Source organism: Brachypodium distachyon, chromosome 2 (genome assembly GCF_000005505.3).
Source record: "Brachypodium distachyon strain Bd21 chromosome 2, Brachypodium_distachyon_v3.0, whole genome shotgun sequence".
Classification (NCBI taxonomy): Eukaryota; Viridiplantae; Streptophyta; class Magnoliopsida; order Poales; family Poaceae; genus Brachypodium; species Brachypodium distachyon.
In genome coordinates, this window is record NC_016132.3 from 24,601,534 (window position 1) to 24,671,812 (window position 70,279).

The 70,279-nt window shown below is 44.7% G+C and overlaps 4 protein-coding genes and 4 long non-coding RNA genes across 18 annotated transcripts; 1 reads left to right on the forward strand and 7 right to left on the reverse strand.

The window, feature by feature from the left end:
* Positions 1-2,149: 2,149 nt before the first annotated feature.
* Positions 2,150-2,764, reverse strand: LOC104582669. The gene is made up of 2 exons (XR_730547.3): positions 2,622-2,764; positions 2,150-2,531 (listed from the first exon to the last, which is right to left on the reverse strand). It is a non-coding gene; the product is annotated as an uncharacterized LOC104582669 (long non-coding RNA).
* A 2,263-nt stretch (positions 2,765-5,027) lies between these two features.
* On the reverse strand, positions 5,028-9,031 carry LOC100826440. Of its 3 annotated transcripts, none has more exons than XR_002962835.1 (6): positions 8,438-9,031; positions 7,736-7,947; positions 7,567-7,628; positions 7,354-7,486; positions 6,636-7,245; positions 5,028-5,457 (listed from the first exon to the last, which is right to left on the reverse strand). It is a non-coding gene; the product is annotated as an uncharacterized LOC100826440 (long non-coding RNA). The 3 variants fall into 3 exon arrangements; XR_730548.3 differs by having other exon boundaries at positions 6,627-7,245; XR_002962836.1 differs by having other exon boundaries at positions 6,627-7,245; positions 7,324-7,486.
* Positions 9,032-11,647: 2,616 nt separating this feature from the next.
* Positions 11,648-16,127, reverse strand: LOC100826756. Its single transcript, XM_010233118.3, has 9 exons — positions 15,872-16,127; positions 15,679-15,738; positions 14,818-14,962; positions 14,211-14,689; positions 13,378-13,551; positions 13,179-13,295; positions 12,577-12,756; positions 12,441-12,487; positions 11,648-12,361 (listed from the first exon to the last, which is right to left on the reverse strand). The coding sequence occupies exons 1-9, from the start codon at positions 15,902-15,904 to the stop codon at positions 11,896-11,898; spliced, it is 1,701 nt and encodes a 566-aa protein (XP_010231420.1). The 5' UTR covers positions 15,905-16,127; the 3' UTR covers positions 11,648-11,895.
* An 8,025-nt stretch (positions 16,128-24,152) lies between these two features.
* On the reverse strand, positions 24,153-26,550 carry LOC100827064 (peptide-N4-(N-acetyl-beta-glucosaminyl)asparagine amidase A). Its single transcript, XM_003568462.4, has one exon. It carries the CDS (start codon positions 26,283-26,285, stop codon positions 24,399-24,401), a length of 1,887 nt encoding a protein of 628 aa, XP_003568510.1. The 5' UTR covers positions 26,286-26,550; the 3' UTR covers positions 24,153-24,398.
* Positions 26,551-34,021: 7,471 nt separating this feature from the next.
* Positions 34,022-42,434, reverse strand: LOC100827374 (DUF21 domain-containing protein At4g14240). Its single transcript, XM_003568463.4, has 13 exons — positions 42,122-42,434; positions 41,147-41,223; positions 40,358-40,441; positions 40,167-40,280; positions 39,602-39,688; positions 39,446-39,517; positions 38,042-38,109; positions 37,102-37,189; positions 36,951-37,024; positions 35,887-36,244; positions 35,431-35,477; positions 35,249-35,330; positions 34,022-34,435 (listed from the first exon to the last, which is right to left on the reverse strand). The coding sequence occupies exons 1-13, from the start codon at positions 42,432-42,434 to the stop codon at positions 34,322-34,324; spliced, it is 1,578 nt and encodes a 525-aa protein (XP_003568511.1). The 3' UTR covers positions 34,022-34,321.
* A 16,633-nt stretch (positions 42,435-59,067) lies between these two features.
* On the forward strand, positions 59,068-62,320 carry LOC100828388. 8 transcript variants are annotated; one of them, XR_001406288.2, is made up of 4 exons: positions 59,075-60,450; positions 61,119-61,179; positions 61,242-61,356; positions 61,519-62,304. It is a non-coding gene; the product is annotated as an uncharacterized LOC100828388 (long non-coding RNA). The 8 variants fall into 8 exon arrangements; XR_730556.3 differs by having other exon boundaries at positions 59,075-60,333; XR_001406289.2 differs by having other exon boundaries at positions 59,077-59,971.
* On the reverse strand, positions 61,811-64,811 carry LOC112270612. Of its 2 annotated transcripts, none has more exons than XR_002962914.1 (2): positions 64,088-64,811; positions 61,811-62,115 (listed from the first exon to the last, which is right to left on the reverse strand). It is a non-coding gene; the product is annotated as an uncharacterized LOC112270612 (long non-coding RNA). The 2 variants fall into 2 exon arrangements; XR_002962913.1 differs by having other exon boundaries at positions 61,811-62,176.
* A 1,346-nt stretch (positions 64,812-66,157) lies between these two features.
* LOC112270727 lies at positions 66,158-68,598 on the reverse strand. The gene is made up of 5 exons (XM_024458792.1): positions 68,482-68,598; positions 67,927-68,085; positions 67,736-67,828; positions 67,553-67,660; positions 66,158-66,541 (listed from the first exon to the last, which is right to left on the reverse strand). The coding sequence occupies exons 1-5, from the start codon at positions 68,596-68,598 to the stop codon at positions 66,158-66,160; spliced, it is 861 nt and encodes a 286-aa protein (XP_024314560.1).
* Between the last annotated feature and the right edge of the window lie 1,681 nt (positions 68,599-70,279).

The window sequence follows — 70,279 nt, forward strand, 5'->3', positions numbered from 1 at the left end:
TAATCAGAATGCGCAAGTGATGCTTATTTGGCCCAATTTGAGGCCCAGTCTCATCCGCCGCAAGTGTGTGTGTGTATACATATATACTAAACAGGAACCTACCCTAAGAGTTCCTATTTACCTTAAACAGGAACTATTCCCAACTACCACCTCCTATCACCGACGCGGGCGAGCGAGTGGCGGCGGAGGCCAACGCAAGGGAGCCCGCAGCGGCCGCCCGCGGCACCTCCTCCCGACGCCCCCCCGGCTACCACCTTCTTCCCCCAACACGGGCGAGCGAGCGGACCTTCTTCTCCGGCGCGGGCGAGCGAGCGGCGGCGGAGGCAATCGGTAGTTCTACGATATATTTTGAACCGCTTGTTGGCATGATGCAAATTATACGGCGTTGAAAAGTTATGAACCAGGCGCAACTTTTTTGTTTATAACTTTTTTGCTAATTCTTAACAGTTTAAGAGCAGTTTCAAATTACCGTCCGCCGGATTACGACCAAACAAAAAACAGCGGACGGTATTTCTACTATATATTTTGAAGCACTTGTCGGAATGATGCAAATGATACGGCGTTGGAAAGCTATGAACTAGGCGCAACTTTTTCGTGTATAAAGGTTTTGCTAATTCATTACTGTTTAAGAGCAGATTTCGAATCATCGTCCGCTGTTCGAAACCGTTGGGAAGTTCACAGGGTATAAACGAGGAAGATATAAGCGGCGGAGGTTTAGAGACCACCGGGAAGTTCACAGTCTATAAAACGGAAGTTCACTCGTGTATCGATGGAAGTTCAGAACGTTCACGCCCGTAAACCTCCTTGTTCTCTAACGCGAGCAAAAATTACAGTCGGCGGAGTTTCAGAGACTGTCAGGAAGTTCACTGTTTATAAAGCGGAAGTTCACTCATGTGGTCGATGGAAGTTCAGAACGTTCACGCCCGTAGACCACAGTTATAGGCGTGGTTGTTGGAAATATGCCCTAGAAGCAATCATGTATGATGTAATTCTCAATGTATTCATAAAGATTATTAAGTTGTCCTTATTTGAACATCTGATATGTATCATTGAATATGTGATTTGATTGTGGAACTATGTATTCATATTGTTCATACTAAATTGTCCTTAGTCATTGAGATTGTGCTGGACACATAACCTAGACTAATGTGAAAGTTGGTTGATGACTCGGTTCCACTTGTCATGGGCATGATGATGTCATTCCAGCTTACACGGACTTGGCTAAAGAGTTTAGCGAGTCGGACTGACCCATATTGAGATGCAACGAGTAGGTCGTCATTTGCATGTCTCAATCAATGTAATCCTTAGACCTGAGATTATCGCACAATCCGAATCGTGGATCACTAACTTAGATTCTGTCAAACGTTGTTCCGTAACAGGGCAGTTATAAAGACAGAGTTCGGGTTGACTGAGAATCAGGCAGACTTCGCAAAAACCTTTGATATATATGGAGAATTGGGGATCTCATATAGGAGAGATAAGTTTAGCTCACATTTCCGAAAGCGAAGAGCAGTTATTTAGATGACAACTATAGATGTAGCCAACACCATCGCACATAGGTAGTGGCAGAGCCAGCCTAATACCTGCGTGTGCATTGCATAGCCATAGTTTTTGGCAAAATGCTAGTACATGTATATATGTACTAGGATAATATCCGCTAGTTTTTCAATTTCAACCAACATTTGTGGATTCCTCGATGTCTTTCCTTCCTCCTCCCAGGTCAACGCGGCTTTCTCATGGGATACAAAAACTTCAGGCTTAGGCCTTCTCCAATGTAGCCGTCCAAACTTTGTTTATTTTTTTTCTCATGCACCGGTTCATCACGCGGAGAACCAAAAGTCAGGGGAAGCAAACTCAAAGATTATTTGCGCCGGTTGATGTATATGAATCGATCCAAGTTGTGCAATGGTGGGGGACCTCGTATGTCATTGGGATGAGAAAGGAAGAGGAAGTATATAGTTGAATAAATTAATTGATACTTTTCAACAACGTGGGTCCCATTAGGTAATGTGGTGCATGCCATTGTAGCCAAATACCAAAACAAGCACCGGTGCTTCAACATACTCAAGCTGAGAACATTTCGTTCCATCCAAAATAAATATGGGTGTCAACACCTAAAAATCTTAATGCATGCACACAGAATAAATTGTACAGTCATACTAGTAATGATATGCTATGATATAACATGCAACTCACGGCCCAAAACAACAGCAACCGAATTACATCAGTACATGCCTGTATTCAAATATTGAATTGAAAGCTCTGGAGACAAATGGACAGATGGGAGTACTACCACACATTCCATCACAATATACTAGTAAAATGCTTGATTGCAAACTGATTTGCAATGGGATCAGAAAAAATATTATCCATCTAAACCTAAGGATTAAAATAATCTCAATGGCTCTTGCTCTGAAGGGAGAAAGAGAGGAATGCTCTGAAGCACTACATGCAGCAGGGAACTGGGAGAGAGGGAGGGGCATTCCAACGGCAACGGGCAATGGGGATGCAGAGGTTTGCAGTGGCTGATCCTTCGGTACCTCAAATCAACGTGATACAACAATGAGAACCAGAGAAGAGATTCACGGCAGAGGAGATCAGAGAAGATCAAGAAGGGTTACCTTAGACCGACCGGAATAGTGCGGGCTCGAAATCTGGACGGACCGCCGGAGAGGCCGGGACATCCGCGCCAGGCAACAGCAGATGGCACGGACATGGGGGAAAGGGCAGAGGTTCGAGGCGTCGGGGTCGATCTAGGATGGCGGAGGTGGCTAGCTGGATGAGGGAAAGAGGCGGAGGTGGAGATGGTGGGCTTGGCGTCGGACAGCAGAGGCCACGCAAGGGGTCGGCAGCGGGGCGGCTAGCCAGACAAGGAAGGGAGGCGGCGCACGTCGGGGGGTCCGCTAGCCTGAGGAGAAAGGGAGGCGACGCAAGGGGTCGGCGGCGGCAGCTCGCTCGCAGCGTGCTTCTGCGCGTGGAAGAAGGCTTGGGGAGATATTTTTTTTAGGGATTTTGACTGGAGCCTTGTAAGATTTTGACCAGCCCGGCCATTGTTCCTGACGATGGGCCCGTCCCACGTCGGAAAAGTCCAACTTTTCGCGCGAGAAAGCCCAAAAAACTTTGCCCGGGCCGCGCGTAGACAGCACGCGACGTGACGGCCAAAAAACGTTCCCGACGGCTGGTGCTGCCCACCGTCACGAAAGAATACAACATTCTTTCCTGAAGGTTATATTTCAGGGACCATATGCCTGACGTAAATAATCGTGAAGGTAAGTCATCCACGTCAGGAAAACAAGTTCTTTTCCTGACGGCCCTCACATCACCGTCATGAATGTACGTTGCCGTCAGGAATTTGTCAATTTGGGATAGTGTCCAGGCACCGCATGGCTTTTCATGCCGCTACCTTGGTCTGCAGCTCCATGTCCGAAGATTGAAGCGCATTTATGTTCAGCCCCTCATTGACAACTCGCGGCGCGCCTGCGAGATGGAAGGGAGGCATGCTGGCTTCGGCTGGTAGACTTACCTTGGCTAAGGGTGTCCTTTCGGCTATCCCTGGTCTTCCACGTCACGGTGTTCCCCATCGCCAAGTGGGCCATCAAGAAGATGAATAAAATCACTCGTTCCTTTTTGTGGAAGGGCAAAGAGAAGGCAAATGGCGGCCACTGCCTGGTCAATTGGTCCAAAGTGGCCTTGGCATCCCTGACTTGGAAAGATTCAGCCGTGCTCTGCGCTTGCGTTGGCTTTGGTTCAAGTGGATATGCCCAAATAAGCCGTGGGTTGGTACACCCGCTCCGGTGAACAAGTGTGACCACACTCTCTTCTCCACCTCCACCTTGGTGCATATTGGTGATGGCCGTAAGGCTAATTTTTTGCATGACTTCTCGCTTGATGGCGTCGCTCTCAAGGACATCTATCCTAGCATTTTTTTTCCATCACTAGGAGGAAGAACTGCACTGTCCATGATGGCATCACCGACGGGGTTTGGATTCATGCCCTGAGGGGCAAGATCTCCAATGCGGTGCAGCTTGACGAATTCGTATCTCTTTGGCTGAGACTTCAAGCTATGGTCCTGTACCCTGGCACCCATGATTCCATCTCTTGGCGTTGGACCTTTCATGGCAATTACACCTCTAGTTCGGCATACAAGGCCCAATTTCTTGGCTCCATGCATGCCCAACACACTAGTACTGTTTGAAAAGTCGAGGCTGAAAACAAGTGCAAATTCTTTGCCTAGCTCATTGCTCAGAATAAGATCCTCACTACTTATAACCTCGCTATTAGGGGTTGGCCACACACCCCCGGATGCTCCCTTTGTGCCGAGCCTCACGAAACTGGAACACATATTTTTCTTCGCTTGCTCGCCAAGTGTGGGATAGTGTCCTCGACTGTTGTGATCTAAACATCCTTCGGTAGGTCAAGCCCTCTGACTAATGACACCCTTGCCTGGTGGATTCCCGCCTCCATGGCGATTGCCAAGAACAGAAGACGGGAATTTAATGGTGCGGCCATTTACATCATGTGGAACATTTGGAAGGAGCACAATCAACGTATTTTCCAGGCGGTGGCCGCCCCAACTTCGTCATCGCCTCAATGGCCCGTGACGCTATTGACTCTTATTGGCTTGCCATCTCTCCCGTATCACGTAGTGAGGTCGTTTTGGGTGTTCTCTCCGTCCTGTCGGCCATTTGTTCGGTCCGACGGGGCGGATTTTGCTTTTGGCTTCTGCCTTGCTTTGACCTTCGGTCTCTTGTAAATATATTCCCTCCGCCAATAAAGGATGTCTCAATTTTCACTAAATTTGAATGCATTTATACACTAAGTTATGTCTAGATACATCTAAATTTTGACAAACTTGAGACATCCTTTGTTGGACGGAGGGAGTACTTGTTTCTCTCTTCTAATATTGTATGGCAGAGATCCTGCCTTTCTCGGGAAAAAAAAGATCGCACGTACGTACTGTACTATCAATACCAGATCGATCTGCAAATTCTATGATTCTTAGCTAGTCACATCATGACTAGATAATCTAGTATAAACCAGCTTCGTTTATCGGCATATCAATCTCTGTTTAGCGGCCTCAATCATCCTTACAAAGCAGATATATATTCTGCATAAATTGGAAAAGGAAAACATGGTCCTACTCTTGCCTGCATCTTCGGCCGGCCTCCTGAGCTAGCTCCAAATCACCACAAATATTTTTTCAAAGAAATAAATCACACTAATTAAACATGATCTTTCATCTGTGCAAATCAATGGTGATGCTTTTCTTCTCGTCTCGTCGTTGTTCTGTTTTCCCCTTGCCTGGTTTGAGATCTTCGTTTTACCATCAAAATACCGATGATATTGGCAGCGTGCCCAAGCTATATATGATATCCAGTACTTTCACGCACGATACCGTGTGCAGTGTTATCGATCAAAGCCCAGTAGCCTACTTCTTATTACTATCCCGTTTCTGACCTGCAATCAGGAAATTCAAGTCTGTAGTTCGATGATTAAAATGAAGAGATCTCTAAACTGAATCAGTAGGTAACCAATATGGAAATATTCCCTAAAGAGCAACCGATCTAGCTTGTTGGTCCGTGGCGGTGTTAGGTGATCAGATACTGAGATTCAGATTATTAGATCCCTAATCGGTCTAAGCTCATGAATTCGATCTTAGCACCCAAATCTCTGCACCGTTCCTCTCACCGAAAAGAAATGGATTATACTAGTGCCGCTGCTTCTGCTGGCACATTGCTCGCTTCAGCTACATGACTCGCTTCTTTTGCATCAATGTATACATACTACATGCTTCTCTTGAGCCAAGGCATCAACATATGAACTACGGAGTACATTGCTCGCTTCAGTTAGCGCATGTACGTGGCCAAACCGTAAATGCTTTGTATACCCGATGCGACAAAGCAGAACACCCTCCATTGTTTTCAAGCACTGAAGAGATCGAGCACGACCTATATGCTCTAGCTAGTACGCGCGTATTGTATATTTGTATGTATGTCTGCATAGAGTTTTTTCACGGTACCCCAGTACTTCAAAAACAGCTATGGGAGTACCAATTAGATCTGACCTTCTATATCAAAGGACAAATTAGACATTTGTCAAAGAAAAAAAAATTCCATCAATTGTCCGTTAAAAAAACTCCATCAATTTAGGCCTGCAGTTACGGCCAGTTACCAATTACCGTAGGCAGGTTTCCTGATTAATCAACAATTCCCTTAATCAAAGCTCATCTCTCTCCTCCCTGTGACGGCTCCGGCGGCTCCCGCCAACCAAGGTCAGGTTGTGGCTCAACGGTGCAACCGTGCAAGCAATTAATGCCGACCGCTCGTCTGCTTCAAAGTTAGAAGAAGCTAATGCTGCCAGCTCCTATGAGAAAACTGTACCAGCGCATGGTGGCGATGATGCCGGAAACGTTGGAGACATGTCTTGTCACGTTCCGTCGTTCCGCAACAAAATATAATAAGTCACACAATTACGATTTTGGCCTCCAAACCAAGGTACTCCGGTGATTTCGACCCGGTACTCCGCAGAATTAAAGAAGGAATACCAGACCATATTGACCACTAGATTAAGATAAATAAACGGTTCATATTAAATCCGAGGTACCGTAAAGGAACTCGTCTGCATACCATACGTACGCTTTTGCTGTTTGCAGCAGCCGCAGACGAGCAGGGCGATGCAGGCCACGATGATGTAGCGCTTCCTCTTCTGCTGCTGCGCCGCGCTCTGCATCTTCTCTAGCGTCTTCCCCATCGCCGAAACACGCAGCTTCCGGCTTCCGATTCCGAGTTCCGGCCGGGAGCAAAGGTGGTCAGTTTAGTTAGTGTTGCAGGGACGACGCAGCTTCTGCAACCAAAACTTATAGGCACGCGGAGGATCGGTATAAACCAGCTTCCGAACCATCGCGTTGTGGCATCGGCTGCCCAGCTGGACCAAAAGGGACGGACGACGGTCGATCTTGGGCTGCAGGACATGCATGAAGCGGAAGCTAATCAACGCTCGAAATTTGCACATCAATGGTCAAAACTCGTCAGCAAATACAGTGAAGATGCCCATCGTGGCGACGTGGCCTGCCTCAGAGCCGCTGGGACGTTTGCCGCCGCAGGACAGAGACCAGTTGAAGCTGGATCGCCACAAGTGAATCGTGATGAATTATTGTTTTTTCTTTTAGGAAAGGAAAGTCCGGAAAAGTTTTTGGCCCCGGGTTTCAGATTATGCTTTACTAGCTGAAATGTCCGTGCGTTGCAACTGAAAAACAAAATAAAATGGTATACTCAAAGACATGCTTGAAATTTGCTAAAAATATTAAAAGGTTATGTGACATACAATGGTGCTTAGGAATAAAAAGAGTGGCACCTCCGTTTCCAAGGGATCCATATCTGTAAGCTCGGCAACTGTCTTAACTGGAAGGTCAGCCCTTGATCGAACGGGTGTAAATTTCTCGACTCCAATGCTTATCCACTGAACCTTTTTCAGTTGGTCACCAAATCTTAATTAATAGCAAAAAGTTGTCATGTCTATGTGGAACATGGGATGATAGACAAATCACACGCAGAGAAGAACACCAACCTTTCAAAGCAGTTCTTGATCATCATAAGTAAGTTTGGAGACACCAACGACCCGAATCACAACTACACAGGAGCAGCACAGTAATCATCTTAGTAAAGATGACAGGACCATGTAATTGTTGCAAATAGAAAAAAAGGGCGATGGACCTGAAACATTCCTGAGCACCAACCTGTGAAGGGAGATCACTGAATGGAACCAGAGTGTACACATGTGTAGGAAATGAGCTAGCTAGGAATTTCTTCCACTTCACAGACGACGGTCCAAGGAGTGAATTTTATTCATGTATTTTGCAGGAAAGGGCTTGTATGAGGTCTTGCTAGAGCCACCGCTTTTTGAACTTCTTTGCCTTGTTGCCTGGGATTTCAGCAACATGGAGTTTCCCTAAAGAGAAACATGGTTCGGATTTGCTCATAAAGTCGCAACACAACACTGATGGCAAGCAGTAATTACAAAAGAGTACAGTAGCTCCAATTATCTGCATATAGCCACCCATCACAGCAACATTTATGATCTTATAGACGTTCTATACTTTCTGTATCAAATCAAGTTTTCAATCACAGAGCAATCTTTCTCTTATCTATTTGGTCTTACGGTCTAGTCACATTGGCATAGAAAGGGCAGCCATGGCTACGATAGACTGTAATTTTCATGGTATGTATAAATAAAAACACAACCCTATCACTGGCACAAGCAAGTGTTTTCTGTACCAAGATGAATCAGTTTCTTCAATGAGAGAGGCCACGAAACCAAATTACCAATGAAATTTGCAAGTATTCCCCAATTGGTGACCGTATAATTCTTCTACAGCGATATTCATGCTCGCCATTGAGCAAAACCAAATGCCCAAACCAATCCAGAATTCTGAACTCACCTAGCTAAGGAGACTGAGGCGGCGAGAGGTGCACTCCGTGCGCCTGATGGCCGAGAACCTGGCTGTTCGTCTTCCCGAATCCGTTCTCCACAGCCGCCGGCGCCGCGCTCATCGGCAAGGAGCTGTTCCTGCAGCTGGAACACTCTGGACCGCGGCCCCTGCGTGACCCTATGCACAGCCGTCGTCGCCACAAGCCCACGACGCCACGCCGCGACCAGCCATAGGGGCTGTCCCGCTGAGGAACAGCTTCTTGACCACTTGGTAGAACTTGCCGTCTCCTCCAGCTTCACCGGCTCACCGCCTTGCCCCATGCCCCACGGGCCTCCTTCCTGATCCTGCCGGAATCCACCATCTCGCTGCTCTCGTCAGACCTCTCCCCTACCCCTGAAGACGCTCCGTCGATGGTGGCCCCAGGGAGCAGCGGCGGTGGCGGCGTCCCTCTATCTCCGGGAGAGGCTGGTGGTGGGTGGGCGACCGGTGGCGGTTGGAGGAAAGAGGGCCGCGCTCCCAACCGGCGGTGGGTGGGCGGCGTGCGGATCGCATATACCGGCGGCGGTTGGAGGAAAAGAGGGCGCGCGTGCGATGCAGGTTGTTTTGTTCAGAGTCTTTTTTCGTTCGCTTGAGAGTTTTGTTTTTCGTTCGGAATGATCTGATTCGTTGGTGTAGATTAGATCCGACGGCTCAGGGTGAGAGGTCAGTGAACCATGGGTAAAGTGTGTGTTTATAGTAGTAGAGCATTTTCCTTGATTCAGCAAGCGACTGAGCTCTCCCCCTCGACCCAGCTAGCTAGATTCCGCTGCCGTCACCGACCATGCATCTCAAGCTGCGTCTCGGGAGTTGCTCGCTCGAGCAATTCGGGAGTGAAGTCCAAGCCGCCGTCGATCACCCTTTCGGCTCGCCGGCGAGTAATTTGAGAGACCATTAGTAGTGCCCGTCCTTGCTGCCGGCGTATGACATGGCGGGATTCAGCGGCAGCGGTGTCGTGATCACAGGACCGGCCCAGCTTTTCGTAAGGCTACAGGGCCATATACAGCCCAACAAACCGGAACCGTGGGAGTATGCAGAGAAGACACCGTACCATTTTTTTCTTTTCAAAAAGGAGAACATTCCACCCGACCTATGCATCAATCAATGCACACAGCCATAATATTATTAAGTCGCAAATAATGATCAGATCAGTAATGATAACTTAAGATGACAACAAGTTCGAAGAAAACAAACTCCTAGACTATCGGTCTCGTGTCACCTCAAATTTGGAAGCAACTACAGACAACGTCAGCACACAAACGCCACTTCATCTCCAAAAGGATCGTCTCTGTGAGATTGAGGACCTTTGCATGTCCTCATCGCTACTAGACAATGGCATGGACGACACCATCAGCTCCTCAAGCAAAGTTCGTGCCACCACCGCCATAGCCTCCATCGCCTCATCCGGCAAAGCCACCGATTCGGCCCCAACCACGATCACAACGAGGGCCATGAAAGAACCGGCCACGATGACATGTAAGACCGCGCCAAAACCAGTGTCCCCATCTCCTTGGCCACCCACACCATATCATCTGATTGCAGCGCCCAGACCTCCATGCTCGGTAGCTGCATCCACACCACCACCTTCATTGGCATTTATGTCTCAAAAGTTGTTGGTCCGCGATGAGTGGCCACTCACCGGAGCGGGCCGTCGCACCACCATGTCCTCCTACGGATCTTTCCTACCGCCACTCCTACCCCTACTGTAAGCACCTCCTATGTCGCGGGGGTAAGGCCGGCCATGATACGGCGCACGACGGCTGCCACGAACATGCGGATCAGAACCTCTTGGCCGAGGCCGCCGGCGTCACTGCAGCCTTGAGGCCCTCCACTGCCAGAGATATGTTCCGATGGCCGCCATGCCACCTTAGGTATGTGTTCAAGAAAAAAAGAGAGTGCGGAGTTCAGATCTTGAGTTCAGAATCTCTTTGGCACCAAAGAAATCGAACATCGTGGGCAGTGGGGGCCTGGTGACTGTGTAGGAGGATTACTTGGGACTTGTTTGGCACTAGTGTTTTTAGAGTTTTTTCCCCCGAAATTCAAAAACACTAAATTGGTAGGTAAATATTGCAAAGAATTATCCTAGATTTTTTCACAAAACATCTCATTTTGTACTAATTAAAAACATTTCGCATACTAGTGTTTTCCGTGGAAGGGATTTTGAAGAGTATTGGATGAACACCCGATCTCCTAAAACTAGATGATGTCCCGCACGTTGTTGTGAAATTTTTTTAGTTAACATACGTGAGCTTTGACGAATTTTTTAGTTAATATACATGAGTGAAAGAGAGCAAGAAAAGAATATCCAATGAAAATGTTTAATGGAATTGTACGACAGATTACAGATTTTTCAATTATGAGATAACTTGATGAAAAGTAGTATGCATGCATGTGCAAAAAATATGAGTTTCCAACTAAATAGTAGGTGTGAACAAATTAATGGTGTGATAATGTGTGACATGCTTGTATGTTGAGAGAAATCAAGTAGTTGGTTTCTCCTACTTAGATGATATCCAATTCATTAGTTAGTTACTAGTAGTAAAAAAATACATTAGTGACAAACAATGCTGCTTAGCGGTCAGTGGAACAAATTCCTCCGATGGCCGGTGGAAACAATGCAGCCGTACTGCCCTAGAGTGATTTGGGTGGAAGGTTTGCGATGATCGGCAGGTGTAAGACAAGGTGTTCTGCAATATCAGCTGGATGTGCTCGGGCCTTGGGAATGTTTTGCAAAAAACGCCATTAAGTGGAGGTGAAGGACGGAAGGGGCTCCACATCTACGCTGCAGCTTAAGAATCACTCGGCTGGTTTTGATTTGATTGCACGATTGCAAACAGGTACGCTGATACCTGATTGCATAGCGAAACCCTTGCTATTTACAACTTCCTCCTCCTCTTAAAACTTGGCGTATTTGCTTTTTGCACATGTACCAAAGAACCCCTAATCTCTCAATTCTAGACACTTTTGCTTCCGGCTGAGACCCTCCTCTTCTTAAATATGTGCGCGCACACACCTTTTCACAGGCAGTTAAGAAAAGTAAAAGAGAAAAGATAATACTCACTCCGTCACATAATTCGATATTACATGTATCCAAACGCTTTTAGGAATAGATACATTCATTTTTGGACAAATTTTTGAGACAAGAATTATGAAACGGAGGGAATAACAGCAAAGGTGCGGACAAATGTCAAATCAAAAAGTATTGTTCCACATATTTATATCTCCAGAAGAATAGTGCTGTACTCAAACAAAAACAAAATTTCCAACCTTATCGACTAATAGCTAACCCTACATCGTCATCAACTCATCATACTCCAAAAAAATACATGAATCAGGAACAAGTTCCCGTCGTAAGGACAACTGCTAAATTCCTCTTCTGAAACAAATCAACCATGGATTAGAACAACTGAACAAGTACTACGTTACGAAGCCTAGCAAAGGCATTTTTCGTCTTCTTCAACTACATCCCAGCTGTCGTCTAGATCATCAATCTCCTCGTCACCATTGAAATTTGAATTTGACTCTGTGGCAGAAGACCAGCTGCTCTCGGAAGCTGCTGACTTGACAGAGCTCGACAAGATTGGCAGTGATCCACCAACAAAAATCAGTTTGGAAGGTGCTGAATCGACTGAGCCGGCCAAGCTCAATGAAGATCGTTCCAGTGGTTCATCTACATATGCTAGTTTGGAAGGTGCTGGTTTGACTGGGCTGGGCAAGTTCGACGAAGCAAGTTGAGCTGGTTCTTCGACAGGACATTGGTAAGTGTAAAAGGTTGCTGAGTCGACTGAGCTGGACATGCTAGATGAAGCTAGCTTCTGGGGTTCTTCAACAGGAAGTCCCATATCGACTCTGTACTGGAGCTGTGCAATGTTGTTGAAGATTCCCAGCATTTCCCCACTGAAATAAAAGGTGTGCAGATCTGTAAGTTAAATATCGAATATTACAACATCATTTCAACCATTAGTGGTATACTTACTGCAGTGCATCCACAACATGGCCTCTGTCCATCAGTAGCTCCCTCAGCTGTATCAAATCAAATAAATAAATGCATATTAAAACTCTTCTTTCTTAGATATATGACAGAGCCTGTCACCCCCGTAGCTCTTTGTTACCTTTGCATTCTCCTGTGCTTGTTGCTTCAGCTTCTTGGACTCTTCCTTTGCAGCATCAAGTAGGACTTCCTGTTCTTTTAGCATCTGTTGAGTCATTGTCTCCCTTCCAATTATTTCTGCCTCAGCAGCTGCTCGATCTGCTTCTGCTAAATCAAATCTTCTTTGAAGAGTTTGGTGCATCTTCATAATGTACAAGAAAAGGATATATGGAATTAAATTAAAATGTTGAAAAGAAGAATCAATTCAACATAAAAATAGTATTATATCTACAACTCTTATAGGATTACAAAGCATAAAGAATCACCAGTAAAGTCTGCAAAACATCATATTTTCATTTACAGGTGGCTTGACCATTAGCAATGCCCAAACCACATACAGTGCAAAAATGAGTAACCACCTAACGCACATCTTGCATCTACTTAATAGGCTGAATAGCCTAGGCTAAATATCCTAAAGCAAAGTGCAAATTGTGCACTACTTGTTACACCGTGTATTGAGTAATTAACCTGCTGTTGATGTTGACTAGAGTACACTACACCGTAAGTCATACTGATATTTCATTAGAACAATAGAACACAAGAGTAGTAAAGATTCAGATTTACCTCGTCAATGATAAACACGAAGCGGTTTCGTTCTTCAGATATGGTGGACAACCGAAACTGGAGCCCCTTCGCTTCTGATGCTAGAATAGATTTTTCAGCAAGAACCTCTGCTGCAACCTACACATATTCCGTTAAAGGGTTTTGTTGCTCAAGTTAAGTAGCAGAAGATAAAAGTACGAAGTGAATTATTGAGTAAAACCTCATTGTTCTCTTCCGCTGCAAGCGTTGACAATGCTTTTAGCTTTGCCACCTTTACAAGAATATCACTGCCAGCTTGGCTTGCTTCGGATACAATGTGTTTTGTTTCTGCTTCACTAAGCTCAACCTCCTCTAGCATTTCACTTATTGCCGCAACATTTGACAGCAATGTATTCTGCAACAAACAGTTATATTTTAAGAGAAATTGGCAATGTGTAATTGTTAAAGGCTACAACTGTATCAGGAAATTGTAATGAGCCGAACCTAAGCATCACCACATATATTATTTGGTGGCAAGCAATAAGAAAAAACATTTCATTTATTTGCTTTCTCTCAGCCCCTCGTTCTATGGTAAGCTATGCCAACCAAATCCCCTTTGGCCATTTTCAGCACATTAACCATTCCTTTCAGAATCAAGGTTGGCAACAATAATCTTCTTTGTAACATAAATACATATTTTTACAGGAACAAAGTTATGAATTGGACAGGAAGTGTTATCTTTTATTCTTCTAGTTGAGCAAATTTGTCAAAATAATTGTTATGAAAGACTGCATGGTGTGCAGATTCAATATGCATACATACCGTAGATAACATAATCAAAATGTGGCATTCTGATTAATAAAAATTTGCAAGGAATTGTGGGATAGAATATCAAGTCTTGCAAAGAGGAAGGGATGCATATTTTCCTCAATCTTGCATAGAGAACAGTGATGTACTGTCCATTATCACATTTATTTTCAGTTGGTACTACTTTGACAAATATAGAAGTTTCGCATCTAAAAACAAATACAGAAGTTGCGTTTCCTGACTTCAAATGAGAGGAAAGAGTCTTACCTTCTTGTAATTTTCAGTGGATATTGCATCATCGAGGGACTCGGGGCTAAAGGAATAGCTTGATCCCATGTTCATATCAGGTAAACCATCATGGTTAAGCTTCAATTTATTTTCAGGAATTGGCAATCCCTGTTTTATCTCAGAAAATGAGCATTCTATTTCTTCATTACCTTGACCTCCAATAAGGTGGTCAGAAAAATTCATTTCTTTCTGCTGGTTTTGAGGATGAGTTACTTCATGATCAACAACTGAGTTCTCTGCACTAGCAACCAAAGAGTCAGTGTTACTTTCTTCAGGTAGACCGGCCTGACCAGATGTCGATGCTGTAGCAGGTAATTGCATCAGTTGTTCTGTGCTTTCTCTATTTTCATCTGAATATTCATTGGTTGTGTCAATCTGTACAGATTCTGAAAGGCTGTCATTACCCACTGGAGTATTTACTATATTTGTGTCTGTATCACCAGATACCTGATATTGCCCTGCGAAAAGAATTTTGTCAACACAAGTGTTTGAAATTAAAACAACAAAGGTATTGGATAAGAGGTTGCATGATAGTATTTAGTACTCCGCAGCTAATTTATCGAGTGCAAGGCATCTCACACTTTACCATGAATGTATAAATCTTCATTTGTGTTTGTATTATTGTCATCTGGGATAATATTTTGGAGGACATTATGGATAACATAATCTGCAGCAGCATCAATGTCGCCCTTGAATGAAATGGCGACTTCTATCAGTGTTGAAAAGTTAACCTGCATAGCGCAAAAGTTGAGGTGTAGTAGCAGAAGTTATTAAGCATCTGTTTTGAATTTCTAGCAATAAAAAATCTGCAGTTTAATATACTTAGATTAGAAGAGAAATTGAGCCAACTAAAACAACAAGAAACACACAGAAAAAGAATAGGGAGATTAAATTCACTTGAATTATTAAAGTAAAAAAAGCAATTACATTCAAGAAAGCAAAGAGCAGGATCACGAAAATACAAAGTCTGATCGATTACAGCTTAACTAATCTCCAATCCTGATATCATAGCAGATCATAAACAAGACAGACACGTGTTTCACGGTAGTTTTCCCTTAATGTGTACTGGTCCACAGGTCGTAGTCAAGATATTGAGAAGCCATCGCCAAATAATCTTCAAATCATGTTTCGTGAATAAATTAAAAACATGATGTGCGTTGACAAAGTTGTAACTTGGGTGTTCATGAAGGTAAGAACGTTAATCTTTCCTTTGAGTATAAAATATTACTGTATTGTTCTTACCAATGGCTTTGGTTCTTAGACAAATTTGCGGGATATAACTAAGCTCAGCAGACCACGATTTCTTGGACAGATCAGTAAAACATTCAAACGTAACTGTCAAACTAATCGGCAGTACATATATTCCCGACAAAGAAATAAACAACTAAACGCTCGTCAGCAATTCAACACTTGAACCAATCCCAATGGGAGTCACTCAACCACGAACCTCCGGGAACACCTCCACGAGGCCATCCAGGACCGGATCCCCCGTCATGCTCGCGTCCCCCTGCAACCACACGCAGACGCGTGGACGAACTACTCGTGAGGATCAACTGAACGACCCAAGATCGATCGGAGCAAGTAATTAAACAAGCGAGATGAGATTCCGAGGGAGGGAGTGAGCGCGGCAGCTAGCAAACCTTGAACAAGTTCACGGGGACGACGGGGTGCATGCCCTTGCCGTTGCCGGCCGACGAAGACGGAGAGCCGCCCGTGGTGCCTGGATTGGGCGCTTGCGTCGGGGTTTCGGGTGTGGGAGCTGAGAGGGCTTTTGGGAAGGGGGTTGGCCGAGGGGCGGCGATGGACGAGGATTTATGGGGGTAGAGGAGGAGTCGGGTTGTAATTGGAGGAGGAATTGCTGCGATTGGTGTGCCACTCCCGACTCCCGAGGTCGCACGCGACGCGGGCTGTGGCGACGACGGACGAGGAGGAGGCGGAGGGATGGTGGGCCGTTGGATCTGGAGTTTTGGACTTGCGTACGGCGCGGATGCGTTTGCTGCCGGGCGCGGACGGTACGGACAGCAGCTCTGACCCGAGCTGTTTTCCGTTTGGAGAACCGGTGCTAGTCTGACCGGAGCTGTTTTTCTGTTGGAAACCCGAACGGCTCCACCAAGTTGACGCTGCCAGAGTTATCAAATTCACCTTCTTCTTCTAATACTCCTGTTTCGCCAGCCAGCAAGGTTACTCCGGTGAAATAATTTATATGTAGTGTTGCATATGTTATTAGTCTAAATTACCATCTCCACGTCGAGAAATAACTTATATGTAGTGTCATTCATTGTATCATTTATTATGTTATAGATTCATTTTGTCTTAATTTGTGATATGTTACTCTTTTTCTTCATTTATTATCTACTTATTCATTAATTATCATGTCATGTCACCAAAATGTCTAGTTGACATATATGTTACCACCCAAGTTACTTACACTATGACTAGTCTACTTGTGTCCGGGCTCACAACTTCATACATAAAAATTAATTGTTGTTGTTCTACAAAACAACAGGAGTAAGGAATAGCAATGCTCGATGGCACGAGTGCGAGAATCATATGTAGCGTGTGTACGTCGGTCTTATAGCGAAGATCGCCGTACACTTGGACAAGTTGACACGTTGATATTTTTTGAATAGTTTCAGTCGACCCCTGTGGGCACGACTTAGTCCTATGTTAGGAGAGGTTTCGAGGGGGTCATTAGCCGGGTGTTTGGACCGAACTCGTCTTCCCAAATCACCTATGGCGAGAGATCTCTGGAGGCCGTCTCAGACTTGGGCCGAACTTGTCTTCCCAAATAGCGAGGTTGGGATACCCTCGAGACTCTAACCCGATACCTCTACTTCGAGTCGAGGTCGTACTAGACGGCCCGGAACCTCGAAACTAGGCTTCCTAAGTCGCGTCCCCGAGGTCGAGTCGAGACTAGGCTCGACCCAAGCACTCGAGAGCGGGCTCCTTAGGTTGCTCTAGCCGTCTCCCCTTTGATCTTATTCCAATGGAGAGTGAATGATACATGCCCCCATTGGGGGTATTTATAACCTATGAGTCCATGACAAAAAACCATGTCTACCCTTGAGGGAGAGGAAAAGTGAGGACAAAGTGGTAAACTCATCCCTACACTTTTCTTGGCCCCTACTCAAGCTCCTCTTCTACTTTGACCATGGCATGAGAGGCTTGACTCGTTGACTCCTTTGACCGGAGTCTAGTTGGCATGGCTATGCCTTGTTGGCAAATTGACCGGTCTTTGGGATTGGTTGACTTGGTCGTCGCCACGTATGATTATGGCCCGGCCCATGTAAGGATTTTATTATATTACAACAGTAGCCGGCATTGGGAATGCCTTCGGGTCAACCTCAACGTCCATGGCGTGCTGAGATCCTTTTTCCGACACTTGGATCGTAGTTCTCCTTGGGACGAGCCACCGCTTAGGTAGGTTTTACAAGAAAACCGGGCCTAGGTGGGCTGCCTTTTGAGATACTTGTAGTTTCAGAAATTTTCCCAGTAGACTTGAGACCTTCGAGGCGTCACGTTGGGAGAGCCACCGGCTAGGTATCTTCCCTCGGGGAGGAAGATAGACCTAGGTAGGCTTGTTACACAAAACTTGTTGTTTTGTGAGTTTTGGCGCATCCCAAGGGTTGCTGGGAATTTTTCTGCTGAAAATTAGGGCCTTGGAATCTTCGGCATGGAGAACCACCGGCCAGCCAAATTTCTCGATGAGAAACTAAGCCCAGGTGGGTTCCCTTTGCATGGTTTTGCCGATCGTGAAGTGTATTTCCAAAGAAATGGACATTTATGAGGTCTTCCTTATGGAAATCTGCGGCCTCGGAGGCTTTTCTTGCAGAAAATGGAGTTTCGGAGGCCTTCTGTGTATTTTGGGGAAGTTCGGGGGCCTAGGCGCTAGATCTCGACGCCGCGAGGGCTTGGTACGAGATTCCCGTGCCCCGAGGGGCCTTTTCGCAAAAAACCCTAGGCAAGGGCCGCCTGCCGCGCGCGTGGGCTCTCGCAAAGCGAGGCTGGTTCGGAGCGTGTGTGACTTGAAGAGCACCATGCGGGGGAAGTCCGCAATATGGGTGGTACCAAGGAGCTCCATGGGCAATCGTGGCGAGCGCTAATGGAGGTAGTCCCGGGTTGGAAGGGTCGTAAGCCGAGACTCCTTGGTTTTCTGGCGCGGATCCTCCTGATGCCACATTGTTTCCTCTTGTAGGCTCCGAACGCAAGGTCATTACCGGTTGTACGGAAGGTGGCGTGAAGCCCATCGAACGAGGCATGCCGAGTTCCGCGTCCCTTGCGGGGGCGGTAACCGTAGGTAGCCTGCCGATCCTTGCCACCACGTCGGTGAGGACCGAGGGACCGCCTACGATGGTTTCGAGTGCTTCGGCTCCTTCGGAGACGGCCGGGAGCGGAGGTGCGGTCACGACTTCCGTCGTAGTGCCCATGCCTGCAGCAATGTCTGGATTGGTGAGGATTTCTCCTTCCTCGGGAGGCCCCCGAGGCGTTTGATTTCTTCGTTTGTAACCGTGTAGACTTCACGGCAAGTTGGGCACTCGATGAAGTAGGCTTCGTTGCAGCGAGGGTTCCCCACGGTCGGCGCCACTGTTGTTGTTCTAGAAAACAACAGGAGTAAGGGGTGCCAATGCTCAATGGCACGAGTGCGAGAATCGGATGTAGGGTGTGTACGCCGGCCTTATAGCGAAAGTCGTCGTACACTTGGACAAGTTGACACGTCGATATTTTTTGAATAGGTTCAGTCGACCCTGCGGTCACAACTTAGTCCTATGTTAGGAGAGGCTTCGAGGGGGTCGTTAGCTGGGTGTTTGGGCCGAACTTGTCTTCCCAAATCACCTATGGTATCACCTATGGTGAGATATCTCTAGGGGCCGCCTCGGACTTGGGCCGAACCTGTCTTCCCAAGTAGCGAGGTTGGGATACCCTCGAGACTCTAACCCGATACCTCTACTTCGAGTCGATGTCGTACTAGACGGCCCGGAACCTCGAAACTAGGCTTTCTAAGTCGCGTCCCCGAGGTCGAGTCGAGACTAGGCTCGACCCAAGCACTCGAGAGCGGGCTCCTTAGGTTGCTCTAGCCGTCTCCCCTTTGATCTTATTCCAATGGAGAGTGAATGATACATGCCCCCATGGAGGGTATTTATAGCCTAGGGGTCCATGACAAAAGACCATGTCTACCCTTGAGGGAGAGAGAAAGTGGGGGCAAAGTGGTAAACTCATCCCTACATCTTTCTTGGCCACTATTCAAGTTCCTCTTTCCTTTGACCATGACATGAGAGGATTCATTTGTTGACTTCTTTGACCGGCTCCTAGTTGGCATGACTATGCCTTGTTGGCAAATTGACCGGTCTTTGAGATTTGTTGACTTGGTCGTCGCCACGTATGATTATGACCCGGCCATGTAAGAATTTTATTATATTACAACATTAATGGTTAGAGAAAATTGTTTAATTATTATACGTCTACTCCTTATGTACTTCTAATTTTTATCTTAAGTAAAAAATATTAAAAGTTGACCGACTTTATAAAACTTAATACTCCATCCGATGCATAATAAGTGTCACTGAGTTAATACAAAGTTGCATGAAATCACCGATTTAATACAAAGTTGTATCAAATCACCGACACTTATTATGGATTAGTGGGGTAACATTTATGGCACTAGATTTGTCCCATTAGATCTGTTTTGACATGAAGTTTCAAAATATATCCATTTGACGGCATACGTATTGGTATTTTTTCAACAAAACTGGTCAAATCTAAAAATGTTTGACTAAGACGTAACAACACTGGAGGTTCGCGTGCGAGTAGTTTAGTACAACAAATTATAAAATGGGGCCAGGTGGTACATTAACTTGAATTACGAACGCACGTTTGGTCATAGCCAATGAAGGGGCGACATGGGGCTTGCCGGTTGACTTGTTCATTTTACGCAAACCCCCCGCACTGTTTCGCTTATTCAAAAAACCCTCCGAATTCAAACAGTTCATCAACTCTAAAAAATCAAAGTCGGTACGTCTATCAGCAATGTCTTCTACCATTCGCTATCACGCAAGCACATAGGTACGGGAACGAATCCAGATGAGCGGATAACGCGGCGCTGCTAATCAAGATGACAATAAGCTAGTTGTTCATCTTAGCATGGATCGGAGCAGCAACGCCATCAGTTCATCACTCCGGGCCATCCAATCAACGAACCCATTGGTCACATACGAATCAACATATCTGAAGCACACAACTGCAACTAAATAGGTATAACCTGGAACCAGATCAGCCCCTGGACGATCGAGGCGACGAAGACCATGGATCTAGTTAATTAAACGAGCGGCGTCGCAGCCTCCAGGTCGCCGGCCGCCGAGGCTGAGGAATCAAGCCCAACCGAATCCACATAAAAACATAAACTGGAGCTTTGATCTTTCAGATTTGATGAACTGTTTGTGCCGTTGGTTTTTTAATAAGCGAAACGTCGCGGGGGCTATACGTAAAACGAACAAGTCAACCGACAAGCCACATGTCGTCCCTCCATTGGCTATGACCAAACATACACCCGCAAGTCAAGTTACTATATCACTTGGCCCCATTTTGCAACTTGTTGTACCAAACTGCTCGCGCAATACAAGTTCTTGTACTTCCAATGTCGTTATTACCTCTTTGACTTATGACAAAACCTAGAAATATACTTATTTGTGAACGGTGGAGTACAATAGAATTTTTTTTATTTCTGTGATTGATTTGCAATTGATTGATGGCTTGAAAGCTTTTCATTTGAAATGATGTGAAACTAATGGATTGATTTATAATTAGTTAGGTTTCATAATTAATGGGTACCATTGTGGGTAGTTAAAACTTGTCAGAAAACATAACAAACATTCATGCAACATGGAACACTGGATTTAGCTGATTGGACGGTGGGATCTTTTGGATTCAACACAGGTACTTTTAACAGTAGTATAAATATAAATCGATGTTAGTTTATAGATAATATAAGAGTACTATGTTTGCTTAGGACCGAAATTTAACTAAATTTCCTAGATATGGTGGTTTATATGATATAAAATCACAATCATCAATAACACCTTGTTTGGATGCAGATATTGAGGCTTGGAATTAGTCTTTTATGTTTTCTAACAAGTTTTAACTACCCACAATGAAACATTCATGCAACATGGAACATAATGTTTTCATTTGGAGAGGCTGTTCATCAATTTATAGTGGTAATGAAAACATAATAAACATTCATGTGTACACATTAAGTTAAAACTTGTCAGGGATCAACAACATCTGTCAGCTAAGGACTTGGAGGAGACAAGATGTGGGGGCTAGGCTTTTGGGGGAGAAAGGAGAAAGGATCGAGGCAAAAAAGAAGAGAAAGGCGGTCGACTTGGTCACGTGTCTGTGGCACGAGATAACAAACCGATTTAAAAAAGGATGTGGATATATCCCAACCGTCTGATTTTTAAGAAAAAGGCTTAAGTCTCAGTTGATAGTATCAGAGCTGTTGATTATTATTTGGACGACATCCCTACTCACTCATCTCCATCGTTGTCCTGAATATTAAAGCATAGTCTAGATTCAATGACTGAGCAATCAATTTATTTCTAACTAAAAATCAAACAACTTAGATATAACAAATCCGTTTAAAAGAACCCTTTAGATGTCCACTTCGGATGGACCGTATATCAAGTTCAGGGTCTTGACCGAGCACCTGAATTTTTAAGACGTTGTCTAATCCGTTCCCACCCGCTAAGTTGTTGTATCGCGTGTGTCGTTTAGGGCCTCTTTGGATCATAGAAATTGTAAAAGACATGAATAGGAAAAATGCAGGAATAGGATGCCATGACATATTGAAACCTACGAGAATTCAAAACATAGAAATTAGTAGTACAAGATGTTTGGTTGCAGCATAAGAAAAATACAGGAATCTTATTTAGGCATTAGTATAAGCCATATTTGTCATAGACAAATAGGAAAATTTCTCCAAAAGGTCAAACCTCTTGCTAAAATTCACATAAGAATAGGGTGTAGGAAACCAATACATAGGATTGTGGGGGGTGAATTCTTTTGATCCAAAGAGTCTCTATAGGAAAAATTCTTATGGTAAGAATCCTATCAAAATCTTATGAAAACTAGCAAAAAGCCCCGTGCATTGCTACGGAAGAAAAGAAATTGAAAAATATGCTAGCTTAAGTTTTCAAAAGTGGCGTCTTTTGCACGTAGCTACTAATGGAGAGCAATTCTAGCAGTTACTGAAATTTCTGATCGAAAAAACGTTAATTTAGTCTACCGAAAATGCCTTTTCCGATATAATTTCATATTTTATAATTTTTAGCCCATATGAAAAATATGTTAACCCCGACGAGATGCTGCTCTCCCTTCGCTCCATCACGCATCTCTGCGATGCCATGCCACATATATTGGGCCTATTTCAACCATGATCTTTAAGGAAAATCAAGGATCCAGCATATCATCGATTAGTCATATGATCAAGTCCAATCGGGTCAAAAAATAGATCTAGGAAAATGATAAAACTAAAATCATATACGGAGGGGAATTAAGTCAATGGAATTTTCAGAGTAGATCAATGTCCTAATTAAATTTAGAAAGCATGGTCTGCATGTACCATCAATTAGACCAAGATTTTAGCAAAAATAAAGAAAAAATAGAGAAAAGCGTCGGTAGGAGCAGCGCCAGAACGCCCGCTAGGGAGCAGCTTCTGCGGCGGCGGTGCTGGAGGAAGGCGCCCGCGCTACCGCCATGCCCATCTTCGCCACCGCGCATCGGATCCGCAGCCGCGACGCGCCGACGACCAGCTAAGGAGGCGCCCGACCGACCCGCCGAGGAGCGGGTGCCGCGAAGGATCTTAACGACGCAGGCTGGATGGAGGCCGGACGAAGGAGCGGCACTGTTGTCTTCCCCACGCCGATCCTCGTCACTGGGATATGGCCGTCAATGGGACCCGGGCACTCCGTAACTGGCAGCGTGTCGTCCTACGCCTCCACCTAGTCATCGAAAGCCACCCGGCCTCTCCCGATCTTCTGCAGCACTGCCGTCACGCCTCCGTCTTCAGACTGCAGCGCCGCCGCGAGCTCCACCTACCTCGCTCGCGGCTCGCCCCGCCTCTTCCAGAACACACCGTCGATCTCCTCCACAGACTACAGCCAGCCGTCCAGATAGATGAAGAGGGAAGCGGGCAGGGGCTCGGCGTCCTTGGTCTAGATCGGGAGCATCGGAGGAGCGAAGAGGGCAGGGGGCGCTGGGCCGCCAGATGCCCAGATCGAGTCTCCTCGGGACTCAGGAGGAGGAGACGGGGCAAGGGATGAGGAGACGGGAGTGGTTGCGCGGGCCAGATCGGTAGTAGAGACCGAAGAAGGACTGGAGAGAGGGCGGCGCGGCGGGGGAGAGCAGGGGCGGCGGCGGCATGGAGAACGAGCGAGGATGGCGATGAAGGGAGGAGTGGGACTTCATGGAGGAGGCGGATCGAGCGGTGCGAGGAAGAAGAGTTCGGGGAGAATGGATTGAGGGGATAGGTGCGAGAGGGAGAGGGGACAGGGGTCGGGCCGCGTGCCCGCGTGAGAGGGTCGTGCGGAAAATATCGAGGACGTACGGCGGTGGTTAGAATCAATCGGATAAAAAAACATTTCAGGATTAAAAGTGGTGACAGCGGTGCCAAATTCGTAATTTTGGTGAAATAACGTACAGCTGCGATCGTACCATCACCACCAACTCCAATTTTATATATTGTTATAGATCCTTGAATCCAAAGAGGCCTTACTCTTATTTAGTCATCAGCTGGTCTCACGGTATCAAATGAGATCTCAGGTCAAGGGATTCCCAGCTTCCAGGGATCAGAAGAGTGTGCAGAGCTTACCAGAGACACGCACAACAACCAACCAACAAACAGCTTACGAACTGATCACCCAAAGATGCCACAGCAACAGCTTTATTAACACTGCCTGCGCGCTTTATTTCAAAATTAAAAACAGAATAATCCCGGCAACAGAAGCATGGATACATAAATTTCACATGAACTGTAGCATACAGTGGTGTATACAATAACAAAAGCGCACTTGAGATAATGAAGTGGATAAGTACGTACAAAAATTGGAACCGACAATCGCGCAGCCTTGTGGGAATCCAAGAACAACTCTGCTTTTCACGGGCTCTGTTTAGTTACATAGGAGCAACCTCAACCCAGCGCTCGGCCACCGACGCAGTTCCATCCCCGCATCTCCTTCCAGAGAGGCAAAAAGTGTTGGCCGCGTCCTGGACCTGGACGCGGTAGCTCTCGCTCACGTTGTCGCTCAGCACCGCGCCGTCCACGGCGTCGATCGTCCGCTGGTAGCTCCACCGGTCGTCGCTGTACCGGTACATCTGGGTCGTCGTCGCCGACCCGTTGACCACGTCGTGGTCCTTGACGACCATCCAGCCCTCCGCGCTCTGCTCGTCGGCGAGCTTCGCCTTGTTCTCGAAGCTACCTGACTTCACCTCCGTCTCGACGTTCAGGCTGTGGGACAGGCTCCCCGTGACGACGGACGTGCCGTTCTCGCCGTCCTCGGTGTCCATGTAGAACCACAGAGGGTACTTGGCCTCGGTCTCGATCTTCCCGATCACCTTCCTCGTCTCCGACCGGACCACCACCTCCGTCTCCTGCTCCGCCCGCAGCTCCACGGTCTTGTTCTTTCCGCCGTTGCTGAACCAGACCAGGCTGCTCGTCTCCAGCTCCGTCTCCACCTCGGTCGTCAGGTTGCCGAGCGAGGATTTCACCCAGCCGCTGAAGGCGGACTTCCTCTTGGCGCGGATACTGAAGCTCCCGTCCAGCAGCTGCGTCGCGTACCGGCGGGTGATGGACAGCCGCGGCGTCTTGTAACGGCCCAGCGACGCTTGCACGTCCGATGACTTGGGGTCCAGCCAGAGGTGCAGGTTGGCGTCCACGAGCCACTCGGCGATGCCGTCCACCACGCTGAGGCCGATCTCGTGGGCCTTGCTGTCGACGAGGAGGCCCAGGAACGGGGTGAGCTCGATGTCGTAGGTCGGCAGGTCGAAGGCGCCGAGCGCGGAGACGGGCTGCCAGTAGAGCGGGTTGATGCCGCCCGTGTAGATGACGGGGAACGGCACGAAGGAGCCGGCGAAGTGGTGGTCCACGCTGGCCACGACCTCGCGGTACGCGGCGTTGCCCCTCGGCGTTGTGAGGTTGTTCTCCTGGATGTAGAGGTCCGGCGGGTTGGAGTACCAGAACTCGTCGTTCGCGTGGGGCGACACGAACACCTCGAGCACCGCACGGTAGGTGTTCGACGGAATGGTCACGAGCTTGGAGCGCGAGTCGGACGAGTTCTGGATGCGGAACCAGTAGCCGCTATTGCTGGTGGCCTCCGAGATCGGAAGGATAAGGTCGGCCGCCTGGAAGTAGGACTCCGGCAGCGTCGGTGGCGCCGGGTCGGGGCTGTCAACGCGAGCAGAGGAGGAGGGTGAAGTTGTGTCGGAGATGTAAGCCGGAGTGCCGTGGAACTCAAGGGAGACAGTGACGTTGTACACGCCGGTGTACTCGTCGTTGACGACGTTCTCGAGCATGACCGACAGGACGCCATCGGGCGGGGAGCGGAGGAGGGCGGAGTACCGGGTGACATCCTTGCGCACGGTCCAGGCGACGCCGTCCGGGGTGGGCTCGGCGGTGGTGGTGCGAAGGAGCTCGGCGCCGTCGAGCCAGACGGCGGCGACGCGGTCGTACTGCTCGCCGGCGCAGGCCGCGGAGAAGGAGAGCACGACGAGGGACCAGGGCGCGGGGCACCCGGCGGGGGGCGCGTAGGCAGCCTTGGCCGGGGCGGCACCGTAGGTGCTGGCGAAGGAGTAGGAGAGCACCGGCACGGTGCACGTCTTCGCGGCGGGCGGGGGGCCCGGGAGAGGGTAGGTCGGGTCGAGGTACTCTTGAGCCGCAGCCGCAATGGTCTCGGCGCCCGGCGGGGCGTAGCGGACGGCGTAGTGGTCGGGGGTTTCAGCGAGAGCCGGAGCGAGGAGGTGGACGAGCGGGACGAGGAGTAGGAGGAGAAGCGGCGGCGGCATCTTGGGCTGCTGCCTGCTGCGGCGAGGGGATATGGTTGATGGTTGGTCGCTGGCTCGCTGCTGATGTCTGGCTAAATTGCCTTTGTATAGCGGTACTCCGTGCTGGATTTTGGATATCTTTTGGGATCTTCAGATTGTCAGCAGCAGTGGATGGAGCTCGCCGCACGATCACTAACCACTCGAATTAAGAAAGGATGTAAATATTACTGACCTCGCTCTATCAAATAAAAAGAGGGCATCAATGTGCTGATCCAGCAGGAACGAGCCATTTAGACAAAGGAAGAGAGTGGTTATTATACAGTCCCTTTCTAGACTGCATCATCGTTCTGCACAGCTTCACACTCATGTGCTCCAGCCCGTCAGCCCGTCTGTATCGATCGAGTCCACTGTGCAAAGGAGTTACGATCAGGTCAACCGTGAAACCAAACTACCAAATCCCAGAGTTGGGATCTGGGAAGAAAGCAAAGCACCGCCGTTAGCATGTCAGGGCTGTTCTGACGGCTCACTGTCAACACACGTCAGGCCGGGTGCTTTTTTTTTCGTTTTTTCTTTTTGATAGCACATCCGGGGTGCTTCTGTGCCGCTTGGCGCTGCGACGGGGTTCGGATGGGCTGCTGATTAAGCACGTTCGTTCGCTCCCCGTGTTTCTTGTTTTGCTTGACGTACGTGGCTCATGGATGGGGATCTGAAAACGAAAAGTTTGGAGCGTTGGGGGCAAAGATTGGGACGCCTTTGGAGCTTTAGGGGCAACTTCCCATGCGCGGCGCGTGTGGTTGGAACGCAGGCGTTCAGATCAGATCTGGCCTACGTGTACGGCAATCGGGTCTCTGCGGGGATATGGCCGGATAATGTTTGCCCTCAATTTCACAGGCGTGTTCGTGCTTGGGTACTATACTACTACACGAGGATCCAGGAGTAACGTGTACCATGTGTAACGTGTAGCGAGTAGCATATTTTTCCAAGGGCCACGTTGTGCCGAAAATGCAAATTTGCCAACTGGCATTGTTTGGCTATGGTGTTAAATTTGGCATTTCTCCTCAATATGTATGGTGCCAAATCTCCCTCACAAGTAGAACCCATAACAAATTAAATAAACAAGATTTCCTTCCTTATCCTTCCTAGCTGCATGGAGGAATCTCTTCTGCATTCAACCACGAACAGCTCAACACCATCTTCTCTTTTCTGTCGATTAATTATTGTTTTGTAAGACTTAAATATGACTGTGTTGTATGCCTGGTTTCATCATGAATGGAACTGGGGCGTGGTGCTCCTGTCGAACTAAAAAAGCACCATATTCTCTAATCCCCATCTCTAGACTTACAAAAAAATAATAAATCCAGAACTCCAGCTGAACTCAGAAGTTGTAACATTCCAAAATTTCAAACCCTTTCATATGCATTGCATCCATGAGCCTCATGCCACAATTGCATATTTGAATTCAAATTTGAATCTCAAAAGGCTTTAAAAAGATTTTATTTCATTTTAAACCCTAGGGTTTCACCCATTTGAGCTTTGGTTCTTAAAACCAATAAGGTTTATCTATAAATGGGGTTTATTGCATAAATGAGCTATCCCATAATTTTTAAGATTTTATTTGGAGTTGAAAAATTATTTTATTTAAATAGTTATATAGCCCTAAAGGCATTTATAGGCCAAATGTAATTTTATATATTTTATTTTGATGGGAAATTACTCCCAAAAGTTGAATCATGATAAAACATGATTTTACAATTTTTCTGAAATTTATTTGGATCAATTTGGAGCTCAAAACAAAAAAAAAGATATCAAAGAAATCAGAAAAAGAAAAAGAGAAAAGGCTAAAAGAAAAATAAAAGGGGAGAAACGGACCGGCCCGGCCGAATTGGGCCGAACCGGCCCATTCCCCCGAGCCCGCCCAGCCAGCCCAGCAGCGCCCGCGCTCGCGCCTGTTGCTGACAGGTCGACCCACCTGTTAGGCGCTTTGTCCCCGAAGAAGGCGTCGGCAATCACGCCCGCGCGCCATCGCCGCTCCCCGTTGATTCCGGCCTTCCCGAAGCCTCCCGCCCGCGTCAGTATAAAGCCCACGCTCTCCCCTCTCTTTTCCCCCTTCTCGCCGTCTCTATTGCGCCCCCGGGCCGACGAAATTTCTCGCCGGAACCGTAGAGCCGCCGCCGCCTTCGCTTGGTCGTCGCCGGTGAACCGAGAGGTCCGTGCTCCCATCTTCTGCCCTCTCTTCTTCTACTTCTCGTTGCGCACATTTTGACGCGCGCCTTCTTCGTTTTCGTGGACCGCAGCTCGCAGCCAACGACGACCGGAGCACCTCGCCGTCGCCGCCGCATCCCAAGGTCCTAGGCGTCAACGCCGGCGTCCCCAAGGAGCGCCGACCCCGTCCCCGTCTCCGCCTCGACGAGCCGCGTCGTCCCCGCCGCTTCCCGAGCCCGCAGCCTCGCCGGAACACGCTGCGCCGCCGCTCACGACGTCGCCGCCCCTCGCCGGAACCCTAGCGGTCGCCGTCTCACCCGTCCGATCAAGATCTACGGCCGAGATTAGATCTCGGTTATGTTTTTAAACGAACCGGTACGTGCCAATGAGGAGCCGACACGTGGCACCTTAATAGAAAAGGTAAAATGTAAATTTTATTCCCGGATTATTTAAAATGGCAGTTTTGTAGAAAAGCCCCTAGAACTTCAAATGCTTATAACTTTTAAATCCTTCGGCCAAATTTGACAAATTTTACCTTTCTGGAAAGCTCTTGACCTGTAGAATCTTCTGGCACTATTTAAATTTAAATTTGAATATTTGAATCATAGTCAATTTACAGAAAAGCCTTTTATGCCATTTAATTCATAACTAATTATTTAGAAATCCTTTTTAATTGAAACCAGTGCCCAAAAATTTGTTTTATTGTCCTCTGTCCATTGGAACAGAGAAATAAATATTTTGAATTAAATTATTTGGCTGATGCCAATGAAACTATAATTTAGGGTTTTAATCAATTGTTTTTGCCTTTTGTTAAAACCCTAATGCATTTGTTTTAATTGCTAATGCTTTGGATCAGTTGATCACCCGAATAAAATAAACCAATTCATGTCACATAATGCATCACATCATAGCATACCTTGTTTTGTCATGATGTGAATTGTGTGTTTATGTATGTGTATGTTTGTTTGTTAGTATAGTTTTCTCGGAGAGCGAACCTTGTGATTGTGACGAGTGTTTGAACTCCAACTGCTACCAAGGCAAATTCATTTGATCATATCCTATTACTGTTTGTTTTTAAAATACTTATGCATTAGAGTTGTTTGTAGAAATGCACTGATAGGACTATTACTCGTACTTATGCTAGCTATGATTGACCTACTGGCTATAGGGTTACCTTTGCCATGAATCCTTCACCAATAGCCATCGTGATTAGTATTGCTTAGCCATGCTATGTTAGTAAACGTGGGAGGGAATCACAATCACTGTGAAATGATGATGTGGAGTGATTTTGGAAACTTGGCAAAACAACCCTAATGAACCATCCTGAGTGGACTACTTTGAGATTTTGAGATGTCATGCGACGTCAGGTCCATTTCTATGGGTCCCTCTGAGTCGAGTCTCCGTGGATTCAGAGATGAATCGTCCATGGACGTCTCTTCCGTGGATTCGAGGAGCGCTTGCATCGCAAATGTGAAATGCCACCTGGGGTATCAGAGACTGGACTAATTTCCTGTTTAGTAGCTTCCAGTACAACCACAAGCTAATATGGGCTCTGGCTGGATGGAGTAAGAAATATGAACCCAAATCCGAGGGATTGTACTGAGGTAGTTGTGTAGGTGGGAGCGCGGGTCCCTCAGGTGGTCTGGGTGAATATGTTCTGAAAATTCTTGAAGTCGATGCCGTTGCTACTCCACCCGGAGGACAGCAAGGGATTAACACGTCGATTTCTTGTGGGGAATGTGTACAACCTGTCGAGAGTGTCAAACTAAGTACTTAGCCGTGTCCCCGATTACGGACAATCATGAGCAACTAGATATGGGGGCTGTAAGGAAGGTCTCACTCATTCCAATTTCTTAAATAAAATGAATGGTTTGAACTTGGGTTTATGAGCATTGATGTATCTACTCGATGTCCTTAGATTAATATGAGCATCGGTGTTTGTACCCGGTGTCCATTAGTTAACAGTAATGTAACATTCAATTGTAGTAATATAAACTATGTTTTGCTACCACGCCATAAAGCCTGAACCCCACTGTACCTCAATTGCATATACTTGGTAGGATCTGTTATAACTTCCAGGTGAACTTGCCAATACATTCAATGTATTGACCACGTAGTGGTTGCAATCAATAATGCAGGTGAATCTGACGAAGAGTGAGGTTCGTCGATGTTCTTTGGGTCATGTGCTTACATTCCAACATGCTCTCTCCTCTGGGAGTAGTTGAGGCCCATTTGCTCTACCTTTCCGCTGCAGTTTTATGATACAATGTTTTATGGTTTTGAAACAATATTTGGTTATTCTGGCCCAAGGGGTCATGCAAGTTTGTAAGTATAATTAATTCTGGATGATACGATGTAATAAAGTACTTTTGACCTTTGTATCTTGGTATTACATCTTGAAACTGTGTGTGCTACTGAGTCGATCCAGGGACTAGCACAAATAAGCACAGAGATCGAACCATGTACGGGGGCGGTCGCTTCACAAGTAAACTCAATGCAGATCCCCACAACGCAAATCATAAATATCCCTTGCATAGGAAACAAAATCGGTCCTAAACGGATCAAATTAAAGGTGGAACCTCTAATATCACATTTTATGTAGAAAAAACCTCATGATTAGAGGTCCAAGGGTTTTTTCATAAAATACGTTCAAGTGGTTAGAGGTTAATTTCATCTGGCTCGTTCATTTGAGATCTAATGGTTAGCGTCGAGAGTTTTCATGTTTTCACTGAATGAAGGTTTTGACATGATACGTCCTCAATAATATCGGCAGTGTTCTCTTATGAGAAGAACACCAAAAGTAGGGGTTATCAATCTTTCATAAGTTGAGTGTGACTCGTAAATGAGTCATGAGTGACTGGTCGTGTATGTCAGGATCGTCGTACACTTAACACCGGCGTTTTTAGATAGGTTCGACCTACGAGACTAGTCCTATGTTAAGAGATTCACCGACGGGGGTCTAGTAGCCAAGAGTTTCCCCTCTGGTATTTCTAGGTCCCGACAATTGACTCTGTATTGAATGGGTCTTTCCCGACATCGAGGCCAGGGCTTGAAGGAGTTCTAGGCTTGGCCCTCGACCTTAGATTAAATGAGTCTTTTGACTGTCCAGACTAGAATTCAATGGAGTCCTACTCTCTCCCCTTGATCGTCCTACTCTCTCCCCTTGATTTCCTTCAGGGTTACAAGAAGTGAGTCACAAACCCATGAAGGGGGTATTTATAGGCTTAAGGTCCGTGACAAAAGACTATGTATTTCTTTTAGTAGGAGGGCAAAATGAGAGATTCCTTTATCAAATTACTTGGAGGCTCTCCCAGTAATATAACTTCTAAGGTTGGATCCTTTCTCTTGCAATTTAGCCCCTTTTTTTGTGTCATTTCAGACCCTCGTTGGCGACTTGTATTGTCTTGATTTTCGACACCTAGGATTCATGGTCCAGTCGATATATGGTTTTTATTATACCCTCACAAGACCCCCTTTGAGCCGACATCATTTGAAAATGTTTTCGGGTCATTTTCTTCTTGTTTATCTTGTCATTACTTGAGGAAGCCTCGTCCTTGGTATCTTTATCTTATGCAATGATTCCACTTCTTTGACTTGCTAGTTTGGTCGAGGGAATCAAGGACGGGAGTCCGGGACCTTTGAGTTTTGGATACAACACCAAAACACAAATGCATTGGGAAGGTGGTCTGTTAGCATATTGTGTACTAAGAGACAACATCTAAGAAATTACGCATCAAAAGAGGGTTAACTCTGAAATTTGGTGGAGAAAAGAGTAGTCTCAAAAAATTTACATATAAACATATTCTTAGTACTCCTTCCGTTTCATAAAGGTTAGCACGGATCTGAACTAAAGCTCGTGCCAATCTTTATGAAACCGAGGGAGTATATTTTCGAGGTCTATGTTTCATTCTCTACCAACGGGAGTTCTGTTAATTCTAGAGTACTTTACAAAATGAAGAACGTCAAATTAATACTCCCTCGATCACATATTAAGCGTCGCAATTTCGTCTAAATATGCATGTATCTAGACATGTCTTAGTCTGTACATACATACGAATTAGATAAAGTTGCGAACTTAGTACGGGACGGAGAAATAGTAGATAATAACGTTGTGATTATGAGCTTATGGCAATTCCACGGTGAAACAAACACCTGTGTCAGACTCGGCATCAGGTGCTCCGCTTCCGGATCTCCCGCCGACCATGCCGCCGCCTCCACCACCAGCCACCGCGCGCTCGTCCCTCTTCTTCCTCAAGCCCAACCGCCACCTCCGCCGCCGCCGCTGCTGAGCCTGCAGCACTGCATGCCTCCGGCGCTGATCCAGGACCTTGCCGCACGAGTCGCAGGAGAAGAACTCGCCCTCCATCCTGATGCGCCGGAGCGGGCCGCAGTGGCCGCACGCCATCAGGACCATGGCCGTCGCGTCGATCCACCCCGCAACGCCGGGCACCGCAAGCGTCAACTTTACAGTTGGGGCCCGGGTTCGTCAATGCATTATTGCGATCGGTTGCTGGGTTCCCGGTTTCTAGATGATGCCTATATATGAAGTATATGCGCAATGTCGTGAACCGAGTCAAGGTCGGGGACAAACAGGTTTTAGCTTCAGGTTCCTTGGCAGCCAAGTCCTCCCGTGCTTCTTTCTTTAATTAGATGTGGTGTCGAGTATATACAACTCATCAGATGTAGAGCTGGGTTACAGACGTAACGGTGCTTTTTAGCTAGCAGAGAAATGAGACGTAGACGAAGAGTAGACCGCACGTAATCTAGGAATATGCTGCATGCCTGCATATCGATCGGCCCATATGGATCGTCGTTACAACGCGCGCAACACCCTCTAGTTAGCATTTACTATGTGTGGCCGATACTACTCTACATGTAACGATCGGCCGCCATTCCAGAAGCCTGCAATACCAATGTTCATCATCATTTGCACTAGTTTGAAGTTTATGATTGCTAAACGTAAGCACTCTCATACCAATGTTTGTTGATCGTTAAATTTTATAAAGTTTATGTCAAATTGAATCTAGTGCTCTAATTTGGCACTGTAGATATTTTACATTGTTTATTACTCCCTCCGTCCACCAATAATGAGCATATTAGGATTCGGTTGACCAACCCTTTGACCACAAATTACTTCATGAATATGTGACAAATGTGATCAAAATCATGACCATAAGCAAATATTCTTGAATACGAATATAATGGATATGAATTTATGTCATATAATTATATATTAATAGAGTAATTTGTGGTCAAAGCATTGGTCAAATGAAAGCTAATACGCCCCTTATTGTTGGACGTACTATACTATCTTCGTTCCTAAATCTAACAAGTCCTAACTTCTTCCTAAGTCAAACTTCTTAAACTAGGAAAAAAATGTACCAACACCTATGTATCTAAATTAGCTTTATTAAATCCATCGTGATATATATTTTCATAATATACTTATTTGATATTCTATATGTTGATGCATTTCTATGAAAACAGAAAGTTTGACTTAGGACAAAGATAGGAGACTTCTTAGTACAGTATAAGTTTGGCTAAACTTTATAAAGTTCGACTGTTAACAAAAATTATATGACTTATATTTTAAAACACAGGGAGCAGTAGTTGCTACTGTTTCAGCGATCAACAGATACAAAAGTTGCAAGAACAGCAACTAAACTCTACTACCATAATCAACATCCAAAAGAACTCAACACTGAGTCACTGACGTGACGTTCATGACAAGGTTCAAGTTACTCCTGATGAAATTTACAACTGAGTTCACCCATATTTACTGCTCACTGAATATGAGCTAGAACAGAAAATTGTCTCAACATGCTTCCATGCTATATTTATGCGATATATCAACATTACCTCTTTTCCAGAAGAGGTTCAACAAGATTCACCTGTTTTGACGGGTTTGAATCACCTTCAGTAGGCTTCTTCAAAATTCCAGTAGGCTGTCCTTGCCTACTTTGTGCTCCCTGAAAGGAAAGTGAGTTTACATCTTGCAGCCTTTCAGTAAGAAACTTACTGAAACAGAGAAATGTTAATGAACCATAGGAGTAACAATTATTAATTATTATAACAAGACTTTGTTATAAATTCTTGGTGAAGATAGGACTTAGAAACAGTATATTGAGCGAAGAATGCGATATACCTGCAACAGTATGAGTTCGAGTAAAACTTATACAGATTTTGGCGGCAAGTGTTTCATAATGGAACATGCCAGTCATACATCATAAATACGCATGAAATCACTCTCCGCAAAAATTCGGAGTGACAAGGAAAAGAATATACAAAATAATATGGTTAAAGGATGAAAGAACATTAACATTGTCCAATGTCAATAGAACATTTATCACATCTGCTGTTGTAAGCTACAATTATCACATTTACTTTTGTAAGATAGCAGTATTGCGCAAAGGTAGCTAAAAGACTAAAAGCAAATGAACTCAAAATTTCAAACCACCTAAATCAAATGAAAAATTATAATTTTGTACCCTGAACTTCGCCTAAAGTGAACCTTTCGTCCTAAAACGATATTTAATGTCCAATTTACTCCCTTGACCAATTTCGAGGGTGTTTTAAATGGAGATAAGTGCATATTATACAATTAAATATTTTGTTTCATAAAAGACCATACACTATGGAATTTTTTATACGTAATGATAATTTATCATGTATCTGGTATCATTGTAAATTTATTGGTGTAGGATCCACACAGGAGAGGACCACCAACACTTCCATAAACCGTACTAAAATGTTTGTATAACTGTATCAGAAATGGAACTTACTGAGGCCTTTTGAGCAGTTAATCTCCTAACTGATGGAGCCCTTGCAACTGATGATGCAGCGGCAGCAGCAGCTACCCGGATTCTGCAAGAGGCATAATTCATTTGGTTGCATATAATATACTTAGCAGAAGTTGAACAATGCAACTTCTAGCCAGTAGTACCCCTAAGGATGAGAGATGTACCTCTTGTGAACATCAACATATTCATCAGTCTCATCCACTATCTCTTCCTACCAAACAGAAACTCAAAATGGTGAGAAATTCAGAAGATATATGAACTAAAATTATGAACTGCATAAATACGCCAAGGCTAGAACCTTTTCATAAGAAACAGCCTCTACAAATTCAATAAGACTTAATTCAATGAAACAGCCGAGGCAATCTGAGTATATGTAGGTGGTTAAGTGGTCAGTACCAGGTTCTGCTTACAGCAAATGTCCAGATGAGATGCAGAGCAATGCATGCCAAAATTGTTTCTGCACACAAGTTTTTCAAAGTTTTCTGCAGAATTTTTGCAACTACATGTAGTATACTCGATGCAAGTTGTGTTTTTGTGCTCATAAACCGCATACTGAACTCTACACGGCACACGAAATAGACAATGCTACCTTCCAAAGAAACACAAATTAGCCTCCTTACCTGCAAGAGTTCTTCAAATACGTCTTCGAGTGTGATTATACCAATGACCTCACCCTCCTCTATATCCTCTGATGATCGAGCTACTGCAGTTGACAGCTTATCGTTCTGCTGCATTGAGTGGGGTTTGTTTCCATTAACCTGCTTGCTCTGTGGTGCTTCAATGTCCACAACCACATTTTCCACCCTTTCTTCAACATTGGATAGTAAGGGCGTAGTCAGCTGTGTTACCCCAGCAGCTGCCCTGTTTGGTTCAGGAGGTGGTGCAGTCTTGGGCTTAGCCTTCACAACAGCAGCCATATGACTACTCCCTTTCTGGAACTCATTCAGTATGTCATACAAAGGCATGTCCGCCGGAACCCTGAAAAGGTAAACATTGATAAATTGTTTGTCAGATTACAAGTATTGATACAGCACAGGAGATACTTCAACTACTGGAACGATTATGATTTAACTGCTCGAACAATTGTATCACATATTAAATAAAAATATATGAAGTACTCCGTACATAATATGAAGGGGAGTAAATTGCACAAAACCACAGAAAATGAGGCAAAACCATCAATATAATCACCACTCCTGCAACTTTTTTTAAAAAATCCACCATTCTTGAGACAAGTTGTTTCAGATAAAACTGACTGCTGATTGCTACTCCCTCCGTCCCATAATATGAGGCACGCACGCATCCCAAGGTCGTTAATTTAGCTAACCAAATATAAATTAATTAATAAAAAAATCATATCATTAGAAAGTTCTTTTGATAATGAATCTAATGATGTACTTTTTGTTAAGAAACATACATATTTAATTAATCAAATTGAGGATATAGGGATGCGTGCGTGCCTCATATTATGGGACGGAGGGAGTAACGTTTAACATCGAGTCTAAATGATGGGGCTCACCTGTCAGGGTTGATGTTAAAACATTAACTGTTCAGTCAGTGTTATTTGAAAAAACTTGCCACAAGAATGGTGGGTTTTTGATAAAAGTTGTAAGGGTAGTGGTTCCGTTGATGGTTTGTCTCAATTGTGGTAGTTTTGAGCAATTACTCTGCAAAGGGTGTATACCTTGGAATCCTTCTAATGGAAACTGCACTAACTGGTGTCTCTGTTTCAGCACGAACTGTCAAAAGACTTTTCACCTAATGAAGATCAAAATGGTTATGAGTTAGTGAAGTACATACAAAATAAATCACTCTATAATACTTCAGGGACCTACCAATAGGAGCCCAATAACATTTCTAGGGTTTCCTGAGTACACAGGCACACGGCTGTGGCCCCGAGCAAGAATTTTACCAATTGCTTCCCTGCAAATATGAGTGAACAGGAAGTTTACACATCATTGTGTCTTACAGAAATTGCTACAGGTAAAATATGTGCAAGCATGTCAATTTCATAACACAGTGCTCTAGACATACTATAAATTTTGATTAATTATTTATTATATGAAGGTCAAACTGCAAAAGATTGCATCATTTAAGTTTTGATCTACAAAAAGAAAAACACAGAGAAACTCCTATGAGGATTCAGGAGTTATTGGATGAGCTTGAACCTTGGAACAACAGAAGGGAAGTACGAAATGACACAAGCAGATAACAAGAACTTCTAATTGGAAAATTTGAGGTGAACAAGTGAATGCTAAAAGAATCTGAATCTAACAAGTTTCAAAGTAATTTTGTTCATTGCAGTTGATAAGCAAAATGCCATCAGCAAATCACAGCACCAAATCCAAGCAAGAATTATCTTTACTGCTATAAAGAAGGCAATTGGTGGCGGTGGTCCGTCACCATCCCTTCTCACATCCTTGCAGATGGGACTAATCGTTTCATACTTTTGAGTACTTACACGCTGCTATGACCCAAGTGGGAGTACACTATGTTGTTCTCATCAGTCTTTTGTCTGCCTAATCATCCCTCCCAGAATTCTTACAACTTGTTTATCTGAAAGCTTGTATAAAACCGCACTCTCACTAAAGTTCTATAGCAACGCACATACCCTTTGCTAGTATACACAATGGCACAACAAAATCAATAAGTAAAATGAATGCAAAGAAAGAAGCAAACAATAACAAAAGTGCCGTAAAATAAACATAGTATGAACAATAGCAGGCAAAGGACATAAGTGGGATTATAATGTACTAGGTGGAACCGTAGATTTACCAATCCAACTTGGAGTCCACATCTAATGAGAAAGTTGATTCAATAGGTGTCATAGCTTCTTCAGCAGTCTGCACATATAAATAATAATGAGATATCTGCCTATTCAAATTAAAACAATTCACGTTCTCTAGTTCTTAGTTTAATCAAGCAACAAGCTGTTTCTTTGTCAGCACTATTCTGTGAAATAAGAACAACCATTCACTTCACTTTCTTCAAAGATCCTCACATAAAGGAAAGACTAAAATGTACTGTAAGTCCTAATAGTATATCCAGGTTGTAAGTCCTAATAGTACGAAAGTGCATAACTAGGTCCCAGGAGTATATAAATGAGTCATCGCAGGTCACATCCGGGCCAAATCAGCACTGACTTGCACACAAGGCAGGTTGACCGCTGCCACGTAACTTAAAGGCCATGTAGACTAAATAAAAGACATAAATTTACATATTAGCTGAGCAAGGGTTGGTAGATACTGGTCATGGCCGCATGGCAAGCTGCATTGTGGTTAGGCTCAATGGCCTGTGGTGCACCCTCAGCCTTTCAGTTGGCCTACATGGACCCTCAGCCTACGAGGCAGCAATCAAAACATGCCACACAGGCAAATTAACACTGATTGGGCTTGAATGGGACCTGCAGTGACAGACTCAATTGTATATTTTTAGGACAAAAATATGCATTTTCATATTATCATGACTAACTTTACACCCCTCATATACTAGTAGGACTTCCGATGCATTTTCCTAGAAATAAGATTGTGAAACCTAGTCCTAATTCCTAAATACTTCCTCCTTCCTAAATATAAGAAGTTCTAGGTTTGTCCTAATTCAACCTTCATCAAGTTTGACCAAATTTATAGAAAAATCTACTAACATCTAGGACTTCAAATTAGTTTTATTAAATCGTCCGTTGTATATATTTTCATAGCATATTTATTTGATATTGTAGATCTAAGTAGATTTTTCAAGAAACTTGGTCAAACTTGAAAAAGTTTGACTTAGGACAAACCTAGGACTTCTTACAATTTAGGAACGGAGGGACCGAGGGAGTACCACATAAAAGAACCGTCTTCATTGCTCAAGACTTGCAACAAAGATTAAAATTCCAATGAATCAACATTCTGTGAAGCTGGGGGTCCTTGAACAACCAAACAAAAGTAGCAAGGGAAATATAATAAAGCATGAAATAGGTCAAAGGCCCATACAAGGAACCATTGTCGATCATAAGAGACGAGATAATCATAGCTCTCTTTGGAAAGCAAAAGGAGGCGGTCAGCGAGTCACTAACATATAGAAAAAAAATAGTCGAGCAACGTCTAACTTCGTACCACGTTCTTTTGAATTTCGCATTCGTGTCACAGTTATGCATTATAAACAAAATTAAAGGCAAACTAAGAACATGATGTATACCTTTTCAGTCAAGTCCAAAGCTCCACTTATGATTGTAGTCTCATCATGTGTAAGCTCTCCACCCTTACCAGCCTGCCATGGCAAAAGCATTTTACTAAGACAATCATGATAGAAGGTGTGAACCTCTTAAGACATTACATGCTAAGATCATGTCACCTCTTTGCTATGGATGGAAACGAGAGCCTTCAATTGAGCTCGCCTAAAAAGTGCTGATTCATTATGCCCAAGAGCGCAATCTAGAAGCTGGGACAACATCAAATTGAACCACTTCAATAACCAACGCAACAGTCAGATAAATTAAAATTTGAATATAACAGCTAAAATATATTTTCTAACTGTTCTTTCTTTATCAAGACATCTAGCAACCCTGCTTTTAACATATAATAGTGAATAGCTACTAAAAACTAATTGTTTAAGACTATTAAACTATTAGGTGAGCATACAGAAAGCCAGATTGGAACTTACTAAAATATAAGGTAAGAAATGATACATATTTACATTTATACATTAGCTAGACAATTTCCCAATTACGATTGTGTAAACAAAAATACCACTTTGATCAATTGCACCACGACACTGAGCAGAGATGACTTGGGAGCACAAGCATTATAATAATCTAATTCTTGGGAGTTCAAAGTATATGCCACTGTAGAAGTTCCATAGATTTTGTAAAGGAGAAACAATGAACTCTTGAATCAGTCACGCGGATTCGCTGATTTACCTTCCCAATAGGGTATGCAATAGGATAGCACATGATCATGAGGATTCGTACAAGCCATACAAAGTTAGCACCCACCGCCAACCCATACCTGGTACAGATTGCTTGTGGTATAACCTGGTTTCAGAAATAGGAAAATGAGTCAGACCATCGGTAATACTGTAGAGGAAATAATAACTTTTGGAATGCAGTACCTCTCCAAAAGCAAGAACAAATGTCACTGACAAGACAACAGCAACAACAGGATGAAACATTCTGTCAAGGAATATAGGAAGAGCCTGCAAAGCCCACAAATATAGAGTCACTGGCTAAATCATAGCATTATGCAAAAGATACGAGCGAAGAATGCATTTTCTATCTACCAATGGCTGTACGATTCTGAAATTTAGACGGTCAAAACAAGTAACGTGTGTGCATGTCACGTACACTGGGAGAAAGAAACACACAAGAAAGCTTCCAAATACAGAGGCAGGAGATCCTTTCTGCTCAGTTAAAAAACAATGTACGTACAGGACAAGTAAGGATGTTGGGACGATAAGCTATGACTTATGAATCCCCTCAGCAATCTACCATATTTATATTGTAATTTCTGGTGTTTTATCTCATACCATCCTCTTTCCATACAATGAAAATACATTGCAGCATATCAATTCCATCACAAAAGGAAAAAAGACTATCACTGTCAATTTCGTAAGTAAATTTATATTGGATGCAATAAGCATAGCCAATCTTCTCGTATAACTCCGCAGAAGGCCGAAGCAGAAATAAAGCTGCAGCTGTGCAATTTAAAAAGAACAGTTCAAGTAAAGTGGTTTGTGGATTCCAATGCTGTGCTGTCATTGGATCCATGGGTATAAGTTAGTGTAAAAACTAGTTATCTTAACACCTCTGTTTCTTTAACTCATGAAGTGTTCAGATACAATATAATGATGTACAGTGCAATACAGTGTGGTAATGATAAAACTTGCAACAAAATTATATACCTCCATGGCAACTGCATTACACAGTAGCAGGGTGACAAGAAGCTGGTGCTGCTTTTGAACAACTGGAAGGATAGTAGCTGCAGGAAGCAAAACACATAAGCAACCGAAACACGAGCTACAACAAAACCTTCAATCGAATAGTAGCATCAGCTTATGATTATTAAACATTTAAAATTGACATGCTGAAAGAGGTGACACTGAATCGGTATGACTTGATAAGCACTTAAGCCTAACACATGAAGATCTGAATTTCTCAGTCTCTCATTTCCGATTATGACACAGCATCTCAGAAGGATAAACAAAAACACCAAAAGTTAGAGAATACTCCCTCCGTCCCATATTGAGTGCTGAAATATTACATGTATGATGTATCTAGACCTATTTTAGTATATAGATACGTCCATTTTTAGACAAATTTGAGTCACTTAATATGGGACAGAGGGAGTACATTTTACGTGACGAAAACCACAGTTGGGTGACACCCCCAGAAACAAACATGGCGGATGCAGGAACCTCCAGCAGACATTTTCGTTGCATAATACTTCTAATTCACCCTCCACTGACGTATCATTGATCATTCCATACCTTCTCAGATAGAAGTCAAATCCCACCTACACGCCTTTTTCTCACTTCCTTACTAGGAATACCTTTTTGTTTGATCTGCTTCCACTCCACAACATTTCTAGCAACATGACGACGGAAAGTTTTTTTATTATCATGAACGAAAAAATTTAGATGACTTAGCACATGAAAAGCTACGGTCAGAACCACAAAATCCTTCGGATTCGTAACAAAACAGAAGCAGTAAGTCCGATTCTTAAAACAGCAGAAAAATAATAAACGATTTAATAATGATACTCTCAATCCCCATTGTAACATAGCACAATACTACCTCATAAACATCACTTCTAAGACTGGAACCAGATCGAGCACACCGAGAGGAAGGATAGAAAAGGTTAGGGTTTCGGATCGGACCAGCCTGAGCCTTCTCCGAGTCGGTGCCGCTGCGCTGGAGGATCTCCAGTTCGACGAGGCCGAGCGACATGAGCCCGAGTGTGAGGCCCGACATGATCCCGGCGAAGAGCACCAGGAAGCAGGAGGTGCCCGCGTACGCCCACCACCCCAGTGACCCGAATGGCGTGTCCTCCCCCTGCACGACCAGCGCCGCCACGCTCATCCCCGCCGCCGCAGCGGCACTCGAAGCCGGACGCGCCGTCGCCGCCACGGCCCGCACCGCCGCCGCGAGGCTCGCCCCCCTCGCCCTCCCCGCTCCCGCCGCCGCCGCCATCGCGCTCCCGCCGCTCCGATGTGTCAGAGCCAAAGCCCCACGGCCCGATGCGCTGGCACCATATAAGGATGTGGGCGAGAGGGTAGGCGACAAGATCACCGAGAGTGGGGAGAGGCGCGGGGGCCGTAGGATGCGGACGACGTGTCCGTTGATCGGACGGCTGACAAGGAGGTGGCCCCCGCCTTCGGATCCCGCTGCGTCCGGGCAGTGCACGTCTTTGGCGTTTTGGACCGTGGACCGGAGAACAAGAGAGGGTGGTTGCGAACGTGTGCTGAGTCATCGTTTTTTTTTTTAGCTATGTGTTGAGTGAGTCATCGTACATTTGCATACATGGGGCATTTTGAGCTTATCGGGCATAACGGCATACGAAAGAAGGTTTTACGTCGACCAAGTTTTATGTGACTGTTAGATCCTAGCGTTCATCTAGGTGTAGATAGCTCCATTGTGATACATCTGACAGAGAGAAAAGGGAATGCATACCTTCTCCCTGGGACGGCGAAGAGCTCGAAGGGGCAGCCATGGCGACGGTGAGAGAGCGACAGCGAGGAAGAGGTGGTGACGTAGCTGCTGGCAAGGCTTCCCGTTACTGCCGCGCCGACCTAGATCGGGAGGGTTTTCGGTGGGGTGTGCGGCACCGCGACCAACCTCGTGTTGCGTGCCGCCGGCCCCCACCTCTTTATATGGCGCAGTGTAACAAGGGCCGCCAACCATATTGGGTTGGGCGCCCCCGATCAGGGCACTGTAGATCTAAGGGCCCACTCGGGAGGAGATCATCGTCCTAACAGTGACATCTAAAAATAAGTTTTATGTGATTTTGATATTCGCATTAGTGTGCTTCGGATGTTGAATACCCTACGGCGGGGCGGAAAGACATTGGTCATTAGTTATAATAGTATAATGTCCGTGTGTTGCCACAGTCTCTAAATATAATACATGCAAAAATTTACGTGTATCGGAAAAACAACAATAGAACAGTGAATTTTGATGAGTCTAATAAACAATAATACATGTGCGATTGTAGTTGTTTTTAAAATCTTTTTTGCTAACTATTTTTAATTGTTTGAGGATATTCAAAATCTTTTTTCTGCAAACGAGGATATTCAACATATCTTATTTCTTTTAGAAACCTTAATACGAAACGTTCAATGAGAGGTTCTTCCCCTTGAACTTGTGCAATTTGTACCTAATGGAAGCAAAATCAAAAGATACACAAAAATGCATGGAAAGAACTGACAAAATAGCATACATACACATACTAATTGGTTTGAGAAGTGTTGGCAAATGGACGACGAGAAACCTAGCAGAGCATCAATCTCATGCATTACAAATAACATACATACGCATACTAATTCCAATCTCTACACTATGCTATGCACAGATTTTTTTCTTTCTATTTTGATGCTATATACATACAATGGGCCTTCAAATTTCCATGCTTTTTTTAGGCGAATACAGTAGGCATTTCTCCATGCTCTGCACATACATACATGGTGCCTTCAGATTCTCGTCCGCTGCACATACACACATGGATCTAGCAATCACAGATGCTAATGCTACAGACATACACGGGTCAGTCACAGAGAAGCCAAGGTTGGGGGAAGGACGTGCACACAAACCTGTTGTTCGATTACAACAAGACCACACAATTTTTTGTCTTCAAATATCATTGTTCAAAAATGATTTCAACATGGTACAAGTTATTTTAATTTTCCTTGAGAGGAACAGATTATTTTAGTTAGGACAATTTTCAAAATTACAAGCATACATCCGTAGGGAATCCAAAGCCCAATGTGGGAAGACCAGGTCGGAAGCAATAGAACCAGTAAAGCCCAGTTCAGTTTTCCTCTAAAACCAGAAACAATTTCATGTCCACACAGATTAAAACACCAAGAAATTGTTACTGAGAATTAGACGGACCCTAAATATTTAGTCTACCTAAAGATACAATGCATTTGCATAGTTGTGTCTAAAATTTTGAGATGCATTCCCTCAAAAAAAAAAATTTGAGATGCACTAAGAAACAATGCATTATGGCATAAGAGACATTGCAACGGCAGAGACCAGGAAAGTGAGGATGCATACCATCTCACTTTAAGATATTTCAGACCAAATGCTCTCAAACAGAACTATGGCTGTATGGCATAAGAGACATTGCCGTCCTCATCTTTGGTCATCGTCACTGCCGCCGCAACCATCCTATCGTTGTCTTGCTTGGTCCCGGCGACCGCGCGTACATCAAATTGCATCACTAATCATCTTTCCAAGGAGACGTCTGACGGGGCAAGAAATTTGATTTGCAAAAATACAGTGCATGAAGAGGTTGTTTATGTGCTCTGCTTGTGACAAAATGGCTCTACATGCTTTCATAAGGTGTATATATGCGAAGCTTGTTGAATTGTTCCATGAAAATTCACTAGCTTATGAAACCATCAGTCGTAAAATCAGTGTTCAGAAAAATTACAATTGTTCAGACTTGTCAGGCAAAGAATGGCACCAGTTTTTTTCCTAGTTTTCCCCTACGATCAGAGCTACTATTGAATGAGAATTCAGAACATCTTTACTGGGAGCGGCTATGGCTCAGTCGACTGAGAAAATGTGTTTCTCAGTCGACGAGTCTGTACATCGGCTCGCTCGCTCGCTCGATCGATCCGTTCTCCTTCCCTATCCTGCTCGCTCGATCTGTCCCTGTTGGCCTTCAGAGAGATCCTCCCGTCCCTATTGGCCTTCAGAGAGCCCATAGCAATGGGCTTCCTTTTGTGTGGGCTTCCTTTTGTCTGGGCTTTATGAGATTCTTTGTAACTTGTATTTGGGTCTTGGTCTTATAAAAGACAAAAAGTAATGTAGACTCACGTTAAAATATTTAACTTCAATACAAAACTTTCAAAAATTAACATCTAATTATATAATTTAAAATTTTCAGGTGCATTTAAAAACTTACACGTGAAAATTATGTGCAATTTTTTTAGGCTGAAACTATCTATCACACATTTCTAAAAAGAAAAAAACAAAGCATTAATGGTAGAAGGTTTGAGATGATCGTACAATGGGCCTTGGAATCTAATCTTTTTTCTATGGTTGCAAGACCAATACATAACACCAAAAAGTTACAATTAAAAATTAATAGTTGCACCCATTGTGCAGCTGAAAAAAGTATTACAGTTGCAACCTCATGAACGGGAAAATTATAGGTGCAACTAATTTTTTTTCACTTGAAACCTCATCCAACAGAAAAAAAATACGGGTGTGATTTCAAAAATTGCAACGTCCATGTAAATGAGAAACTACGATTGGAACGACGGTGACAATTGGATTTTTTTTTTGTCGAAATTCTTGAGCAACCAAAAAAATTGCAGTTGCAACATCCACCTAACTCAAAGAATTACAGTTGCAATAAGAGATAAAAATTAAAGTTGTATATAAAAAGAATTATAATAAAAACTAGAAAAATCAAGAGATGAAAGAAGAAGCAAAGTACAAATAAAAACAGGAATAATAAAGAGAACAACAACAAAAGGAAGAAAAAACTAATAAAAAAACAGGAATAATAAAGAAGAAGAACAAAAGGAAGAAAAAACTAATTAAAGAAGGAACAACAACAGAAAGAAAAAAACAAATAGATGGCAAGCATAGGAATCGAACTCTCGACCTACTACTAGCATGCAACCCTGGTAGCCACTGCACCAAGGAAATCGACATGTAATAGTGATGTCGTTAAGTTTTATATATATACCCTCGATGCGACTCCGAACTAAAATAAAAAATCATTTCATTTAGGCTTTTGCTAATATTTATCTTTACTATTCTTTAATTTCCAGTTACGTCCGTGGTAGCCCGTAGGCTTCTTACGTCGTCTCACCCCCACCCCGACGATCTCCCGATCGCCCGATCGCTCTCCTGATCCATCCGGAAAATCAGGATCGAAAAATCTCCCGATCTCCTGATTGCCCGATCGCTCTCCTGATCCATCTGGAAAATCAGGATCGAAAAATCTCCCGATCTCCCGATCGCTCTCCTGTTCCATCCGAAAAATGCGGACCGATCGTTCTCCTTTCCCGATCAGGCTCCTGTCTCCTCTCTCCCGATCTGTCTCTCCTGCAACCCCCGATCCCCTGATTTCTCTCCTTTCCTACAGCACCGATCAAACCATCCAGAACGGGAGAAAAGACATCCTCCGCGATTATCTCTGCTCGCCCGGAAACGAAAAAACAACTGCTGCAGTATCTAGCTTTCAAACCTGCCTTCTTCCTCGCGGGATACCATTGCTGGACGTGCTGACGACCTGCCCACCTCGCTACAGCTCCAGGCGATGACGACCTGCCCACCTCGCGACCTCCAGGCGGTGACGACCTGCCCACAACGATCAACAACCGGTCAGTACAGAGTCGAACCGGTGTTCTTCTGGCTTATGTTCTTGTAGTTTAATCACTTGGAGTAGTACAAAACGGAGCAGGTTAAATGTATTAAACATGATTGACAGTACTTGCATTGAAAATCAGTTACTTGCATTGAAAATCAGTTAGCAGAAGAATTGCCATTTGCTCGAGACCAGGCTCGTAAATGGTATATGTGGGCCGTTGCTGCCCTCGAACACGGCTTAGCATTCTCCAAGTATAAATCGGAGGTGACTAAAGATATTTCATTCATCTATGTTGATGATATCTTTGACCTTGCTGGTCCAGTAGATAAACTGTCCTTGTTCACAGATAAAAGGTCCATGAAAGCTACTCACGTATATTCAAATAGATCATTTTCTAGACGATCATTTTCACAGTTGTTTCAAGAGGTATCACTTAATCAGGCAAGAATGGTCCAAGTAATGTACACTTACGGCAAAAAGAGCTTCCAATTCTTAAGGAGTACACAAGTTCATTTAATCAGGCAAGAATGGTTCAACTTCTTTTCCTTCGTGTGTGTATGCTGTTGAGTTATCTAATAGCAATATCGTGTCACGTACAAATGATCTACGGCGATCCCATCATAAGAAAAATAAATAAGGTGATGTAGTATATACCAATCTGCATAATGTTGATTCCTGCATGTACAAAGTTACACTGAAGAAAATTGTTGGAACTTGTAGACACCTAACTGCACACCATTTCATATTAGAAGTCACAGCGAGAAGATGTTGGCTGTCAGGTGCTTGGGAAATTGGGAGATTAGAGGAAGATCGCACACCCCCACATGACATTGGAAGTTGAAACTTGCAACCAGGATTGTACCGCAAACAGGCGCAGGGTGATCAATGGTACAGGGCCCCCCAAAGTATGGCCCTAATCTCTGATGTTTAAAGTTGTTAGATGTTAATTTGTTAAGTTGTTCATTTTATCCTCATGCATATTCAGTATTCTTGAGTTTTGAACACATTTTTTCTTTTGTATTTACCTATTTATTATCCAAGGGCATGGTGTTTTTTCATGCCTTCTGGAAATACTAGAATACCTCTTTTCTATAAAGATATTAGAAAACATGAATTCTTTCACTAATGCAAACTTACTGTATATAATTTTACTGACATATTAACTGTTGCAGTGAATATGGCATTGTGTGAGAGAAAAGGAACTTTTCCCAATTAGATCTGGCCCAAGAAGATAGAGAACTCAGCCCCGAAAAGAGGGAGCTTTGGAAAATGATGAAGACCAAATTCAGGTTCAACCATGTCTAATCAAGATAACGAAAATTCAGGTTTCGAAGCTATACATTTTTTTAATACCACCTCAACCCTGTCATTGTGCGCCTGATTTATTTAAATTAACATGACGGTGTAATTTCAGTCAACATCATGCCGGAAGATGGTCGAAAATCTGAGCTATGTCCCTGGTGTCAAAAATCGAACATGCAGTATGAAAGCTTGGGTTTAACGAAAAATAAAAATGGAGTATCAAAGCTTGGATTTAACCATCCTACATATACAGAAGAATAGAAAATTAACACTCTCTAATATGCAATGCATATTGACTTGAAGAACTTACACGCCATATACAATATTTTCTCTGCATACATGCATTGTACATACATCCGTTCGGCTGTTTAAAAACATGATAGAAAATGTATTATTAGTAAGAGGCTCAGAGGAAAAATAAACTAAAAATTCAGATTACCCACAGGTTTGTGATAATAAAATTCAGATTACTGGACAGGGTTACTGTTTGTATGATAAAAGCAAAATGATCTTAGTGATCTTAGTTTGATTATGTAAGGTGTATAATATTAACTTAAATTAAGATAGTAAGGCATCAACGTGCATGCATAAAGTCATGAAACTGTGAACAAGGATTCTAGGATGAGACTTAAGGTACATACTTACATTTAATTGAGATATTTTACATACTTACATTTACGGCAGTTACCTAGAATACCAACTGAAATGACAGGGAGATTATCTGAGTTTACCTAGATTTCAGGAGATAGAGACTGAAATCGGCAATATGTTTTCTTTTAAACACTATATACTATTGAATGGTATATTCACATAGATTTGGACAAAATTATCACAATTGTGCATGTCGATCTGATCTGATATTTTCTCCTAATTTATACACACAGCAGGTACGTGACAGGTTCATCATCACACTAATTGTTTGCACAGAAATGTAAGAATAGGAAAATTCTTTTCTGCAATAGTAGGACGTGAACAGAAATTACTTGATAAAACAACACAATCTGTCAGACCAAAACAGTTAGAAACTGAGAACACAATCAAGATTTGAAGAAGTTGAGCTTACCTCTTCTTGATTCTGAATAAAAAAAATACATACCTCCAGTAGGACCCAGAGAAGTATGGCTGGAATTAGGATGGCTTAAACGTACAAGTAGGCATACTTACTTTCAGTGCTTCCAAATAAGTAAACTTTCTTCCCATAAAGCTTCCTCTCTTCTTCTAAAGCTTTCTGTTCATCAACAGTAAACCATGTACTATGATGTAAGAAAACTTAATATTAAAAAGAGGACTATGAAACATATATGCCCAATTTTGAACTCCTTGATCTTATCAATATTTTTCCCATTGCAATTGACATAGCTAGAAACAGATATATATTAAAACTCCTTCGTAGTGAAGCACCTAATGAACTCAGTTAAAAAAGCCAAATCATTACACACCTACTAAAAATTGCCACCGCAGTAAACAAATGAAATATAGAGAGTTGCGGTAAAAAAATCTGCTGATCATTGACCAAACAAAATATTTGTCTCAACAGCACGTGATCCAGGAAATAAGCATTTTGTAGCGAAATTAATTAATCCTATGCTCCAACCAAATCATGATTCAACAAGATAGAGTAGTAGACTTCCAAAGACTTTAACCACCTGCTCGTTCTTCTTTGAGAAGCACGTTGACATCAAAACCTAACCGCCTGCTCCTTCTTTGAGAAGCACCTTGATACCAAAGCCTGCAACCAGAGAAAGAACTAGAGAAGATAAAGTACTAATCAGTGTTGTACTGCAAAAGCCGACACAACAATCATTCTCTCCTCAAAACAATGATATTTAGCCGTATGTAGAGAAGTGTAGTCTTGTAACAATGGAACACCACACTTTCCAACTAGAGTACGTCAGTTTTAATTAAAGAAACATATCTATGAATTATGATAGTAGATTTCATACAAGATCAGAATTCATTAGCCAAGGCTTTCCTGAAGCAACAGCAGGTCAATCAGATGGGCTGCGAGTATTTGATCTTATGTAATAGCTTAAGGCACATCACAGATCCATGCGTATATTCAACCAAACTTAGATTTTGATTTGCCTTGGTGGTTGAAATGAATGCAACGGGGACTGCAGATGTAATGGTGGTCCAGGCACATCCATGACATTTCATAAAGCTATTCCCATACATGTAAAGCTTCTTGTTTACATTATTTTGCTGATTTGGGCAACAACATGATCAATTGAAGATGCAGGCTCCACAATTACTTCTACCGTGCCTGAAAAGAAAAACGACTCAAAGCCCCTACAGGTTACAACCAAGCCGAATGCAGGGACGACGGTTTTATCAAAAGGTACCTATTGCCTATGCTTTTGTTGACAATGAATGTTTCGTATGTTATCTCTTGACAACTTCATCATGACAGAAGTGGAGTACATCGATTATATCAAATCCAAGTCCTCAGCAGCAGAAGAAGAACTGATAAAGATCCATGATTTGTCTTTGAATTACAAGATTTTGAAGTCTCTTACAGATGACCGAGCATGGATGGAAGGGGATGTAAGTGTAGTTGTATGAATAATCTATATAGCTGTTGTTTAAAATTTACCGCCTATCTAGGTGGCTTTTTCTATACTAATCTTATTCTTTTTATAGGTTGTAAGTGCGTACATATACCACTTAAGAACTAAGAACAATATGCTCACGCGAGCTGGTGGAAAGGTTTTTCTAGAAACCTCCATTGGCAGTGGTTACCTGAAGCGGGATGGTGGAAACAATGAGGACGGAACGGACATTGATGTCGACCCATTAGATAGAAAACAGCAGTGGATAGTAAATATGGTTATCGAATATCTCGACAGTGACATGGTTAGTACACATCAATACCGGCCAGTTATTTTTTCTGTTTAAGTTTTATTATCTATTCTAGCTAGGACTGCAACTAACAGAACACTTATTTTAGGTCTTTCTACCAATTAATATGAAAGACTCGCATTGGTACATGGCAAGTATCAATGCCCATACAGGTCCTATACTCCTTTGGTGTTACCATGAATCGCGTTGACCTCCATAAGACCGTAAGTATTTGCTACTTCATTAAAGTTCAGATATTCTTCCTCTAAAACTAACCCTGCAAACCTTCACAGCTAAAAGGACTGACCAAGTATATCGAAATAGCCCAACAGACAATACCAGACATATCGTGCAATAGATGGCCAGATATGGAAGTTTCAGTGGGAAATGGAGGAAATGCTACAGACGAAAACGCAAACAGATTGGTACGCTCAACACTCCTAGATTATGACCACCTTGTCAGATAATGGTCTTGATCGATATTTGAAATCCTACAGCTCATCGTGCAGTCTATTCATGTTGAACTACATGGAGCATTTTACTGGGCACGAGTTCTCCGAACCAGTTGAACAGGTATTTTTCTTGTATCACAAAGTTTCAAGGCATCAACAATATTGCATTCACACATTAATTCCCTAAAAAAATTTGTTTCGCAAAGCGATATGTCAGCTTTCAGACGCAAAATCCTGTTGATATTATTCAACACGGAACTGAACACAAATCCAAGAATTTTCCTTGAATGTGACGAAGGTATGCGCTATGGTTGCTTTTTAAATCATTGTTTAATCACTAACGTGTTCTAACCTTGGTAATTAGATCCCACCCCCGAAATAACCGAACCAGTTGGCACAACAAAAGGAACGAGCATGGGAATTGTGACGGGCACGTCCGAAATAACTGACCCAACGTTTACAACAAAAAAATGTATCTCTGGAGTCTTCCCGGGCATCTCAGAAGTCACAGCGAAGCACCTTGAAGACGGTTTGGAGCCAGAAAAGGTACAGCCTAAACTTGTGTGTTAATTTGTGCTTCTGAGATGTCCATGAAATGATAATTTAACCTTCTTGTTAAATTGTTAAATTTGTAGATTATTGTCATTGGGTTCCGAAGAAACCTTGGCTGGGGAGAAGGATATGCCCATTTCGATATTGATGATTGCACCAGCACCATAGTTGTCAGCTTTGTCAAATGGTAGGGTAGTATATAAAATGATATGTATATTAAAATTAGACAGTCATATCAATAATGATGTTTCGATCTATTGTATAGGGTAAAGGATGACGCGGATGAAAAACAAGCTGCTGCACTCGAGTAAGCGACTATGACCTGCATTATTTTGTGATTATTGTAAACTACTAACATGTTTTTTTTGTCCATTTCCTTAAACAAGGGATGATAAGTACTTTTCCGTCATTGCCAACTTCACACCTAGGAAGACCAAGGGTCATTCTACTGCCATCTTTGTCAGGTAACCTTCCAAACTGTGATGCTGCTAAGGCATTTCATAAAATTATATGCACGTACATACATGCATACGCGCTCCCGTGTATGTACCTATTACTGATTTTAATGAAGTAATACGTACTATCCTTGCACCTTATAAATAATACATACTATCCTCGCAGGCCTATTACCGATTTTAATGAAGTACCCCTTCATTTCCTGAAGTGCATAAAAAACGAGGTCGATAGAGGCCGAGGAAAACAATAGGCCGTGGAGAACCATGAGAACAAGTGAATGGCGTGGACCTTCTTAAATTTAATATGTGCATTAAAGTATCACAAGTCTTATTGTATTACTCCTTTTGTAACTTTTTAGTTATGCTATATTGGCCTCTCTGTTTTCCACGCAATTGCGTGGAACACTCTGATTTCTATGGTCGATACACTTGCTAATTCCAATCCTATTAGCAATGTCTAACAAATTGCTAATTCCTAATTCCTATCCTATTGCACATCTTCAGATGCCTTAATTTTTTACCATGCAAATAGGATAGCATGGTAAAAATTAACTTTTAAGTGCCTTAATTTTGGAAGCAAGTCACGAGTAAATTTTCTTTATAGATGGAACCACCATAACCCTCGATGAATGAAAAACCCAACAAGATTAAGCAGAAAACTCAACTCTACAGCTCTTTTTTTCTTACGGACACAACTGTCTAATTAAAAGATCATCCTACTTGCGCTTTATCCTATTAGACCTGAGTTAACTAATGGAGAAATGTTGCTGCTTTGTAAGAAATTTCTGTCTTAGTGTTTGCTTCTGTTTTACTACCAACATTACCTGTTTTGTCAAATAAAACTTTTTTGGGAAGACAACGCATCAGAACCTGCAGGTTGCAGCCATCACATCTTCTCTCAAAGACATGTATGTGCTAATTTTTATTCAGAATGGCATGCCTTCTTAGTTCCTACAATGGTCCAGTTTTGAATATGTCTTCCAAATATAAATTGTCCTTGTTGCTTTGACTATATTAGCCAACTACACGTATACTGATAATCTGTCTTTCATAATTTTAATTGCATACATGACAAGTGTTCTTATTTCGTTTCCTGGCTGGATGGACCAACTACACGCATACTGATAATGCAGCAAGTTATTTCCTATATTGTGTCTACATTGACAAAATCAGTTCTCCGAAGTTCTAATGGTGATAAGTCTAAATGAGAAATCCACTTTGAAAAAGATCAAATAGAGAGGAAGACCACTTTGAAAAGGATCAGAATGAAAGGTCTTACTCCGTACCATTTTTTACAAGTCCAAAACACCTCATTTTGCTGCCTTTAAATGTTCCCTGTTACTATTTTCCATGCAACCGGTTTTTTGTGTTTTAATACTTGCATCGACGCATATGTGAGGCTACCCCATGTCTTTTCACTGATATATTTTTCTAAACTATTTTTAGTAATCAAATTTTTAAATACATCATATGAAATTGAAATTTAGCACAATGATATCTTCAAGCTTTGCTTTATGATTTAACATGGAGCACGCGCTACTGCTGTGAGAAATGCTTATGCTTGCACAGTTCCCTCAATTCACTCTCTAGGAACAGCTACAAGTGAGCCTTGCTGATCATAACAACTTAGATTTACAAGTCCGTATATAGACAACCTTTCACTTTTTTCTGTCAATATATCCATTTGAGAATCATGATATTCTTTTCACAACCTAGGTCTAGATCTGTATCGACCATGTGATGAACCTAATTATATCATGGAAGGTTGCTTGTAATGGATTGCTTCCAATATTTTTAGTTTAAGTTATTTTAGTCAGCATTTTTTCAAGTTTTTCTACATTCTTCTCACAGTAAGTGGCAAGAAAGCCTACACGTATCCAAATTATCAAAGGGCAACCAAAATAAAAAAGGATTGATAAGCAATCCCGAACTCGTCGAGATGGAGTGATACTTATGTAACATCCCAAAATTTCAAACCCTTTCATATGCATTGCATCCATGAGCATCATGCCACAATTGCATATTTGAATTCAAATTTGAATCTCAAAAGGCTTTAAAAAGATTTTATTTCATTTTAAACCCTAGGGTTTCACCCATTTGAACTTTGGATCTAAAAACCAATAAGGTTTATCTATAAATGGGGTTTATTGCATAAATAAGCTATCCCATAATTTTTGGATATTTATTTGGAGTTGAAAAACTATTTTCTTTAAATAGTTATATAGCCCTAAAGGCATTTATAGGGCAAATGCATTTTATTTATTTTATTTTGAGGGGAAATTACTCCCAAAAGTTGAATCATGATAAAACATGATTTTACAAATTTTCTGAAATTTATTTGGATCAATTTGGTGTCGTCGCACGGTGCTCCGACACCGGGGGCGTGCGGTCACGGCCCCCTTTTAGGTTCGGCAGGGGCGTCGGGGTTCGCCCCGGCGATCGCCGGCACGGCCGATGGGCCTTGTGGGGGCGGCAAAATGATGTACCAGGGGTGTGCGCTAATCAAAGAACACATGCACGCACGTTTTTACCCAGGTTCGGGCCACCCGGAGGTGTAAAACCCTACGTCCTGCTTGTCTGAGCTAGTATTGATTGTGGATCAAGTGTTTACACCTTGCGGGGGAAGGTCCCCGGGCTCTCTCTCTTTCCTTGCGAACGCTACTTGGTACCCTCAGACTAGGGCTAGTTGTGAGCTATCCAACCGACCAACCTTTGGAAACTTGGAACCTGGAACCTGAACTGGAAGAAGGACTGGACCGGAAGTAGAACCCCCTGACCGCTGGCGAGGGTCCTCCTTTTATACTCAAGGGGATGCCACGGTGCATGGGCTACAAGTGTCGAGCGGGGAGGCATACAACTCCTCCTTGGTGAGCTGGTGGCGCGCATGGACACCACCTTCGTCGCTAGGGGTCTAAAACCCTAGACTAGGATTGGACAGCCACTATTTACTTGATCGAACGGGTAACGTCCCGCCTGTCGGCTCATTTAATGAGCCGTGCGCCTTACTCCTTGCCCCGGTGGGGCCGCGCACCCCACGCCCGCCACGCGCCCGCGTGGCGCTGTTGATCTGCTCACTAGGCCCCACCCTTGAGGCGGGAGCCTGCCCCCAGGAACCCCCTATCCCGGCAAGTCGCTCCCCGGGAAGCGCCCAGGCCCAACGCACCCGGGAACCTCCTCCCGGGAAGCGGTGCCCAGGCGGGAATATTTCCCGAAGCCCCGCTAGCCCTTCCGGCCTGGTAGCTTGCCGGGCTGCTCATAGCCGCTGCCCGGGATGGAACCTTCTCGGGAACTCGTGGACGGGGCCCACGTGTCGCGCAGCGGTGGTACCCCGGGTGCCACTGGTGCGACATTTGGAGTTCAAAATCAAAAGATATCAAAGAAATCAGAAAAAGGAAAAAAGGAATAGAAAAAAAAGAGAACCGGCCCGGCCCGGCCAAATGGGCCAAACCGGCCCAGCTTCGCCCGCGCCCGAGCCGGACTGAGCCGGCCCGCAGTGCGCGCGCCCGCACCGAGCCGCTGACAGGTGGGTCAGGGTCTCCGCCGCAAGGAAGGCGGCCGGAAATCCCGCGCGCACAATCCCGCCGCCATCTCCGCAGCGCCGTCGCCTCCATGCTCCCTGCGCCTTGCCGCCCACGTTAGTATAAAGCCCGGAGCCCCCTCTTCCTTTCCCCTTTGTCAATTACGCGCCCACGCCGTCCTAATTTCTCGCCGCCGTTCGCTCTGCCGCCGCCGTCCGGAGCTCGCCGCCGACCGTACGGTACGCTAGGGTCGACGAGACCTCGCCAACCCCGTCCCCGTCTCCGCCTTGATGAGCCGCGCCTCCCCGCATGCTTCCCCGACGCCCGAGCTCGCCGGAACTGCCCGCCGCCGTGTCCCCGTGCTCGCCGGAGTTCGCCGGAACCCTAGTGCCGCCACGGTGAGCCCATGCTCCATCTCAGCCGTTAGCTTGATCAACGGCCGAGATTAGATCTCGCGTTTTAATTTTAAACGAACCAGTACGCGCCAATTAGGAGCTGACACGTGGCACTGCTTAATAAAAACGAAAATATAATTTTAATCCCGGTTTAAATTTAATGGCAGTTTTGCAGAAAAGCCCCTAGAACTTCAAATGCTTGTAACTTTTAAACCCTTTGGCCAAATTTGACAAATTTTACCTTTCTGGAAAGCTCTTGACCTGTAGAATCTTTTGGCGCTGTTTAAATGTAAATTTGAATATTTGAACCACAGTAAATTTACAGAAAGGCCTTTTATGCCATTTAATTCATAACTAATTATTTAGAAACCCTTTTTAATTGAAACCAGTGCCCAAAAATTTGTTTTATTGTCCTCTGTCCATTGGGACAAAGAAATAAATATTTTGAATTAAATTATTTGGCTGATGCCAATGAAACTATAATTTAGGGTTTTAATCAATTGTTTTTGCCTTTTGTTAAAACCCTAATACATTTGTTTTAATTGCTAATGCTTAGGATCAGTTGTTCACCCGAATAAAATAAACCAATTCATGTCACATGTTGCATCGCATCATAGCATACCTTGTTTTGTCGTGATGTGAATTGTGTGTTTATGTATGTGTATGTTTGTTTGCTCGGAGTGCGAACTTTGTGATTGTGACGAGTGTTTGAACTCCAACTGCTACCAAGACAAGTTCACTTTGATCATATCCTATTACTATTTGTTTTTAAATACTTATGCATTAGAGTTGTTTGTAGAAATGCATTGATAGGACCATTACTTGTACTTATGCTAGCTATGATTGACCTACTAGTTATAGGGTTACCTTTGCCATGAATCCTCCACCAATAGCCATCGTGATTAGAATTGCTTAGCCATGCTATGTTAGTAAACGTGGGAGGAAATTCAATCACTGTGAAATGATGATGTGTAGTGATTTTGGAAACTTGGCAAAACAACCCTAATGAACCATCCTGGGTGGACTGCTTTGAGATTTTGAGATGTTATGTCGTGTTCGTCGATGTTCTTTGGGTCATGTGCTTACATTCCAACATGCTCTCTCCTCTGGGAGTAGTTGAGGCCCATTTGCTCTACCTTTCCGCTGCAGTTTACGATACATTGTTTTATGGTTTTGAAACAATATTTGTTTATGCTGGCCCAAGGGGTCATGCAAGTTTGTAAGTACAATTAATTCTGGATGATAAGATGTAATAAAGTACTTTTGACCTTTGTATCTTGGTATTACATCTTGAAACTGTGTGTGCTAGTGAGTCGATCCAGGGACTAGCACAAATAAGCACAGAGATCGAACCCTGTACGGGGGCGGTCGCTTCAACTTACCTCGGGCTTTGCAGGGGATACGGCGGCCTCCTACGGGGGATCGTGAGGTTTTCTCGCATCGTCAGCGGCCGGGAGGAAGCCCTCGTCGGGGTCGTCGAAGTAGGTGTCCTCATCTTCTTCCGGGAGGAGGCCGTGGCTCTCCATCCACTCGAGCTCCTCCGGACCTGGCATCTCCATGTCCTCCATCTCCGTCGCCGGCTCCTGGAGGACGCGGAGCAGACCGGGAAGTCGGGGCAGAGCACCCTAGGACGCGGCGGAGCTCCTGGACGGCCGAGCCTGAGGGGGGAGGGGGTATGGCGTCGGCTGTGACAAGACTACGCCGGTGGGGAGGTGGTGAGATCCTGGACGAGACCGCGAGGGAGGTGGGGGAGCTGAGATTTGGGCTGTGGCAGGAGCATGCCGGCAGGGAGGATCGGTGAGATCCAGAACTCGTGGATAGCGAGGGAGGTGAGGAGAGGGTGAGGAAGCTGAGAGGGTGATTGAGTGGACAGCGAGGGAGGTGAGGGAGCTGAGAAGGGATAAGGTTTATTTATGCTTTGTCTTTTTTCCCTACATCTTTAGTTGTTGCTAATCTCGTTATTTAATTAATTGTTGCTAATCTCGTTCTTTTTGTCAAAATAATTCTATGCTAATTCCCTTGCTAAATACATACCATAATTAAAACAACTTTGATAAGGTTGGATGATTTATCTTTTACGCAGAAAAAACATGATAGCCCGTAGTTTGCTAGATCTTTCATATATACGGCTTCCTATTTAAGACACGTGTTACAACTATGTTTAGACATTTTTCTCTATTGTCAATTTTGAAATGATATGTTTCCTCCGTCTGATATTAAGTGACTCAAATTTGTCTAAAAATAGACGTATCTATGTATATATTCTAAATACATGTAGTATTTCTTCCGATTGACGTGTCTGTATCTCCTACGGCTAATTTCTAAACAAAATGCTTAAATAGCAGTCAAAAGTATCGGAGCCATTGGATTACTATTTGTAGGCCATCCCTACTCTCTCCTCTTCGTTTTTAGTCCAAAATCCCTATCTTAGTACATATGAACCAGATCCGACGGCTAAGCATGCAATCAACTTATCCCTAAATAAAAAACATACGACCAAAACTGTTTGACCATATCTCATGCGACTGTTTTTTAAGTAAGAACCTTAAATCTCTGTCATTCGATTAACATGTCCACGAGTCCGTAGCAACGCACAGGCACTCCACTAGTGGCAATTAATTGTTGCTTTACTCAAGAAAAACTTGTAAATAGGATCGTATGCAAAGGCACACTCGCACAACCAGGAACCATTGCTAGTAGTATTTATGTTTATGCTCTCCGCAAAAAAGAATTATTTATGTTTATGTATTCTTTAATTTGCAGTCTGCGTACGTCGGTCGTCCCTCGTACGTCCCTCCCACTTCCGCGTCCTCCCGAAAGCACGCGTTGCTCCGCTCAACGCCTCGAGCAGTCCAGCCCTCTCCACCCAAACCCGCGTAGCCCCTCCTCCTCCACCTCCTCCCAAATTCCAAACTTCCTCGAGCAGTTCCAAGCCCCCCAATCCCCCGATTCCCCAAATTCACTTCTCCCCCGTGCGGTTCCAACCCCAAATTCTTGTCAGAGCAGCGGCGGCGTGGGTCATGGAAGGGGACGAACAACGCCGGATAGGAGGAGGGAGCGAGAGATGGGGAAGATCCAGTAGGTGGCGGTGGCGTGGGGGTGCGATGGTGATGCTGGGCGCCGTACGTCGCGCCCCGCACCCAACGCTGACGCGCTGGCCCCACGCACCCCGCACGTCCTGCCTCCCTCGCCCCCTTCCGATCCAGATCAAGAACGAGCGCCTCTTCCCCTTCGCAGCCTGCAGGGGCGTTGCTGCCCTCCGGCCGCCGCCCTCGCGCGCCACACTGCCGCCTCCTCCTCGTCTGCCCGCCGCACCGTCACGGAGACGCGACGCCGACATGGGCGGGGTGACGTCCACCATCGCCGCGCGCTTCGCCTTCTTCCCGTCCACGCCGCCGTCCCCTAATCCCCGAGATCTCTTGGGTCCCTGCACGCCGCCGTAGGCGGGATGGCAGCGGGGACTCCTCGTCCAGCGTCGCCCAGGAAGAGGACGGCACGGAGGTGGTGCGCCTCCGCACGGGTCGCGGGAACAAGGTCGTGGGGGTGTACGTGTGCAACGCGCGAGCCTCGGCCACGCTGCTCTACTCCCACGGCAACGTCGTGGACCTCGGGCAGATGTACGGCCTCTTTGTCGAGCTCCGCCGCCGGCTGCGCGTCAACATCTTCGGGTAATGCTCACTCCAGCTCGCTCGCCTGTTGTTAGGACTACTTTTCCACTTCTCTAAGTTGCATAAATGGACATGAATGTATCTCGTGTCCCATATCAATTTTGTTACATAGCATGATGCAGAGACATTGGACTCATCCTCTGTATTACCTCCTCTTGGCACCTATTTAGTGGTTAATCATCTCAAATTTGATTGCCGTTTATCCTGACTTCTCAGTTCTCTAGATGGTGTTATCCAGAATGAGTTGGCTACAAGGAACCTACATTATATCAATGGTGTTCGTCTAATCAATTGCAAGCATCAGGTCCCTGCATTTGTATTGCAAGTATCAGAAGCCTGTAGGTTTTCTTGTGAGAGTGATGGTAATTAGTTGCAAATTGTTTAGCTGATGTTTGTGATTGATTATGCCAATTAAGGACTCCTGTTGTGCATTTTATGTACTGTTGGCGAGCTTGCAAGCATATGAAGTTAGGCGCCAGGTCTGAAGTTTGGCTACTTTAAAGTTAATTTGTTGCTCTTGTATCGGATATTTCTTTTACACTATGATGCAGCAAGGCCTGACCATGCGGTATACTGTTGAGACTTGAGAGAGGCCTTATTAATTATTTCTCGTTATCATGGATTAATGTTTGCAACATTGCGTTCATTTGTTCCGTCACTTGTTTTTCAGTCGTGTGGTACTATCATATGCACTTCCATGATTAGTGCCATGGGCTGCAACTGTACAATTACAGGAAACTATATATAGACCATTTCATGGAGTATTTCTCAAGCTAAATATGTATAGGAGAAAACTTATGCCATATTGACATGTATATTATATTTTGTGTCATCCTGCTCTCTGCATATGGTGGATCATCTACTAATTGTAGCCTCACTGGAAATTACAGATCAATAATTAAAACCTTCTTCCTCCTTTGGTTTTGTTTCAATAGAGTAGGAATTAGTCATGAAAACTTAGCAGCCTGTTATTATATTGTTTGTCCCTTTTCACTGTTAAATTTCCATCCCGCAAACTGTTATTTTTCTTTATAGTTGCAACAACCACGTCTATTTGCTGCTCTTTGGGTACGCTGTTCGCTATCATTCTTTTAGTTACTATGCTTCATTAATACAATCTAACCATATTTCATTTGTCTATTATTAGGTTTGTGATTTCAGTCTATCAAGAATGAAGAACAATACCTTCCTGTCGTCAAGATCAACAGGTGGAACAATAAGCTTGCATAATCCCTCAATTTTTTATTTCTTAACTTTTCTTGCGTTATAGTGTCTGTTTCAGGAAAACATGGTTTTGGTGGATGCTTCTGATGGACTAAACCGGTATACTATATATTGGATAGCACCATAGTACATGACATGGGAGTTACTAATTTGTTTTTAAGGTACTTTCTGTTTCACTTGCACAACAATTTTGCTGATGATGCCTGGTTAATGATTTTTCTTCCGTGTTCAGAAGTGCTTACTGTTATGATGCTTTGCCTCCTTTCAGAAATTAATAAATTAGACAGTGATTATTCTATTCCTTTTTCCTTTTTGGTGACCAGAAATTCTCAGGTTCTGCAGTGCCAATGGTTCGTGTAATCAACAAGTCGGCTGCAAACCATTTGTTTCAGGATAACAGTTTGAAAATTTTAGTGGGGTTTTCAGAAAACTTGTAAACGCATGTGCAGCCAGTGGTAAAGGCATTTCTGATTTAGATGAGAGCGGGCAATATAGAGGTCAGAGGCCTTGAGCCAATGCCTCAAACAAAACGACGGTAGAATGTAGACTAGGTACAGGCATGCCATCAACAGAACCCCGGTAATTCTGCTCTGAGAATTACTGTTGCTCCAAATGTAACATCAAAGGTTGTTGACTCTTTTCCAATTCAATTATATTATCCAGAGGCAATTGGGACAACTCCTGGACGCAATAAGCATTTAAAAGACTAGAGTCCTCAAATCAATGAGCATTATATTATCCAGAGGCAATTGGGACAACCCCTGGACGCAATAAGCATTTAAAAGACTAGAGTCCTCAAATCAATGAGCATTGGCAATGGACTTTTGGACTATTGACTTGAGAGACGCTGCATTGGCTCTAGCAATGATCAATGGGGAAGACATATCTGAAGATGTTCTGAGTAGCATATCCAGCAAGTTCTGCATAGGAAAATGATACCGTGTCATGTGGATTCTTGTAGTACTCTTCACATGGGATGATCTGCACAATCGAAACCACTTAATGTTGCATTTTTCACTTAATTTTCATTATTCATTTGTAACGAATGAAAATATTGAACTTTTCTATCTATGACGATGGCCTGATCTTGGCCAAATATATTTAAGTAAGTGCTTAATTTTCAAATGTAGATTTGAAACATGCTAACAATTGTTCCAGCTGATGCATGCATTCAGTTTCAGGAGGGTGATAAGAAGATACTCACCATGTCAAAAAATAAGAGTGCTATTCCAATCGGTGACTGGCCAAGAATTCACGCATGAGCAGTTGAGGCAAGATCACTCATAATTGTTTCAGATATTTTTAAAATCAGAGAGGTGTTTAAATAAATTAATAATTGTACTTCCCATTATTGGACAAATCTGATTTTTTTCCCAATGTAGTATAGCTTTATATTATGTGCCTACATATTTTCTTCAAAGAATACGTAGATTTTTGTTCTATGCAAAAAATCACAATCCTGTGGGTCTAAAATAGTAAAGCATGGATCTAACTAAATATTTCGTACTACACAAAAGGGATATTTGGGAGGAGGATGTCATTTAGAAACGGGGCAGTGAAAACTCAACGAGAGGGGCGTTCAAGGGTTGATGAAGTTATAAAAATGTCATGATTGCGAATAGTGGCAAACAATGAGAGATGGCACCAGAGATGAGGAAAGGACAGGGTGGGCACAAAAAGGAAAGAAAGGATCATGTGATTCTGAAAAGAAGAAAAACGACATCACAACCGAAAGAGAGCGGGTGGTGATCGGAGAGAGATCGAGAGGAGTAAGAGGTAATTGGAAGATAAACTAGAATTGCACAACAAAACATATGAGAAGATCAAAAGAGAGTGAAGAGATAAGAGTGGGGACAAATATAAGTGTTTGTCTTGCCATGGTCAGAAGTCTTCCAATCTTTACCGTGTGCATAGTTCTATTTTTTCGTTGCAGCACACGGACACTTAACTAGTAGTATTTATGTTTTAGGGCTTCCACGGTGTGTGCCAAATAGAGGTGTCAAATAGCTATTTGGCATTTGGCACCTCTATTCAACACTGGGAGACCGGTGTCAAATCTAATTTGGAACCGGAGCAACCAGTCGCTCTGGTGCTAAATCTGGCCGAGGAATAAAGAAATCGATCGTCCCTGCTTCCCATGCCTCACGCCATGGCACGGAGCTGCCGGAGACCGAGTAAAATGGAGGACGCGTGGGGTGCAGCGGCACGGGGCACCGGCCACAGGCATGGGCGGCTGTGGACGGAGGCGGCGCCGGCCGAAGGCAGCGATGGGAGGAGGATCAGGAGGGCAGCAGCAGAGGGGCGGCTAGATCCAGATGGGGAGGAGAGGGGAGGAAGAAGACCCTCGTCTCAGTACTGCCTAGCCTGGAAAAACGTTTCCCAGGTCGCTCGCGTCGCTCCTACGGGCGGCTCGGGCGAACCCTAGCCGTCGCCGCCCCAGGTCGCTCCCCCCACCTCGTCCTCCCCTCTGGCCGCCGCCGGAGGAGGCCAGGGGACTAAGCTCTTGCGGCGGACGGCGGCGGCGGGGGGATTCGGGCAGCGCGGGCCTCTCCGGCGGCGCGAGCGCTCTCGGCGGCGCGGACTCTTCTCCGGTGGCGCGGGATCTGGGGTTTCTCGCCTGGATCCGTTGGTGGTGGCCGGTGGAACCTGCAGGGTGGCGTGGTGGCCGGACGGTGCCGCTCGGGCGTTGCGGGAGCGTGCGGCGGCGCGGAGGCGGGGTTGCGGGCGCTGGGCGTGGGATCTGGGGCTTCTTGCCCGGATCCCTCCGGTGGTGGCCGGTGTAATCCTGCAGGGCGGCGTGGTGACCCGGGTGGCGGCGCTGGGTTCTCCGGCGTTGCTTTCCCCGATGGTGGTTCGGATCCGACTGGTGCGGGCAGGAATTTGGGTCATCACCTTTGTGGATTCTTCTCCCTTCGGCGGTGGATCGCCGGCATGGTCACCGTGGCAGTTTCTGTATGGATGCGGAGTTCGTGGTCATGGGCCGGGAGAAATCCTCATGTGGCTGTTGCTAACGCCGACGATTGATGACCGGGCATCGTGACCTTGGAGGCATCGTTGCGGCTTGCGGCTTGACTAGGACTCCTTCCTCCTCTGGCACCGGAGGAAACCCTTGGCGCTCAACGTTGTTCTCCTCTCTTGAGAGCGTTGTCTTGGTGGCCAGGGAGCCCTTCAGCGAGCATGTGGGTGATGGTGCCAGTTCCATGCCTGGGATGCTGGACTTGTGGGCGCGATGTACCCCTCGTCGACGCAACTTGGCCAATCTCCTTATTCAGTTCCGACCTACGGCTACCCCACTTGCCGATCTTCTCTCTTGGCATGATGGTGGGCTATATCGTCCGGGGCGGTCCTGATGTTGCGGTGATTCTTCAAGAGGCTTGGTGGCGGGCGTGAAGCGGTTGTTGGGGTCCTATGCGCGACTTCTTCGTCTTTTAGGCTTGTTGTTGTGCAGGGTTTCTGCGGGGGTTGTGACTAGATTCTGGTCCAAACTAGATAGGGTCAATGGAGTGGTTTCTCTTTTGCCATTTGTTGGCGTTGTTCTTGCCATTTCGGCGTTGTACTATCCTTCTGGCTCTTCTTCTTCAATCGATGATGCACCGCTGGGTTGCATTCTTGAAAAAAAAAAGTACTGCCTAGCCTCACCGACCATGATGCTGTAGAGCAGATCTACGGCCTCGTCCACCACGAGCTTCAGCAGTCCAACTTTGTGATTTGGAAGCATAATTTGGGAAGAGTCAAGTTGGGGATTTGGTGTGGAGAGAGGTCGGCAGATGTCGTAGCCCGGGACGTAGACACCGGGGGTGTGCGGCACCCCCTTTAGGTTCGATAGAGGGTGTCGGGGATAGCTCCGGCGATCGCCGGCGAGGCCAATGTCAAGCGTGAAGATGCACACGATCGTTTTACCCAGGTTCGGGCAACCCTGAGGTGTAAAACCTTACGTCTTGCTTCTGTGTTCTTATTAGCCAGTGAACAAGGCTTTACAGGTTGCCGGGGGAGTTCCCGGGCGTTCTCTCCTTTTCTGCTAAGGGCTACTTGCTATTTCTAGCTAAAACTAGTAAGGAACCGAACCCTTTGACCGTTGGCAGTGGTCCTCCTTTTATACTCACTACAACATTTTTGGAGGTCCATGACATTCGCCCATTGTCATAGAAAGTGGTAAAAATGTCATAGAGAGTGTGGTCCATGACGTTATCTATGACAAAAAAAAAACGTCATGTACCTCACGTCATAGACCTCTCCATGACGTTTTTCCCCGTGTAATGTCATAAAGTTCTATGACAAACTGTCCCAATTCGAGTTATGAGCCCTTACATAGTGAGGAACTGGCACAATTCGTCATAGTTGAGTGTATGTATGCTTACATGGCAGCCACGTGGGCTTGCTTGCATGCATGACACGTGGTGGGTTGACATGGCGGACACATGTATATTTTGCCGGCGTGGCGTCCACGTGGAATAAATTGATGATGTGAATTTTCATATGACGTGGCAAAAACATGGGCCTCGTCCAAAGGCCCGGTTATTTTTTTGGCCCATTTATTTCTTCAGCTTGAGCCCTTTTTTTTTCCTTGAGGCCCGGTTTTTTTTTAATCACCAGGCTCTTTACAGGTTGTTTCTTTTTTTTTCCTGCTGCATGGAGGCCTTTTTTGTTGTTTTAAAATACAACACAACCCATGTGCTCTTGGGCCAAATGTTTTAAAATACCACACGGAAAGAGAAATTACAATGCACAGAAGTATGAGCCAACATCAAAGCATATCACGAAACATTCAGGCCATAGGACCATAAGCATCAAAGTGACCATATCACATAACATTCAGCCCACAGGCCATAAGCACCAAAATGCCCTCAATATGCAAAGTACCCTTATAAGCACAACATCTAATAATTTTGTAACCTTCTCATCACATGATCAGAACAGAATTGAAAGGAACTCTCAACAAACACACACGCACACAAGAGGTTTTTACTGGGCTTGTAACCTTCTCATCACTTGCCGAAGTAGGGCTTCATCTGCTTCAAGTTTCTTCTTCATTGCTTGAATCTCTTCCTCATTCTTTACTCTTGCTGCATCTGCTTCTTCCTTTGCTTTCCTAGCTTCTTCTTGTGCCACCTTAGCTTCTTCATATGCTTTTTTCAACTCTTCAATGGTACTACGCAACTCAGCATTCCCATCTCTTTCAGCTTCTAGCTTCTCCAGAAGGCTACTCTTGGATGTTCTACTCGAAGGGATTGGCGGCAAACCAATACGCTCCAAGAATCTGTTATTCTTAGTACTCTCATTCAGCACATCGGAAATGACCTCAGCAGCAGATTTTGGTTCTCTCGTTATGAAATTTTCCATAGAATCCTTGAAATTATCACCAAAGCAGATTTATCATAACCAAAGTAAAAATGAGGTAACAAGATGCTGCAGGAAATATGATTTTTCATTCAACAACAGAAACAAGATTAATCATTCACATGGCATAATTTGAAAATAAAGAAGAGGGGGGGGGGGGGTTTAAGGCTGTAGTAACTAACTCCTACGTAGAAACAACGGGAAATAAATGTGGCGACTACCTACAAGAAGTTACTTGTTGTTTAGTTACGTAAACAACACTTACAAGTTTCTACAAGTTTGGTGACACAAACGACCTCATCAGAATTACACAAAAAATATACTGTTGGAAAGATATCAACAACATCTACAACTTTCATATTAGTAACATCTTCAAATTTTGTACTGATAAGTACCAGTTTAAAAAATAACAAGAATAACACTTAAAAAACAGCAGTAGAGTTTTTCTGCTCTAAATTTCAGACCAATCATCGGAATTAGACAAACAATATACTGTTGGAAAGTCAATGACAACATCTACAAGTTTCATATTAGTTACATCTTCAAATTATTTACAGATAAGTACCGGTTTGAAAAACAACAGGGATAGCACTTGGAACCGACAGCAGCAGGGTTTTTATGCTCTAGATTTCAGACCAATCATCGGATTTACACAAAAAATATATCATTGGAAAGATATCGACATCATCCACAAGTTTCATATTAGTTCCATCTTCAAATTCTGTACTGATTAGTACCAGTTTCGAAAACAGCAGGGAAAGCACTTGAAAACAGCATAGAAAACACTTGAAAACAACAGATATGTTCCGGTGAAACAACAACATACATAGCAGAAGTTAATTGCATGGTAGCTTGATATGACACCAGTTTCAGCAAAGTGTTCTTTAGATTACAACAGTTTCAGTAAACTATTTGTCAAGCACAATCAGATAACCATCACATTGAAATAAAACCCAAAGTTATCATATATTGTAGATTGGGCTCTTCAGACAATGGCAAAGGCAAAAAAGGAGGACTTACAATTGCAGCTTGCGCATTCTCACTAAATCCTCTTTTTGTACTAAAGTGGGTCTCCTTGAACAAGTCAACTGCATCTGGAGGTTTATCTTTGTACTTCTCGCTCAGAAACTGTTTTTGCAAAAAATATTGATTACGGTCTAATTATGAACAAAGCTATTAGTGATTTGTTGTGAATTGACATACCACTTCTTGTACTTGCACCTCATAACTGCGTGAACCAGTGGCTTGCTGGTACTTGACCATTGATCGGCTCACCTTGTTCTTTGCACAAGTATCCTTCACAAAAATAAACAGTGATGTAAAAGATACATCAGTACATCATATTTTCATTATGATAAGGAGCCTCGCCCCAAATACGAAAAGTATAACTTGACCGGTTTCTTAGGAGTTATCCAGGAATCCACAAGATCACACCATTCCTTGTTGCTCATGGATTTCATAGGAGATATCCTTGACACTTCGCTCAATGGCATAGGATCAAACCATTTTTGCTTCAGCTTGTGGCGTTGATTTGTGAGCGTGTTCCAGGGCAGCTACAAGCGCCCGGAAACCATGGCGGAGCTGCACACTGTGGTGCAGAAGCCGGAAGAGACGTTGCGGAGTTTCGTCAACCGCTGCTCTAGTCTCTCCTACTCCATTCCAGAGGCGGAGGCTGCTGCCATCATCAACATCTTCGCCATCAACGTCCGTGACCCCAAGATGCGGGAGAAGCTGAGGACGCACCGGATCCGGATGACGCAGGAGCTCTACGCCTTGCCACACAAGTGTGCCATGGCCGAGGAAGGGCGCCTGGCGCCCGAACTTGCAACGGGAAGCAAGTCCTCGCCGCGGAGTCGGGCGCTGCCTTGAGGCCTGCGAAAAAGGCCTCGCCCGCTGGCGGGTCTGGCGGCAAGCCGGGTGACGCGCCCCGCTGCCCCATCCACGCCAACGCCACCCATGACGCACAGGATTGCCACATCCTGCAGGGTATCAAGCAAAGGCGCGAGCAACGCCACGAGGAGCGCCGAGCGGCCGGCGCCTGCTTCAACTGCAGGGACATCAGGCATCTCTCCCGGGATTTTCCGAACGACCCCAGAGCGGGGCCGAACCTGCCGGCGGGGATGCCGGGAGAGAAGAAGCCCAGGAGGGACGTGGCCAAGCCCGTGCCGGCAGGGAGCGGCCTCCCCGGGGACGAGACAAGGCTCGCGCTGAGGAGCGGCGTGAGTCCGACTACAGCGAGGGCGACGAGCCCGGCTTGCAGGAGCCCCGCGGCGTCCCCTGCATCCATGGGGGAGCTTACGTTCTCTCATCCCATAGCGCGGTGAAGCGCCTTACCCGCGAGGTGTTTGCGTTATTGCCGGACATGGAGGCGCAGCAGCCGCTGAAGTGGTCGCAGGTGCCGATCACCTTCAGCACCGACGATCACCCAGCCCGGCAGCTGGGTTCAGGGGTTCTGCCGTTTCTGGTCTCACCCATCATCAACAACATGACGGTGACCAAGGTGCTGGTGGACAACGGAGCGGGGTTGAACCTCCTGTCCGCCAAGTTGGTGGAGAAGCTTCGGCTGCCGTTGGAGCAGTTGAAGCCCACCGACCCGTTCCGGGGAGTGAACCCCGGGATCATGCGCCCCCTGGGGCGCATCACGCTGCTGGTTACTTTCGGGGTCTCGGGAACCGTTTCGGACTGAGCACCTCGTGTTCGATGTGGCTCATACCCCGTTGCCGTACAACAGGATCCTTGGTCGGCCGGTGCTGATCAAGTTCATGATGGCAACTCATTGCGCCTACGGCGTGATGAAGATGCCGTCCACATACGGGGTCCTCTCCATCAGGTGCGATCTCAAGAACGCGGCCTGGTGTGTTGGCGAGGTCGTCAGGGCCGCCACCGCAGCTGACTACGGTGACGAAGGCGTCGCCGGAAGTGAAGGCTCGTTGTCGGGCGACGGCCCCGCAGTGAAGAAGGCCCGCGCTACCCCGCAGGAGCTTGCCGGGGGAGGCGCCGGCTCGAGCCCATGCCCCGGCAAGGGCCAGAAGCTCAAGGAGGAGGCCGCCAAGGTGAAGAAGCTGCCCCTCCAATCCGGCAACGAGGAACGCACCGTCACCGTGGGTGCGAACCTCAATGCCAAATAAGAAGGCGCCCTTGTCACTTTCCTCTGGGAGAACGCAGACGTGTTCGCTTGGGAACCGTCGGACCTTCCCGAAGTCCCTAGGGAGGTGATCGAGCATCGACTCGTGGTGCGTCCAGACGCCCGCCCTGTCAAGCAGAAGATCCGCCGGCAAGCACAAGAGCGCAAAGATTTCATCAAGCAAGAAGTGGACAAGCTTAAGGATGCGGGGGCTATCAGGGACGTACTGTACCCCACTTGGTTAGCTAACCCTGTAGTAGTACCCAAGGGGGGGAATAAATTTCGCATGTGTGTAGATTTTACTAATCTTAACCGTGCGTGTCCTAAAGATCCTTTCCCTGTACATCGCATTGATCAAATAGTAGATTCCACTGTCGGTTGTGATCTGGTATGTGTTTTGGATGCCTTTTTCGGCTACCATCAAATTAAGATGGCAGACGAAGACGAAGAAAAAACGGCGTTCATCACCCCGGTTGGCTGCTACTGCTACACGTGCATGCCTTTCGGGTTGAAGAACGCGGGCTCCACATTCCAGCGTGCTTTACGCGAGTGTTTGGGATCCTAGCTAGGCCGAAACGTTGAGGCCTACATGGATGATATCGTCATCAAATCCAAGAGCGGGG

What these genes read in the sequence shown, in the direction of transcription:
- LOC112270727 (XM_024458792.1), bottom strand. Translation starts at nt 68,598, where the DNA reads ATGCCTGATGTCCCTGCAGTTGAAGCAGGCGCCGGCCGCTCGGCGCTC. An exon ending in AGGTGCAAGTACAAGAAGTG is followed by an intron (nt 67,661 to 67,735) that starts GTATGTCAATTC and finishes TTGCAAAAACAG; the next exon opens with TTTCTGAGCGAGAAGTACAA. An exon ending in AGAATGCGCAAGCTGCAATT is followed by an intron (nt 66,542 to 67,552) that starts GTAAGTCCTCCT and finishes GATAATTTCAAG; the next exon opens with GATTCTATGGAAAATTTCAT.
- LOC100826756 (XM_010233118.3), bottom strand. Translation starts at nt 15,904, where the DNA reads ATGCACCCCGTCGTCCCCGTGAACTTGTTCAAG. An exon ending in CCACTGAAAATTACAAGAAG is followed by an intron (nt 13,552 to 14,210) that starts GTAAGACTCTTT and finishes TGTTTGTTGCAG; the next exon opens with AATACATTGCTGTCAAATGT. An exon ending in TCGTGTTTATCATTGACGAG is followed by an intron (nt 12,757 to 13,178) that starts GTAAATCTGAAT and finishes TACATTATGAAG; the next exon opens with ATGCACCAAACTCTTCAAAG.
- LOC100827064 (XM_003568462.4), bottom strand. Translation starts at nt 26,285, where the DNA reads ATGCCGCCGCCGCTTCTCCTCCTACTCCTCGTCCCGCTCGTCCACCTC.
- LOC100827374 (XM_003568463.4), bottom strand. Translation starts at nt 42,434, where the DNA reads ATGGCGGCGGCGGCGGGAGCGGGGAGGGCGAGGGGGGCGAGCCTCGCG. An exon ending in TTTCCATCCATAGCAAAGAG is followed by an intron (nt 39,518 to 39,601) that starts GTGACATGATCT and finishes TTGCCATGGCAG; the next exon opens with GCTGGTAAGGGTGGAGAGCT. An exon ending in TATTTGAAGAACTCTTGCAG is followed by an intron (nt 35,478 to 35,886) that starts GTAAGGAGGCTA and finishes TCTGTTTGGTAG; the next exon opens with GAAGAGATAGTGGATGAGAC.